Here is a 72,089-nt window from a genome sequence, read left to right on the forward strand (position 1 = left end):
TATTATCTTAGCTAGTGCTGATGATTTTTCCTGGATGTAACTCAGCCTAAAGCGACTCAGAGGAAAAATACAATTTAGGTACAATACAGAAAATTACGATATGTTTCCAAGCTGGAAAAAAGCACTCCTCAACTTTTGTCAAATTGAATAAGTATGTACGTCAGGATTCACTCAAAAAATCTTAATTGCTCAGACACCAGACACTTTTATAAGTGCAGAGTTTCCAAGAGAAAGCAAGTAAGAGAATTTCTCTGACCTCAGGAGGCTTGCATCCTATTCAGATATTGAATACCAAACAAAATAAGGCACTTCCTTTAATTATGAACAAAATTTTTTTTTCTTCAAAAGATTTATTTGTTTATTTGAGGGGTAGAGTTATAGACAGAGAGGAGAGACAGAGAAAGAGAGATCTTCATTCACTGGTTTGCTCCCCAAATGGCTGCAACGGCCAGAGATGGGCCTATCTGAAGCTAAGAACCAGAAGTTTCTTCTGGGTCTCCCACGTGGGTGCAGAGGCCTAAGGTCTTGGGCTATCTTCTACTGCTTTCCCAGGCCATGGCAGAGAGCTGGATTAGAAGAGGAGCAGTGGGGACTAGAACTAACGTCCATATGGGATGCAGGCACCACAGGTGGAAGCATAGTGTAGCATACCACGGGGTGGGCCCTTGAATAAAATTCTTTTTTTAAAAAATTTATTCGACAGATAGAGTTATAGATAGAGAGAGAGAGACAGAGAGAAAGGTCTTCCTTCCATTTGTTCACTCCCCAAATGGCCGCCATGGCCGGTGCTATGCCGATCCGAAGCCAGGAGCCAGGTGCTTCTTCCTGGTCTCCCATGTGGGTTCAGGGGCCCAAGCACTTGGGCCATCCTCCACTGCCTTCCCGGGCCACAGCAGAGAGCTGGCCTGGAAGAGGAGCCCATATGGGATGCCGGTGCTACAGACAGAGAATTAACGAGTGAGTCATGGTGCTGGCCCCCAGCCTTGAATAAAATTTTAAACTGAAAGTGATAGGCATTGGATTATAGAGCATTTAAGATGTATTGGAAAATAAATACAAATAGGATTTGGTTTTCCATTTCAGTGTTCTCTCTGCATTATCCTCTTTCTTTGTGTTTTCCACTAGCAAACACTCTGTGCCCATGACACTCAGTTCTGGCTTGACGTGATTTGCCCTAAGGGAAGCAGAATGCTGAAGTAAATCTCACATTTCAGAAGGGTTTTGAGGTCACAGACACACTCGCGCGCATAGCACCCTAGGAAGATAAAGAATTCTTTATGGGACAAGCAAAATTAATAGTAGAGAGTTTGTACAAAAGTCAGCTTCTTTTAATCCATGCTATTTGCTTGATGATATCCTACTCAGTATAGAAAACATCCCTAAAGATCACTATTTTTGCATTGCATGATGCTTCTCTGGCTTGCTTTAGAACACCCAGTTAATCTCAATGCTCCTGTATTTTTGTATTGTGATGAAATAATTTTGTCAAGTCAACAATGCTATTTATTTCCATGTCTATCCTAAAGCTAATACATGCTCATGACAAAATATATTTTTGTATATGTGCCACAACAATTTCTAGGTCCCATTCCAGAGAATTTGTTTCTGTGACCTCATGGTGTACTTTTAAACTGTCGTAATTAGAATAGGCTCAGTAATTTGCTTATGAGAATTAAGTAACGAGAAAGGACAAGTCTGAAGCTAATTGTTTCTCAGGAAGGCAATCTATTTCTGAGTTGAACTCTGTGATAAACAATGTTGTTCCGCAGTAAGCTTTAAATTAAATCTTGGGACCAACAAGAAAGTTAGAACCTATTGATTTTCTCAGTTACTAATTTACTCAGGATTATCTTAGTCTCTATAGCACTCTGCTATTTTAATTTACTTATCAAAACTCATGATAACCAACTTTCTTTCACTGGACAAGCTACAGAGTAATTGTTTCTATCAGATGCTATTTTACTGCAAAGAAATACAACTCACAGCACCCTAGCTGGTCCTTTCACACAAACAACAAATAAAACAGCTCTTAACCCAATCAGTTTCTTAAATTGTAATTGGACATATACAGAAGCCATTGCTTTGCACACTTTGACACCCTTTGTCACTCTGTTTTTTCTTTGTTTCATCATGTGTCTATATTTCTGTGTGTACCACACAGCAGTAATGGTTAAAAAACATTGGAAGTCAAGGGCTTGGCATTGTGGCCTGGCAGGGTAAGCAGCAGCGGGTGATGCTGGCATCCAGGACTGGAGCACCAGCTGGAGTCTTGGCTGCTCTGCTTCTGATCCAGCTCCCTGTTAATGCGCCTAGCCAAGCAGCAGAAGATTGGCAAGTGCGTGGGTGCCTGCACCCACATGGGAAACCGGGATGCAGTTCCTGGCTCCTGGCTTCCACCTGGCCCAGCCCCAGCTATTATCTCCATTTGGGAACAGCAGATCTGTTTGTCTCTATTGATCCCTCTCCCTCTGTCCCTCTGCCTTTATAATAAAGAAAATAAATCTCTAAAATGAAAGTTGAAGACTATCATAGTGCACACTGTGTTTGTCTAAGTATCCATGACACGAAGACCACAACCTTTACCCAAGTACTTAAATCTCTTAGCCTCCTGTCACGATTTCAGCAGGTTTTTTTTTTTTTTAACTTTTTGTGGACATTTAACCTATTTGTCTTCTGTATCTATCCATTTTTCCAAGTAAACACACACATCCCTTTTTTTTTTTTATAAAGACATTGATTTATTTTAAAAGTAAAGCTACAGAGACATCTTCCCTCTGATTCACTCCCTATGTGGCTGCGATGGGCATTGCTGGCAGGGGCCCCAGCACTTTGGCCATCTTTCACTGCTACCCCAGGCATATTAACAGGGGTTTGCATCAGAGGTGGAGCAGCCTGGATGTTAACTGGTGCCCATATGGGATGCCCGTGTTGTAGGCAGCAGCTTAACCAGTTATGGTGCATTGGTGGCCCCTGCTCACAGATTTTTGGAATTTTTTTTTTTTTGACAGAGTGGACAGTGAGAGAGAGACAGAGAGAAAGGTCTTCCTTTTGCCGTTGGTTCACCCTCCAATGGCCGCTGCGGCTCTCGCACTGCGGCCAGCGCATCGTGCTGATCTGATGGCAGGAGCCAGGTGCTTCTCCTGGTCTCCTATACAGGTGAAGGGCCCAAGGACCCGGGCCATCCTCCTCTGCACTCCTGGGCCACAGCAGAGAGCTGGCCTGGAAAAGGGCAACCGGGACAGGATAGGTGCCCCGACCAGGACTAGAACCCGGTGTGCTGGCGCCACAAGGCGGAGGATTAGCCTAGTGAGCCGTGGCGCCGGCCTAGATTTTTGGGATTTTAACTTTCACATGCAGTGGGTTCCACACCAGTCTATATATCTTTGAGCTTTCTTAAATCTCAGTTGTACAAGATTATGATTAGTAAAGAAAATAACAATGAAGACATCCTATGTCTATAAGCTGTATTTATACAAGCTGGAAAACACATCCATGTGTATTGTTTTATTTTACCAATAAACTACATTGGGGCTGGTGGGGAAGATGGCTTGCCATCTAATAAGATACCAAAATCTTGCTTCAAGACTCCTATTGACAAAATGACCACTATTTCTCTTCCTACTCCATTACTCCTATGAGCAGAGTCCAGGGTAGACACTGCTGGTTCCTTCTCTTCTTTTCACTTGCTGCCAGAATGGCTGTTGTTTGACTGGGATGGCTCTTGAATTGGAACCTTCTGTACTTCCGTATCTCTTGCCTGTTTTTGTACTTTATCCTTGCAGAGCTAACTCACTCTGAAAACCTCCAGATGTTTTCCTTGACTCTGGGATTTTCTCTCATGCTACATATGGAATCCAGCCATTCATCTAAACGGAATTTCAGCAGCAGGCAGGCCCAACCAAAATCACTGTCCACTTGCCTGTGCATAGATCCAAACCTCCTGGGCATCTGAGGACTTTTATTCTCTGACTCTGTCTCGCATTTCTCACTTTACTGCCTTTCGCTGTGTCCCCACATGGCCTCTTTCTCGATAGTTGAACTTGACTCTTTAGTGTTGTTCCTGTGTACTTCATTCCAATGCCTGGCCCGTGGCCTGTGGTGTATGACCCACTTATCAAAGTGGCCCCTTTCTGCTCTTCCTATCTACTCCTACCCACACCTTAACACTAGAGCCTTATCCCACTTTCTCAAATCCTTCTGGCCCACTTTGATCTGAATGTCTCCCAGAACTCAAGTGTTGAAAGTTAACCCTCAATGTGACAGTATTAAGAGGTGGAAATTTTAGGAGGTAATCAATGGGATTAATAACTTTACAAAAGCTTTGCAGAGAACTAGTCATCATCCCCATACCTTCCGCCATGTGAAGACATAGCAACCAGGTACAGTCCTGGCAGCAGAGACTGGTGTCTCACTGGACCCCAAAGCTAATGGCACCCGGTTCCAGGCTTGGCAGCCTCCAGAAGTGTGAGGAAACAAATTTCTGTTCCTTGTAAATTAACTGGTCTCAGGTATTTTCTTATAGCAGCTTCAAAGAAACCAAGACACGGCTCAACTTAACTAATCTTCGAGATTCCTAATTTTTTCAGTGTAGGGGTTAGCGCTTCCTTGTTTTCCATTGTTGCTACCTAACTACAGTCACTTAAAGGATGTACTGTAAATACTGTTCTTTGCTGGGTAATGTGAACCATCTGAATTGGATGTTTTGCAAAGCAGATTGTATGATTTTTAAGGCAGCAAGGAAAATGTTTACACCTTTATTTTCTTTTTGCCTGAGCTGCTATAAGGAAACTCATACTGGCCTCCAACAGTGAGAGCTCTGTATTTGGTTTATCTTTTCCATGGGTTCATTGTGACTGGGCACCTTTCCTCCTTAGACTAACCATTGACTTCAAGCCCTAAATGCAAGCATCATGGCAGATTGTGGTTGAAGGCACTGTCGTTGAGCGTGCCATATTACGCAGCACAACGTGACTTATTCAAAGTGGCCAATATATCCAACCAATATCAATGGAAAGGCTTATTATATGAGTTGAATAACTATTACAGCAAGTGTTCTGTACACATATGTTTCTCTGAGATGATTCCTGGTCATTTCAGTGGCTCAGATGGACATCAGTCCTCATACGTGAGATCATTATCCAAATCACAAAGCTATAATGCCAACCTTCTTTGCAGCACTTGGTCTCTGGAAGAGGTTAAATAGGAGTCTCCATTTGTTCTCCAAATGGCATGAAATAGGAAACCATCAAATGTTTTTTCCTGTAAACTTTTCATTTACTAGCATAATATTCTAGTATCTTGCCAACGGGTAGTTGGGTGTTGGGGTTCTGAGAGGACGTTCACTTCCTCAAAACATTTACTAGTGCTGTTTTGCTGGTAGATTGTCCACTCTCACCCTTCCTTCATGCTAAGTTACTGCATTTACTTCTCCATCATTGTGGCTGGCAACATATTTGCCTACTGTCCTCATTAATATTCCATCCAGGGCTGGCGCTGTGGCGTTAGCTGGTAAAGCTGCTGCCTGCAGTGCCGGCATCCCATATGGGCATCGGTTTGAGTCCTGGCTGCTCCACTTCTGATCTAGCTCTCTGCTATGGCCTGGAAAAACAGTAGAAGATGGCCCAAGAACTTGGGCCCTTGTACCCACGTGGAAGACCCAGAAGAAGCTCCTGGCTCCTGGCTTTGGATCAGCACAGCTTTGGCTGTTGCGGCCAATTGGGGAGTGAACCAGCTGATAGAAAACTTTTCTCTCTGTTTCTGTCTGTCTGTCTCTCTCTCTACCTCTTCTTCTCTCTGTGTGTAACTCTGACTTTCAAATAAATAAATAAAGCATTAAAAAAATTCTACCCAAAAAGATGAGACAAAATACTTCCCTTTTGATAACTCCTGTGACCTCAGCCATCTTTCCTGAAGCTTTTCTCTTTCCTGTAGCCCTCAGCAAATGACACAGAGCTGGAGATACTTGTCTAAGATTAGGTAGTAATGGGAAACTCTTGATTTTACATGATTTATGTAACCCAACTTTGGAAGGGGATGGTATCTAACCTTAGGAAATGACCTTTTATGTGCTGTGTGTGGGGGGAGGATGGTGTGCTACAGTCGCTGGTGGGACTTGGCTTCACCCACACTGATTTCTGCTTGCATTCCTTTGCGATGACAAGGAACCAGCTGAACTCCACCCCTAGTGACTGTTCCAGTCTAGTCTGTTGCATCTTGAGTATACAGTGTTGTTTATACAGGCACACTGCCTTCAAAAGAACAAAAATGTAATAGATGTGACTATTGCCACACAGAAATGTTCAAGTAAATTGTTCCAGAAAGGATTCGTGATTTACTCCCATAGCCCCAGAAAATAATCTTTTTTTTTTAAAGATTGATTTTTTTACAAGGTGGAGTTATGAGGGGGGCAGGGAGGAAGAGACAGACAGACAGAATATCTTCCATCTACTAGTTCACTCCCCATATAGCCATAGTGGTTGGAGATGGATCAGGCTGAAGCCAGGAGCCCAGAGCTTCTTCCAGGTCTCCCTTGTGGGTGCAGGGGACCAAACACTTGGGCCATCCTCTTCAGCTTTCCCAGGTGCATCCACAGGGAATCTGCATTTGAAGTGGAGCAGTCAAGACTCAAAGGAGCACCCATCTGGGATGAGGGCATCGCATGAGGCATTTAAAGCTTTACCTGCTATGCCACACTGCTGTCCCAGGGAGATAATCTTAACAGAGTGGAAGAGTATATGTTTACTGAATATAACTATATACATCAAAAGATGAGGCAGATTTTATCTGTGATACCTGAAACTTTCTAATTGTACAGAAAAGTCCTGCAGATAATTATTATAGTTAATTAATGGTGGATATAATAGGATACTTTTGAGAGCAATTAGCCATATGAGAGCAGAAGAAACAAAATACAAGTTGGAGTGCTGCCACTGTAATTATTCAAGACTGTTGCACAGAGCACTTAAATAGATTGGACATTTAAGATGACCCTGTGTCAACACAAGCAAGGCACTGATGCCTGCTGTAGCATTTTTAAAATACTGCTTTTAGTTAAGATTTATTTAAAACTTGAAGGAACTCTAATAGTGTGTTGCAAATGTAAAAATGTTAGCCAAGACTATATGTTGCCGAAAAGAAATTAGTGAAAGCTTTATTTAAAAGTTTTATTAAAAAATTGGAGTTTCATCTAGAGAACAGGAATTTAGAGCATTTCACTTTTGGTTTATTTTGTGGTTAACACTGATGCGTGTCTGTGTGTGTGTGTCCGTGTTCTTCTTTGTTGTTAATGACTCCTATGACCTCAGTTATGACTCCTATGACCTCAGTTTCTCTTTCATGCAGCACTCAACAAATTACACTCAGCTTGAGATACATGGCTAAATTAGGTAGCAGTGGAAACCTCTTGCTTTTAGATTATTTATATAACCCAAATTTGATGGGTTACTATCTTCACATCTCAATCACTTTAGCTGTCAAAAGATACATGTATTCATTAAGATTAATATGCTATACAGAAATGTGAGACACACTGTTTTTTTCATTGTGACGACTCTTTTTCCTGTGACCTTAATTACATAGCTTGTTATATATATGCACGTTTATAGCTTGAAGAAAATTGCTTAGTTTTAAAAAACAGCAAATATGCAAATAATGTGTTCAAAAATGAACTTTTTATTGGCTAAAGTAACATTATTGTGCAAGAATGGAAGAAATTGTGATGAGAATTGACTGACATCTGGTTGTACACCAAGGTTAATATTTACTATTTTTTTAAGATTTCTTTTTTTATTTATTTGAAAGGCAGAGTTACAAAGAGGCAGAGGCAGAGAGAGAGAGAGAGAGAAAGAGAGAGAGATCTTTCATCCACTGGTTCACTCCCTAGGTGGCCGCAATGGCTGGAATTGCAGCAATCTGTAGCCAGGAACCAGGAGCTTTCTTGCAGGTCTCCCACACTGGTGTAGGTGTGCAAGGACTTGCGCCATTTTCTACTGATTTCCCAGGCCATATCAGACAGCTGGATTTGAAGTGGAGTGGCCAGGTCTCCAACCAACACCCATATGGGATGCTAGCACAGCAGGTGGTGGCTTTACCTGTTATGCCACAATGCCAGCCCCAATGTTTACTATTGCGGTGCTTGGGAGAGTTGTTTTCTTTTAGAATTATTTTTCAAACTGTGACTCACTTTTAATTTACAGGAAAAGACAAAGTAAAAGTGTAGTGTAGTTAATTAAGGAAATAGAGAAACAATGCATCTGATTATTTTTGGCAAATGGTAGCCATTATATGATTTCCAAACAAAAGAATTATGTATGCTATAAAAAAAAAACACATTAAAACAGAGCCAGTTAGCATATTCTACCATCACTCATCACTGCTTCATTGCTTCATTGCTTCATCAATATAGAAAACCCTGTAAGTAATGGCACGTTTGATGGAAAAAGAATGAGTGCATTTGTGGTGATACTAAGCTTGTTGTGCTGCTTCAGTTAGGATTAAGTTAGGGAAACAATGTGCAGTAAGTATTGCAAGAAGAAAGAAACAATGGAAGGAAATGGGAAATTATTTATGTTATTGGAAATAAGGAGAAAATAAAGGTCAAATACAGTGAGCCAGGAAATGTAGGTACTGCAGGAAATAGTGGCGAATGACCTGAGCTGTCTATATCGCCAAAGCTGACAATGCACAGAGGAACGTGCAGACTGTGCACGTCTTGACATCTGCCGAAGTTACCCATGCACCTGTCTGGTGCTGCCAGTCCTTCGTGTTCTTCACATACAGCATTTTACAAGCCATGAGTATAGGATGGGTAGATTTTGTCCACTCCACCACAACTGTCCACTCATGAATATTTGTGCTTTAAAATGTTCATGGAATAATGGAATTAAAAGATAATGTACATTTTCCCAAAATAAGAACTTAAATAATAATCTCATAGCTAGATTCACTTCGCCATCAGCGAAGTATACAGTAAGTAGAAAAAACCTCCCTTTCAGACCAAAGGGAAAGAAAGTTTTAAAGTGAGAATATAATTTTCCTCATGGGCATTGTCTACCTTAGAAAAACTACTACAGAACATGCCTGTGACTATAGACTTGTAGTTCAGGCCACCGAAGATTAGAGATGGGACACGGGCACTCCCTTGACTTGCATCCTCTGGTCTGCTTTAACACAAACCAGGAGGAAAAGAAAGCTAGGCATCAGAAGCAATGGGTGGCAGGCCTATTAATGGCTGATCTGTACAGTGATCTGCCTTCAAGGAGACCCAACAGGCCAGTCCACTGCAGTGGCTTTCAATATGGTAAGCCTGGGCTTCAGCAGAAGTCAGCTTGTGAAGAGCCCTGGCAGCTCTGCCAAGAGTTGGATCACTGGAAATGGACCTGCCCTGGAGTCGAAGGATGCCCAGGTCAGAGCCACAGATCTTATTGGCTCTAAGCTGAAAAGCCCTTCACTCAGCCCAACTTCCAAAGTGACCACTGCAGCTGAGGGGATGGTCAAGTAGGGTCAGCAACATTGCAGGCAGAACTGTAAATTTCTTGTTAGAGATGCCACCTGCCTTTACCTGGCCAGCTCTCCTCCCAGGCCAGCCAAGTAATGAAAGTCAACAGAGTGCCTTTCCCTAGGAGGTTCACACCTCCCTTAGGATATACCCCATGTGAAGAGATAGATAGGTCTGGGCCTCTGAATTTACAAGGCCTAAAGCCCACCAAATTATTATCAAGCCCCTTCTGTCAGGTTCTATTTGCCTCTCAATCAGAAAAATTACTTGTAGCTTAGACAGCACCTTTCTTAGCTCCTCTAATAATGACTCTGTCCTTTGTTCTAGGCCCTGTCTAGTGCACTTGGGCCTCATTCCTTTGTAATCATAACCTCTACTCTACCACCAATGGCTCTACTCCCAACCTGTGTGTACTGATGGTCCTCTTCCCCACTTAATGCTGTATAATTGTTCAAACCTGGTAAATGCCACTCTTAGGATCATTGGTTACTATCCTCACTCTGTCTTTTATGACCTTGTCTAAATATGAGCAGAGTCGGCAAACTTGGAAGGCTTCCATAGCCTTGGCAACTCATGACGACAGCCTAGGATGGTTACTGGCGCCATAAACTAGAGTGTCAATTTGTTGGGTCAACAACAGGAGCCACTGTGCACTTGCTCCTCATGTGGGATCTCTGTCCTTAATGTGCTGTACATTGTGATTTAATGCTATAACTAGTACTCAAACAGTATGTTTCACTTTGTGTTTCTATGTGGGTGCAAACTGTTGAAATCTTTATACTAAATTGATCTTCTGTATATAAAGAGAATTGAAAATGAATCTTGATGCAAATGGAAGGGGAGAGGGAGCAGGAGAGGGGAGGGTTGAGGGTGGGAGGGAAGTTATGGGAGGGGGAAGCCATTGTAATCCATAAGCTGTACACTGGAAATTTATATTCATTAAATAAAAGTTAAAAAAAATAAAATGAAATAAAATACCAAAAAAAAGATAATGTACATTTTCCATAAAAATTTTGAAGAAAAATACAATAGAATATTTTTTCAGCATTGAAAAAGAATAAAATCCTACCATTTGCAACAACACAGATGAACTTTGAGGTCATTTGGTTAAGTAAAATGAGCCAAATATAGAAAGACAAAGATTATATGACCTCACTTAGATGTGGAACCTAAGTTATTTAACTCTTAACAACCTTGATTATGTTGATGCTCTCACAAATACATATTATGCATCAAAACATTGAAGTGCACACTTTAAATATATTCTGTTCCTATTTGTAAACAAAATATGTAAAAATTAGATATCACCTGTGGAGTTCATATCATCTTTCATGTTCTTGATGTAGTTGGTAAAAACATTTTAAGTACAATTTGTGTGAAGCATAATGTAATACAAATTTTTGACCAGATGGTTTTGTAACTATAATATTTATTTTTTAAGACTACATAACTGACATATTAAAAGCTACCCCAAGTGTCTTAAAATTTGAATAAAGAGCATAATTCAACATAGGAGTTAAGGAAGAAAGTTAACTGAATAATCAATATTTCCTAAGGCCATTGTTATTAAGTTGCACCAACACTGATTGATTTTCTCCTTTTGAAATTGTTATAACCATCATTTGGGGATTGACTCTATGCCAAAAACTAGTTTAAATTGTTACATGTGTTATTTAATTTTTCCAAATAACCACATTTTGATGCATGTTAATACACTCACTTTACAGGTGGGGGTACTCAGACATGCCAAAGTTAAACAGTTTGCTGAAGGTCATAGTAAATACCTAAGCTGAGACCCACAGCCTCTTCTGTCTGACTTGACAGCCTGTGGAATGAACCATTGCGCTGGACCTTGCCATCCATATACCAAATGCCAGGTGATTGGAGGGTGCAGAGCTGTCCATGAGATTCACCTTGCTCATTTGCTGTTTGAGAACTTCTGTCCTTCTCCCACCCCGTATGAGCTTTCTGGTGACTCTGTGGGCCAAAAAACGGGACAGGGTGAGAGCAAAGAGGGTGCGGTGACAGGAAATCAGACTTTAGAGCCGAGAACCAAATGGCAATATTCTTCTCTTTATCTTCTCTGGCAGCAGCTGTTGAATTGTTCTGTTAGCCCAGTGATATATGAGAAATAGAGGCCGTGTGGGCTGGTTCTCCCACTCAGTGTCATGTAAGGTAGGCTGGGAGACAGACTCAGGGAAGGGACTATGAGAAAAGCTTATTGTTTGAGGAGGTGAAATCACAGGGCACAGTTGTGAGACCTATTTTATGATGTATACTGCGATTAAGACAATTTTTCTGTGCTCCAGGAGAAAAGTCACTTTTTATTAAATACTGCGCAGAGCACATCTTAAATAGCTAAAGTTAATAACACACTAGAGAATCTTTGGAAATGTCACTTAGCTCGTTCTCTGAGTGTAAAGGTTAGAAACCATTTCAGGAAACAGGGTCACATGTTTTAAATAACTTCTCTTTTTCATTTAAGCAGCTATAAATTTGTATATATAATTCATTGTTTTTTATTAAGGAGTACTACCAAGAGAAAAAACTAACAGATTAAATAAGAGGTTTAACATCGTAGAGGAGGCAAGAGGCCAGACCTGCGTATCTTTCTAGACATGGTGAGGTCTCTGTTCTTGTGCTATTCAATATTACAGTTGTTTAAATAGCCAGAGTGTCAGCTTGGATTTAAATTAATTAGAATTAAACACAATCATAAAATTAGTTCTTTATCTCTACTAAGAGTCAAAAAAATAAAGAAACCCAAAGTCATCTCAAAAATAACAGTAACAAGCAGTTTAGAGCAGTCTGCTATGTCAAGGAACATTTCTTAATTAACCCTACCCTTTGTGTTAAAGATTATGTGTCAAATATCCTTGAGATAAATTCTTCTACATATATTTATTTCCAATTGTTTAATAACTAAAATATTGCTACACTGCCTTCCTTTAGCTAAGGCAAACCACACGGAAGATCTATGAACATCTACCCTTTAACCTATCCATCCATCTAATAATTTATCCCCCCACCCCCCATCTGTCTATCATTTGAGTTCTATTTTCTTTACCTTTTGCAAAGTGTACAAAGTAAGCAGTAATGATAATGGATCATATTATGTGTACTGTTTAAGTATTGGCAGTTGAAAGAACTCAACACTGTAGAAGTATCTCTGTAAACATTACCAAATTGTCAATGTCATTGAATATTTGAGGGCACTTCAAAAAGTTCATGATAAAATGAAATTAAATCATAATCTTACTTCGGTACAATTTTTAAAGTATATATATATATATTTACATATATAATATTTCAAGATGGTAGCTGAGTAAGACACTTCAGGGACAGTTTCCCCATAGACACCAATTAGAACAGCTACTCACACACCAAGTCACCTTCACAAAAGCTTTGGAAGCCAAGTGACATACCACCATGCCTAGCTTTGGTATTTGACAGTAACAGCAGTCATGCTGAAGACAGAGAGGAAAAGAGTTGCCTACATCACTACTCCCATAATGCACTGCGAAGAGAGATGCCTCCACTTGGCACTTGGGGGAAGGAGAGGGAATTACATCCAGTTCTTTTTTTTTTTTTAAGATTTATTTATTTATTTCAAAGTCAGAGTTACACAGAGAGAGAAGGAGAGACAGAGGTCTTCCATCCATTGGTTCACTTCCCAGTTGGCTGCAGTGGACAGAGCTGCACCTATCTGAAGCCAGAAGCCAGGAACTTCTTTCAGGTCTCCCATGCAGGTGCAGGGGCCCAAGGGCTTGGGCCATCTTCTGCTGCTTTTCCAGGCCACAGCAGAGAGCTGGATTGGAAGTGGAGCAGCTGGATCTTGAATCGGCACCCAGATAGGATACCAGCACTGCAGGTGGTGGCTTTACCTGCTACACCACAGCAGCAGCCCCATATCCAGCTCGAAGACCTGGATACCAACTGTAAGAAAATTCAGAGTTGGATAGGGCACCATGGCCTCTGGCCCCGCATCTATAACTGTAGACAGAATATTTGGACACTCCTTAGCTATCAGGCTAGGAGGTCACCTCCACTAAATATCTTCCAAACTTCAGCATAAAGAGGAACAAGACTCCAGCTACTGTGGGATGTGGCATGGGAGGGAGTTTAGGGCAAGGCTTGGAATTTAGAACTGGGCTGCTCCATATGACTCAGTAGTTGAGAAAGCCCAAAGGAACTTTCTTCTACCCCCAGATCGGTGCTTGCGGACAGTGTCTGTAGACTCAGCCTGACAGGACCCAAGCCACAAAGGACAGGCTAATTTTGGTATATATCACTGCCCACTTCACATGGTCCTGGTGTTCACCTCTGAGACTTCAAAGGGCCCAAGACCTGTGACACCCAAGTGTGATCCAATCTGGTACTAGACTGGGCAGCCAAGAGTCTACCTTTAGCATCTTTCCTTCAAATTTCGGCAGAGAGCAAGGAACCACAGGACTCTGTCTTGTGACTCAGTGCTAGGCTGGTGAAGCCTGACATTGGGCAGATCTTATAGTCTGTGTCCCTAAGCCAGTGCCTGTGGATGGAATCCATAGACATGCTCAATATCAGGAGGAAATCTGTGTTCTGCTGGGATGAACATGTTTTGGCATGTATTACCCTCAGCTTCATGTGGGCCTGGTGTGTCCTAGAGCCTGATGACTGTGAAATCCATATTGCATTTGCCTGGCTTGCAGAGGGGCTACCTCTATCACTCATACTCCCATCTTGGACAGACAGCAAAGAATCAAAGGGTTGTTTTGGGATTCAGTGTCAGGGCCGGTGCTGTGGTGCAGTGGGTTAACACCCTGGCCTGAAGCGCCAGCATCCAATATGGGCGCCAGTTCTAGTCCCAACTGCTCCTCTTCTGATCTAGCTCTCTGTTATGGCCTGGGAAAGCAGTGGAAGATGGCCCAAGTCCTTGGGCCCCTGCTCCCACGTGGGAGACCCTGAAGAAGCTCCTGGTCCTAGCTTCTGGTTGCTGCAGCTCCGGCCATTGCAGCCAGCTGGGGAGTGAACCAATGGATGGAAGACCTCTCTCTCTCTCTCTCTCTTTCTCTCTCTCTCTCTCTGCCTCTACTCTCTGTGTAACTATGATTTTCAAATAAATAAGTAAATCTTTTAAAAAAAATCAAAGGATTGTTTTGGGATTCAGTGTCAAGCTGGTAAAACCTAACATTGAATACATCCTAACAGTTCCTGTCTATAGTCCAATGCTTACAGATGGAGCTCTGGGCCTGCTTTGTGCCAAGTAAAGTTCTGTGGCCCCAGTTGATCAGTCCTGTACTCTAAGCATAGTCACCAGAGGCTACCTGGAGCAGCAGTGGTCAGTGAGTCTACACCAGCAGCAGAGAGAACATAGTAGAATAGACTTCCTAATACCCAGAAGAGCTGTAGAGTGTCAGTGTGATCTAGCATCAGGATGTTGGTCACCACAGGGGCTTGTAGAGACATACTGCACCTTTTTTAGAAGTTTGCCAAGACCATCTGTAACAGTACACTGAGAGTGGGTGTGGACAAATCTGAGCTTGACGAGTATTGTAGGAATCAAATGGTGAAAACACTCAACCTCTTAAAAACCTTGAGTTCATGCATCATCTAGAGCTAATACAACAGAAATGTCTGCAAGATCATAGAAAATAAACATACTGCTTAGAATTGCTGGAAGGACAACTACAAACAAAGGCAGATTACTACAGTTAATTCCTTCAATGTGCTGAAACATCTTACACTAAACATGGGACACATCCATTGAGCCATGGCCTTGATTAAGGAAGAAAATAAGAATTGAAATTGAGTCCATATAAGAATTAAAATTTTGAAATGTTTAGATGAAAATTTCAAAATGGGTGTTTTAAGGAAACTGAACAAACTTCAAGAGAACAGAGAAATTATTTAATTCTTTAACAGAGAGACTAGACAGAGAAATAAAAATTACTAAAATAAATAAAACAGAACCCAGAACCCCTTAAATCAAAAAGTGCACCAACCACTATTAAAAACATGGGAGACCAGATCACACAGAAAAATCAGTGAGCTGTAAGATAGGGTATTTGACAATACACAGTTGAGAAGAAAAAAAGATAAAAGATTCCAGAGGGATGAAGAAAGCCTAGGGAAACTTTGGGACAGTATGAAATGTTTGAGTTTCTGGTGTTCATGAGTGGTTTGAGAATGCAAATGAGGTAAAAAGTGTATTCAAAGAGCTAAAAATAGAAAACATCTAAACCAACAATTCAACTACCAGGAAAAGAAAGGGCAAAGGCCACCAGCCACATTCAATCCAATCAAGTCTACTGAAGACATCTGAACAAATTCTCCATGGTGAAAGATAAAAGAGGATTTTCAAAGCTGCAAAAGAAAAGAAAGAAAATGTAAAATGGCTGCAGTTTACTGATAATACACTTCCTAACAGTAACCTTCCAGGCCAGGAGGAAGTTGAATGATACTTTCCTAGTACTGGAGAAGGAACAGTACCAGCTAAGAATGCTGTACTCGGCAAAGCTATCCGTCAAATATCAAAGAGAGATAAAAACATTCCAAAACAGGAGCTGGAAGAGTCTATCACCACTAGAGAAATACTAAAGGGAGTTCTTTAAACTGCAAATGAGTGGGAAGAAAATCTCAGAAGGTAGAAAACTCACTTATAAGAATAATTATATAAGCAAATTAAAGATTCTGCAATATTTTAAACATGAAGCATAAAACATTCATGTCTTTATTGTGAAAACTAGAAGCAAAAACAAAATAATAACTATCAAAATATTAAGAGGTAATATAGAAAGAGGTAAACTAGAATCTCAAAAATTCAAAATGAGGAGAGAAATGGAGTGCAAGTATGGAGTTCTTTATTAGTATTTATTATCTCATTTTTTTGTTTCTTTTCTTTATAATTGATGTTAAGCTCCGTTGATTTCAAAATAGCTGATATAACTCAAAAAGGTTTTTGTAAGCTTCAAGGTAATCAGAAAGGAAATAGTCTATAATTGGTATTCTAAAAATAATAAGCAAAGAATGAAAGCAGAATATTAGAGAATCATCACAGAACACAAAGGAAGATTTTCAGAGAGAAGAAGAAAAAGTAATGAACTACAAAAAATTCTGCAAAAAAGTCAAAATTATGGTAATAAGAAATTACCTGTCAATAATTACTTCAGTTTAAATGGATCAACTTTGCCTACTAAAAATAAGTGACTTAATGGGTTTAAAATAATGAAATCAAGTGTATACCATTTAAAATGACAGTAAATATATACTGTTTATAAGAAAGTTATTTCATCTCTAAGAACACAAGTCAACTGAAAGTAAAAGAACATAATAAGATATTCCATGCAAGTAGAATTTAAAAGAGAGCCCGAATAGCTATGTTTCTATTAGATAAAATATTTCTTAAATCAAAAGCAGTAGCAAGTCTTTTTGTTATGTAACAAAATGTTCAATCTAGCCAGAGGAAATAACATTTATAAGTATAAATGCACCCAGTATCAGAACACCCGAATACATAAAGCAAATATTAATAGATGTAAAGGAAGAGAGAGGGAGATATGCCATTGTAGTAAAAGTGTGGATTTCAGTAGCACACTCTGAGAAATGGGTAGATCTTCCAGCAGAAAATCAACCAATAAACAATGGAGTTAAATTTCACCCTGGACCAGGTGGACCCAACAGACGTCCACGACCATCCTACACACAGGTGCAGAATACACATGGTTCTCAATGGCACCTGCAAAACAGAGCTGACGAAGATGCTGGAGCATGCGCTGTTTCTGTTTTTGTTGACAGCTGAAGCTATGATTTTCAACCAGTTGAAGGGAAGATGATCTAATTCAATAATATTTGTCAAGTGTTGCTTGTGTGCCAAACATTGTGCTTGATACTAGGAATTAAGAAAATACCTGTGATTTCTATGGAAAGATAGATGTGTAGACTGATAACACAGTAGTTTTAAGAGTTGTTACTGAGATGCCACAGGGTCTGAAAATAACACAAAGGAGAATATTTAAGCCCAAGCTGGCCGTTTTTACACAGCTCTCTGAGTGAGTGGAATTAGCTAAGTGGATAGGAATATTTCATAAATTCCAAATCCCATGCCAGAATTAAAAGCAGTTATGTGTGTTTAGAAGAAAGAATATCTCTATGGCAAGGGTAGAAAATGAGGGTAAAAAGACAAGGTAAATGTTCTCATGAATTCTAGTCTTTATCCTAATGGCACTCTGGAGCCATTGGATTTATGCCAAGCAAAGAGATAATGATATTGAAATTTCTCAATAAGACATCTTGATTATTGAAACATAACTCACGTACAGAAAAGTACGCATGCACTGAAATTACAGCTCAAACAACAACCTAAAGTGAACACTACTGAGACCAAGAAATTCAGCCAATACTTACATTCCAGAAGCTCTTTCAGTTACCAACTTGCTCTTCTCCCCAAAGGTAACCCCCATTCTGACTTCAAATGCTAAAAATTGCCTGCTTTCTAAGGCATTTGCAAACTGAATCATTCCTTATCCATTTGTGTGTGTGTGATTCTTGCAGGCCTCTTGTGTGTGTGTGTGTGTGTGTGTGTGAGATTCAGTCTTTTGCTGTGGCAGCTGATGCTTGTTAATTTTCTTCCTAACATTCCATCCCATAGTGACATTTCACCACAATCCACAACTGATTAAGCCTTCCAATTTCTGGCAGACATTAGCATTTTCCAGTCTGGTAGTGTTACAAATAATGCTGCTATGAAAATTACTTAACTTGTCTGTGGGTCATGGAAATGTATTTCTGTTTGTTACAAATCTAAGAGTGGAATTGTTGGATCATTTTCAAATTCACTCTGTCTTGCCAAAGTCATTCCAAAAGTCTTTGTGTCAATTTGCATTGATATTTTCATTAGTATAGTGCATAAGATTCTAATTCTTCACCATATAATATTGTCAGGGTGCCTGGGTGTGTGTGTGTGTTTATATTTGAATTATGTAGTAGTATTCAATTGAAGTTTTACTTTTTAATTGTTTAATTCTTTGATCAGCAACAACCTTGAGCCGTCTTTAAGATGCTCATTGATTGTTTGGCTCTTTTCGTCAGTAAAGTAACTTTAAATTTCTTGCCCATTAAAAAAAAATCCTTGTCTTCCTTTCCTTCTCAATTAACTAGCGATCTTTATTACACAGTTAATATGGGAATGTTGCCAATTGTATGTATTGTAAATTTAAGATTCATACTGGTTTTGTTTTCACTTTCTATATCTTTGATGAAAGAAATGAAAATCAAATTCCAAGGCAGGAATGTGCTATCCAAAACAAAACTGGATATTTCTGTAATGATCCAGTTTCTGAAAATTACAAGAATGAAGAGTAAGCCACCAAGTTGTAGCTCATAAAGTCTGTTTCTCTGTTTCTCCAAGTCTACCAGCCTCTGAAATTAAATAAACATACATAAACCAGAGGACATAATGTTGAGTGAAGTAAGCAGGACACAGAATGGCAAATACTACAGTTCTCCCTGCAAATGAAATGACATGGACCACTCAGCTCACCTGTACACATAGCAAGTCAAAGGATGAAGGATGGCCTCCCCCGCCTTGGCTGTGCCCAGCAGGGAGCTGGTCAGATTAACATTAATGTAGTCTGGTTTACCCAACTTCTTTGTGTCAGAGCATTTTATTTCCTGTTTGTGATTTCCATGCCACAAGGTCAAAAAGATAATGTTATCTTGACCTTTCACATATATAGCATCCACTCCAATTTATTTGTGTATATTGTAGAGTGGAGGGCATGCTTTTCTTTTTTTTTTTAACCTTTTAGGTTTCCCTTGTCCTGGTGTCGTTGACAGAAAGGCTTCCTTTCGCCTCTACTTTATAGTGCCAGTTTATCTAAAGCGAGTGTCCATTCTATGGGATTCTAGATATGGACTATCTATCCAGTTGAGCTGGCCTTTTTCTCTCTGCTTGTACCAGTATCCCACTTCCATAATTATTGCAGAATAACAATAATTCTTGTTATGTTGAATTTCCTGCTTTATTCTTGTCTATTTTTGGTCTTTGGTATGTCTTTTAGTTTTAGGACCATCTTATTAATTCCTGTCTCACCAAATACTTTTTAAGGATTCTGTAAGCACAGCATTGAAGCTGTGCACTACTTTGGAAACTCTTGCAGTCCACAAATGTGACATTTCCCTTCCTCTATTCCGATAATCTTTACCTTCTCCTGGCAAAGTTTTATATTTTTCTGGTGCAAGGATTTTGTACACGTAATGTTTGATCTGTTCTTTGGTATTTTATGTTTTTTAATGCTATGATAAGTGATATTATTTTAAAGAAGTAGTTTTAATTTGCCAGTACAAAGAATAGAATTGATACTTTTATTGACTTTTTATCCAGAATGATTGCAAAACTTCCTGATTCTCTAATTCGTGTATGGCTAGAATTTGGATACTCTACATGTGCTCTTCAAATAATAATTTTACTTCTTTTCGTTTAAATTATAAACAGGCTTTTGTTTTCACATTATAATGCTGGCTAGGGAGACTTGTATAGTGACATTGAATATCTTTGTCTTATAGCCAGAATCTGAAGAAATCTTAAACATGGTCACTCTAGACTTTTAGCAGCAATCTATCAGATTGATGTTAGTGTTTTCCCATTTATTTCTACTTTGTTAACAGCTTTTGTGATTACTGGATATCAAATTTTGTAAAATACTTTCCCATTAACTATTAATAAGATTTTCTGTTAATGTGGCAAATCCATCAATTACCTTTAAAAACATAAAATCAGCTTTTCATTCCTCAATAAGACAAAGTAGGTCACGTTGTATCATTTTTCGTGTCACTGTGTTTGGTTTACTAATACTTTGTAAAACTCACATTTGTGTTAAAGATTAGAATTATGCTGTAATTTTAATTTTCTTTTCTTCTTATATCTTTTTTTTTTTTTTTTTTTGGACAGGCAGAGTTAGACAGAGAGAGAGAGAGAGAGACTGAGAGACTGAGAGAAAGGTCTCCCTTCCATTGGTTCACCCCCTCAAATGACCACTATGGCTGGCGCGCAGCACTGATCCGAAGCCAGGAGCCAGGTGCTTCCTCCTGACCTCCCATGTGGGTGCAGGACCCAAACACTTGGGCCATCCTCCACTGCACTCCCGGGGCACAGCAGAGAGCTGGCCTGGAAGAGGAGCAACTGGGACAGAATCCGACGCCCTGACTGGGACTAGAACCCGGTGTGCCAGCACCGCAGGCAGAGGATTAGTCTAGTGAACCGTGACACTGGCTTTTTTCTGATATCTTAAGGTTTTATATTCTGGCCTCATTAAACATTTTTTTCATCCAAAATTTATTTATTTATTTGAAAGTCAAAGTTCCACAGAGAGAGAAGGAGAGGCAGAAAAAGAGGTCTTCCATCTGCTGGTTTACTCCCCAGTTGGCCGCAACAGCAGGAGCTGCGCCGATCCACAGCCAGGAGCCAGGAGCCAGGAACCTCCTCTAGGTCTCCCATGTGGGTGCAGGGGCCCAAGGACCTGAGCCATATTCTACGTCTTTCCCAGGTCATAGCAGAGAGCTGGATGAGAAGTGGAGCAGCCGGAACATGAACTGGTGCCCACATGGGTTGCCAGCACTGCAGGCAGTGACCCTACCTGCTACGCCACAGCACTGGCCCCCTCATTAAACATTTTAGGAATTGTCCTTTATTTTCACTCTGAAAGATGCTGTATATAATTAAATATTGGGAAGAATTTACCAGTGAAGTCATGTAATCTTGTACCATTTTTTTGTATTATATATGTGTAAATGTGTGGGATGGGGCTTTGGTAAATTATGGATTTCATCATTTTAAGTAGTTAATTAGGACACCGATGCTGTGGTGCAGTGGATTAAGTTGCTGCCTGTGACTTGGGCATCCCATGTGAATGCCAGTTTGAGTCCCGGCTGCTCTGCTTCACATCCAAGTTCTTGGGTCACTGCCACCCATGTGGAAGGCTCCTAGCTTCATGCTGCCCCAGACTTGGCTGTTGTGGCCATTTGGGAAGTGAACCAGTCAATGAAAGATCTTGCTCTCTCTCTCTCTGTGTCACTCTGCCTATCAAATAAATAAAAAATAAATCTTAAAAAAATAGCTATTCAATTTTTCGTCTTATTTTGTTTTGAGGAGTGTCTGATTTTCTGGGAATTTTTCCATTTTACTTCTAATTTCAACTTTGTCTCATTAAACTAGTCATAATATAACATTTTTAAAAGCATTTATTTATTTATTTGAAATGCAAAGTAATGGAGAGAATGAGAGACAGAGATTGTTTTGCATGCTAGTTCACTTTTCCAAATTCCTGCAACAGGCAGGGCTCAGCCAGGGTAAGGCCAGGAGCCAGGAATTCTGTCTAGGTCTCCCATGTGGGTGAAGGAACCCAAGAATTTGGAATACCATCTGCTGACTTCCAGGTACATTAGCAGGGGACTGAATCATAAGTCGAAGAGCCAGAACTTGAACTGTCACTCCTATGGAATGCATGAGTCCCACGTTCAGCATAACCCACAGTGATACAATGGCCCCACACTGTCATCTTTTTAATATCAGTAGAATGTGCTTAAATCTTTTTAGCTCTTGATGTTCATTTCTTGATTGAGTCTCTGTCTCTGTAACTCTCTCCCCCTTCTCAGAGTCAGACTTTTTAATAAGCTAAGGGTTTTTCAGCTACGTAATACTTTTCAAAGAAACAACTTTTTTTCTTTGTCCTCTCTATTGTTTGTTTCTTTTCTCAACCTAATTATCTTTCTTACATTTTCTTGTATTTACTGATTATTTTCCTCTTAAATTATTGCTTCAAATGCATTTCTTGTTTTCTGATATGTGACATAGCTGCATATTTTTCCTTATAAGTCTAGCTTTAGCTATAGTTGGCAAATTTTAATGTATCATATTTTTAGTATCAGTTAAATATTTCATAATTTCTGTTATAATTTCCTTCTTCAGAAATTAATTATTTAGTAATAGATTGCTATTTAATTTAAATAGCACATAGAGATTTTTGCGTCAGTTTTGTTATTGACATATAATTGAATTCCACTATGGTACGAGTATATGCTCTGTGTATTTTTATGTACAAAGAATGTGTTCAGACTTGTTTTATGATTAAGATTCTTAATATATGATTATTTCTGACTTTGCTATTCTTTCTTTCTTAGCCTCTCTAGTCACTTCGTTCCCAGCCTAGCATCAGTTCCATTTATTTCACGGATTTACTACTGCTTGTATGTGTGCATGTGAATACATATGTGTATATGGCTCTGTGTGCATGTTCTGTGATTTCATCCATGCGTTCTGTTCCTGTCATGGGTTTTTGAACAAACGGACATCGAAATAATATTTGATGAATGAATGAACCAGTCTTAAAATAATGAATCTAGAGGTGGTTAAAATCCTGGGTAGAGGCAAAGGATCTGAGAGCAATGCTGAGACATGCATAGAGATAAGCACTAGAACTTCAAAGCATAGGCAGTCAGAACACTCGAGGGCAATGTAGGGGACTGAGAAGGGGAGACTCGAGGGATAAAAGAAAAATTGGGACGGTCACATCCCATGTGTATTACAGGAGAAGAAAATGGCGCAAGTCAGGAGTCAACTTCCCAAGTTGTAGGAAGGTCAAGAATGACAAAAGCTGCATCACAAGTGTTTGATTTGGGGAGGAGCTTGTTAAAAACAGGGGTGAAGACAGAGCAGGTGTTGTGGAAGGTAGACTTGTGCAGATTTAACATGGACATGATATAATTTATTTGTACATTATCTAAATTTTTTACATTATTAATAATAGAATTCTCATATGTCACTCTGAACTCTACATGGACTATTTATTAAATTTGACAGTTGGAAAGGCCTTGGTTTACCTTTTCTTTTTGACAGAGATAAAGGCTGAAACCTGAAGTTGAAGGCATGAAACAGAACCCACACACATTATTTCCATCCCAATACTGTGGGACCAGTTATGTATAATTTTCCTGTTCTGAGAAGGACATTAGATGCAGAGAAGGGCAAGGTTAGCCTCACAAAACACAGTAGCTTACTCTGTTGGGTTGTGTGGCATTTGAGTTTCTTTTTTTTAACATGAGCACTGCTCTTTAAGGGCCTTCTTAATAGCCTGTGCACTTGGAGGGTTGGATATGCAGAGTTCATAACATACTGGAAAGGTTAAGTTATCTAAATGCCAGTTGTTGACAAAGTAAAATGGAAAACACAAATTAAATGACAAGGTAGGATATTGTGGTTGTGTTCTTGTCTCGGGTCAGAGAAAAACATTAAAAAAAAAAAAATAATCAAAGTTGCCAGGTGGCGGCACAGGGGTTCTGAGTTTTGGGTGTGATTTGAACTAGAGGGAAAGAAAATGATGTTTAGTGGGTACTTGTTCTATTGAGCACTTTAAGAATGCAAATAATTTAGGTCTTACAAGTCTTGGAGTACACATTATAGTGGTAATCTTTTTTCCCAAGATACAGAGAGATTGCGGTAGTTTGTTTAAGACCTCATCGCAGGTAAGCAACAGTCCTGGAATCTGAGCATGCTGAGCCTGTCTCTCCAGACTGCCTCTCATCCACTGTGTCACAGGCAGACAGGGAAAGGAAGGTGGCATTTCCTTACTGGAACATGTAGAGCTACTCTGTGTTCACTTAGAGCAGCAAGCCCTGTGTTCATGTTTGCAGTGGACACGCTGTCGCCTTGTGCACAACTACTTTGAGAAACCGTGCAAGTCTCCTCTCATTCCGTGGAGTTTGTAATTTAAATCAATATATTGAATGCTTGAAAAGTCTTACAAGACAGACAGTTAAGCTCCATTTAATTCCACTTTCCTATTATGTCCCAAATTTACCTAACCATGTCATGTCTGCTTTTCTTATGGAATCTATTACTTTAAGCTGATTTTGTATCTTATGGAGGTTAGTGAAAAATGGTGCCCCACACTGGTTGGTGTCACAATCAACCTAAGGGCATCTAATGAGCAGCAAAGATAAATTTCAGCCAGGTTTTTATAAGGGCTTTACTGCTGGTGATTTGATATGCACCTCTTGCACAGTTCAGGAAATAGGAGTAATAATATGCCTGGGATATTTTCTAATTTGCTTTACTGAAGTCATCCAGCCTTGGGGCCAAACACATAATAAATGGTTAGAATTCCATAATTTTGAAAGACTGTTTTAAAACACGACAGGAGGGAACCTATGAAACTAGCTTTGATATCTGAAATTCACACATGTACTCCCGGAAACAGAACTTTGGAGGTAGAATTGAGATTACCATTCATGTCTGGTCCCTGGTTTGCATGCTGGGTGGCATTAAGTATCATTGTGCATAATCTTTAATAGCAAATCCGACTTTGTTGAAAAATTTCACACTGGGGATGAAAGGGATTTAACTTTAAAAACAGATGAGCAGGGAAACCTGACTTGCTATGGAGGGAAAGTGTTGTTATTTCCAGAACCCAGCTCTGTTCCTTGAATTACCTAAAAACAATTTAAATTCAATCAGATAATGTGATGAAGTGTTTGGTGAGCTGTGGCTAACTCCTGCTTACATCCAATTGGGTTCTGAACGTGATCTGCTTAAAGGAGGATTGTGTGACTGCGTGAAATGTTTTTGAAGAGCAAAGGCAGAATATTGTTATAGAAGTCTGCACCTAATATCACTTAGTTATTATCTTTCTTGTGGTTTCTTTCTACTTGTGTATGAAGATACTTCAAAAACTTTGTGGAAAAATGTATAGTATGAAAAATCTTTGTATGGATTTCAATTGTTTTTGCAGCAAAATAAATGCTTTCTTAAATTTCATTTCCCACAAACTTTCTGAAGTCCTCATATTTCCAATATTCTACTATCCTTCTCCACCAAAGAATCACAATTTGAATAATGTGTTTAACTGGGAGAGAGAGTGAGAGCAAGAGAAACAGAAAGGGGGCGGGAGAGAAATTTGAAGGTGGGAAGTGGTACTCCAGAATTAAAGCTGTATTTCAGAAAGGGCAGACATTAAAGAGTATATATTATGTTGGTTAGGAGAAGCAATAAACATTTTATTCATTTTGTTTTTTATTTGTTTGTATTAACTGGTTTCAGTTGCATATTAGTTAAAGTTGTGTGTAAAATTATGACACCCCACCTGGGTACTTAGATTATGGACTTAAATCTATATATGATAAGATTTGCCTAAAATACTTAGCTTAAATATCATTAAGTGTATTTTCGTCTCTCTTCTTTTTATGTATATTTGCATGTTTCTATTACATAAACATTAAAATTTATTACATGAATTAGATTTTTATAAAGACTGGCTGATTTAAACAGGCAGAAGTGATAGCTAGAGAAGAGAAGAGGGAGGGGGAGCAGTATCTTACTCACTCTGGTTCACTCTCCTAATGTCTGTAACACCTGGGTTGGCCCTGGGGCTGGGTTTGGCTAAAGTCAGGAGTCTGGAACTCCATCCATAATTTCCTACATTGATGACAGGGACCCAGGTACTTCACAAGTATGTTAGCAGGGAGCTGAATCAGAAGTGGAGTAGCTGGAACTCAAACCAGCACTCTGATATGGGATGTGGGCATCTCAAGCAGTGGCTTAGCCCACTGTGACACAATACCTACCCAAATGGATTATTTTAGAAGGGTTCAAACTTTCAGTTATTTTATAAGTGAACAGAAAAACTTCATATAGAGGCAGGAAATATCTCCAAAGAATAATGTATTGCAACAGAACAAGAGAAAACACATTGATTTCCATTTGTGTTTAATAGGATTTACCTGAGACTTTTAAAAATTTTTAATTGCTTTAAAATATTTATTTGTTTATTTATTTGAAAGGCAGAGTTACAGAGAGGCAGAGACAGAAAGAGAGACAAAGAGAGAGAGAGGGAGGTCTTCCATCTGCTGATTCACTCCCCAGAAGGAAGCAACCACAGGAGCTGAGCCAATCTGAAGCCAGGAGCTAGGAGCACTTTTGGGTCTCCCGTGTGGGTGCAGGGCCCAAGGACTTGAGCCATCTTCTACTGCTTTCCCATGCCAGAGCAGAGAGCTGGATCGGAAGAGGAGCAGCTGGGACTCAAACCTATGCCCATATGAGATGCCAGAACTGTAGGTGGTGGCTTTATCCTCTACGCCACAGCACTGGCCCCTAAAATTTTTAGTTTTTAACAGGTTCACTATAGTTCATAGATATAATCCCAATATAATAATGTTTCCTTCATCCTTATTTCCTCCCCCTTCCCTCTCTCTCATCCTCCCTCCCTCTCTTCTTTCCCAATTTTCTCCAAGTCTTTACAAAGAAGAAAAAAAAAGATAAATAGTAGCAGAATATATACTTGGGCATACTATTGTATTCATAGTCTATCATAGTGTGGAAGGTAGTATTTTTTTCAATAAAGGGGTCATATCTGAAAGTAAGTTAGCCGTAAGCTGCTGGGTTCTCCATCTAATTTCCTTGACTTTTCCCTTCTAGCTCAAATGACTTGTCCATACAAATGACTGTGATATTTAATGATTAGTTTTTCTCAATAGCATTACTGCGATATGGGAAATGGGATGGGCATAACTTCTTCTTAACCTAGTTGATACAGGGCTTGACAAATTAAGATAATTTTTGCAACTTTTGAGATCGGGAGTGAAGGTTCCGTGGTTGAACTGGGAGATACATAAAGAGGGGGGTGTGTTTATTTTATTCTTTGTTTGTCCCAATCCACTTGATAGTAACAGGGTGGCCCATGAATGATGAGGGATGCAGAGGGAGAATTGCCAATAAAATGCATGCATTTAAGTTTCATACTTCGACATTACTTTTACTGATCATCTTAATGCTGTTTTTTAAGGAATAATTAGAAATGTTAACAGGTAAATCTTCACTGCTTAATTTCAGTGATAGAATGAGGATTGCAAACAAATAGATGAGACAACTTTCTAAGGCCCTCAGTGCAGAACAAAGTCTTTGCTGGTAACTTCAGATCTTTTAACCTCAACTTTTCAGAACATCATAATAATCATAACGGTGCATAGTTGAGTTATGGCATTATTCTTTGGGAGTTAAGAAATTTTCCAATAGCATCCGTATGACTTACTGGACCACAGACAATGGAGCAAAACTTTGTTTCATGTTCATTGTAGTATAATAAAAAGTAATAATAGCAGAATATATACTTGGGCAACCTATTGTTGTATTCATAGCCTGTAATAAGTGTGGGTGGTAATATTTTTTCAACAAATGTATCAATAGAGTCCTTTGAAAGCATATCCATCAGCTGCTGAGTTCACCATCTTGTTTCCTTGATTTTCCCTCCTAGCTCAAATCTCTTGTCCACACAAATGACTTTGAAGTCAATACTTTTAGTTCTGCTCTGTTTTAGAAACATTGAGTACATTGGACTTTTCATTAACAAAGTAGATTACAAAATATAATAAAGTAATATCACTAGCTTTTGATCATCTGCAGAATCATAGCTCTAGACACTGAGCTGGAACCTAAGAAATTTATCACCTACCTTCTTTTATGAATCCTATAACAATGTTCTGTCATAAGAAAGTGCATTATCATTTTTATAAATGAAGGAACATTTGCAAAACTAAGATAATCTCCCCCCAAATAGGTAACTGGTAATCATTGGATCATCTGGGTTTTGAATGCAGCTCTGAGAGTCTGTGCTATGCTCTTTCTATTATATTGTGCTTATTTCCCATAGCCACTTTTAAAATAATCTATAGGAATCAATCATTTTATTCAATCCACAGAAAGCATTTAATCATAATGCATGTAATTACAACATTATCATAACAAATTTAATGAATAAACAAATTTTCCAAATAATATAAACAGTACTTGTTCTATTCTACTTGTGAAAATTTAATGAGTTATAAATCTAAACACACTGAAGGCTAAGGAATATTAATTTCTACAAGGTAGTATGGAAATGTATTAAACATTGTTTGTCTATGCCATAGAATTAGCATGGACTAGCCCTGTTGATAAGCACCATTGTACTAGTCTAGACATTGTAGGCCTAGCTGTATTTATCTGCTTACTTTCCTGAATATGAATCCCCCAATTGCATATTTTTGAAAACTGGACTCCTTCTTCACGGTTGAGTTCCAAGCTCCCATGCTAGGTGCAAGATGGACAAATAGTCTGTGGTCTGTCATCTTGTAGTTTACTGCCTAAGAGAAATGCAGATATTAAATCAACATTATGTGCTATTTGTGTACATGCATCTACATATCTATGCATACATTTTCATACATATACACTTGTATATGTGAGTATGCTCACTTATATATGTATATATTTGTATATATACACACATATGCATATTTGCATATATCCATGACTAAAGAATGCATGAATATATCTATGACTAAAGACACATAATCCATGACTAAATAATGCAGGCATACACACATGGTGAAACAAATGTATGCATATATCCATTACAAAGAATGCATTCATGCACCCACAATTAAAGAATGCATGTATATATATATATATATATATATATATATATATACATATATAGTGAGTGACTTTGCATTAATAAATAAATTGGTATAAAGTGTGACTTTAAAACATTCACATGATGATTTCATACAGAGCCTAGAGAGTCAGGAGAAGAAGAAAAAATGCAAAAAAAGAAGATTCTAATGAATTAATTCAGTCACAAGACACAGAGGAGATGCTGGGCTCTGGTGAACCATCACATTCAGTGAGAGTTCATGTAGAACCTAAGCCAGGCAAAAGGAGTAACTCTCCATGTTGAAAAGCAAAGGAAATCCAGAAAGGAAGGAAAAGATTAAAACTCATGCAGCAAAGCCCTGCTGGAGAGGGTTCCAGGCTCAAGGCCAGCCACCATCTCTGTTCCCATCAAAGATCAAATCCAACCAGCCCAAATCACTTGAAGAGTTAATTTTTGAATCTTTTCCAGAGAATGTATCACAGAAATTAGAGGTGAGGGTAGTGAGGTCATCTCCAGCAAGTTCTCAGTTGAAAGCCACATCTTAGGAGTCTGACCAGGAAGAGAAATGTTGCTGGATGGTTATCCACACGACTCACCCGATAAGCCAAATGTGAGCCAGTTCAGAAGGTTCTGCAGGTCACCCTTGGAGGCAGAGAGTGCCCTTGATGGACCAGACTGTGGTTGTGGTGCCTTTCACCAGCAGCACTGGTTGGATGGAAAGATCGTAGCCGTGGAGAGGACTGAAATCCTTCCATCCTGGGTCTCATCTGTGCATTTGTACTGTGACATGAGTATTCCCCTGTCCTTGGGTGTCTAATCTGCGCTGAGAGATTGCTCTCACCAGCCAGCTCCGTGGGAAGGCATCCCAGCTCAGCTATTGTTACATGGGTTTCTACATCCATCCCTGTCCCAAGATGAAGTATAAGGGTCAGTATAGACCTCTGACTTGTTGTGTTCTGTGGCAATGTATTTGTGAGAATCTCGTGGTTAATATAAGGATTTTAAAAAAAATATGTTATGATGTAACCTTATAATCAAGGTTTGTCATTTTGGAAGTTTGTTTCTGGAGCAAGATATACTAAACTTCTCTCTTGTGGAGATTTTGGAAAGTAAAATTAAGATGTTAATTTAAGTAATGTAATAAAAAGTCTATATATATAGACATAACTAAAGAATACATGCATACATCTGTTGCTAAAATATGTGGGCACATGTATACATGCGTGGCTAAAGAATGCATACATAAATGTTCCTTTTTCTTCCGTTTGTCAGTTAGTGACAGTCAATCTGAGTCCTTTGTCTATGTGGGCACATTTCTGCTCAGTTCACATGGGAACTAAGCACAGCATTTGTTGCCATCTCTTGTCTCAGAGGGTATTCCAGTACTTCCTTGCTCTACTAACTGACAGGTCAGGAAAAGTATATATTCTAATCAGACTGTTGTTCGTTGTCAGGCATCGATTGGGGATTGTATTTTTTATTTTGATCTGTTAATAAAGATTATACCTTCCAGCAGAAGCAGGAAACGATTTTGTGCTATCTGAAGACATTCAATCTATATATTCTGAATGAATGAAGCTTTGTTTGCAGCCTTCTCATTACAGATTGTCTTGTACAATTTAGATTAATCCCAGCCCATCTGGATTGACCACATTCTTATTTTCAAAATTACCTAGATCGTGATAGGGAAACTTGGCCAATGTAATAAAATAAATTAGCTAAACACAAATAATGTTACATATTTGGGTTAGAGGCAGAACATATTAGCCTGTCAGCATTATTTGGGACTAATAATTAGATTTACAATTTGTACCTGCTTTCCATGGGGTCTAGGGGTTTCTTTTTCTAAAAAAATTATTTGAGATGCAGACACTTTGTATTATATGTATTTTTTAAAATAAGTTGAGAGAGAGAAAGAGAATGCTCCAACTTGCTTGCTTACTCTCTAAATGCCTGCAATGTGCTGTGGCTGGGCTGGGCTGGGCTAGGCTAAGCCGAAGCCAGATAGAGAAACTCAATCCAGTTCTCTCATGTGGATAGCAGGGACTCAAATACTTGAACCATCCCTGATGGTTACCATGATCCACATTAGCAGGAACCTGGAGTGAGGAGCTGGAACCAGACACTGAACCCACGTACCTAATACAGGGTGTAGCGGTCTTAATGGGTGTCTTAACCTCTAGGCTAAATGCCCTACCCAACTCTGGGGGTTTCAATGATTATGGATGATGCTTTATCATAAGAAAAATATATGTATACATTGTCTTTGTCCTGGGTTTCTGGTCTAGAACTTCTAAAATTCTTGGAGTTTCCTGAGTTATAAGAATGACTTACATGGTAATGAGATGACTCTTGTTTGAGGCCCCCAGATAGCTTCAGAGTAGGGGCTGAATAACGGGGTAGTAAACCACGTGGCTTGAGGATTGGAACTTTCAGCCCCATCCCGACCTCCATAGAAGGGAGAAGGGTTGGAGCCTGGACTGTGAACAAGGAGATTCTGAGAGCTTCCAGCTGAACATATTGACACATTGGAAGCCTGGGAAAACCACATGGAAGTTCTGCACCCAAACTCCCATATTTTGTACTGTACATCTCACCTATTTGTCTGTTCCTTAGTTAATTTTTTGTAATAAATCTTTAATAGTAACTGTATAGAATCTTAGAAGGTTTTCTGAGTCACTCCAGGCAGGTTGTTTTTTTTTTTTAACAGGCAGAGTGGATAGTGCGAGAGAGAGACAGAGAGAAAGGTCTTTCTTTTTGCCGTTGGTTCACCCTCCAATGGCCGCTGCGGCAGGTGCATCTCGCTGATCCGAAGCCAGGAGCCAGGTGCTTCTCCTCCCATGCGGGTGCAGGGCCCAAGGACTTGGGCCATCCTCTACTGCCTTCCCGGGCCATAGCAGAGAGCTGGCCTGGAAGACGGGCAACCGGGATAGAATCCGGCGCCCCGACCGGGACCTGAACCCGGTGTGCCAGCGCCGCAAGGTGGAGGATTAGCCTGTTAAGCCATGGCGCCGGCCACTCCAGGCAGTTATTCAAACTGATTGAAGTCATGGTAACTCCCAAATTTGTAGTCAGCTGGGAAGGGTGTGGGTAAAATGGGTACTCTGTTTATAGTTGATATTTAAAGTCAGGATTGTACCCTTCACCTGTGAGCTTTTCACTAATTCTGAAAGCTGCAGAATTGAATTGTTGGACACCCAAATAGAGTTGGAGAATTGGTTGTTGATGTTGTAAAACATTCCACAGATGGTCACATAGGTGGAATGTGTCTCACATTGTGTCCCGGACCAGCTCCCTATAAAAGAACTCAGTGTCCACTAATAATAATATTTAGGACTTCCTTGTGTCACAGGACTTTATAGGTGATGCCGCTAAACTGTCCTGTAAGTCCCAGATGTGAGAGGACAGGGATAAACTCATAACCTTGGGTCCCTTTCATTGTATGTTCCTCTCTTGCCGTTGGTGTACTTATTATTCCGTGAGTACATTGTCTCTTCGACCTATGAATCTTTTCAGCAGTTGAGCACTTGAGGTGATTAATACATTATTCATGCAGAATTTTACACCATTCTTCACTAGCATTCTCAATCATTTTAGTAGACTAGTAGATGAAGGGACAATTCAGGCATTAAAAACTCATCTTGTCAAGGGAATAACCTCAATAACTCCACATATTAATTTGATTTTAATTGCTAATATTGGTAGCAGTGAAAAAAAATTGGCTTTTCTATGAAAATTTCCCGAAAAGAGTGAATTCCTGAAATAAATTTTGATACCTTTAAAAAGAGTGAGGAATAAAAACAGGTATATGTATTATTATTTTTTTTTTGTCCGGCAGAGTTAGACAGTGAGAGAGAGAGAGAGACAGAGAGAAAGGTCTTCCTTTTTTCATTGGTTCACCCCCCAAATGGCCGCTGCGGCCAGCACGCTGCGCCAATCCGAAGCCAGGAGCCAGGTGCTTCCTCCTGGTCTCCCATGCACTTGGGCCATCCTCCACTGCCTTCCTGGGCCACAGCAGAGAGCTGGACTGGAAGAGGAGCAACCAGGACAGAATCTGGTGCCCCAACCGGGACTAGAACCCGGGGTGCCAGTGCCGCAGGCGGAGGATTAGCCAAGTGAGCCGTGGCGCTGGCCATTATTTTCAACCAGTCATTTGTATTTATTAGTCTCTCTAAAACTCATTTCATTACTAATTACTTTATACTTGTCTATTCATTTCATAAACTATTTTATTCACACACAAAATTTTGATATTCCCATAAATTCTTAATGGATTTTAGTCATATGATATATTTATCACATTCATTCATGTTCCTGTGCAAATGTAAAATCTACATTTGATTATTTCTCAAATTTTATGAATACACATAATTTTACCAGAACATTGATAGTCTCATATACTAAATATTTTATGAAGGTTAATAATATATGTGTTCATAAGTAAATAGTGAAATAAAGTATTATTTTAGGAAATAAATAAAATACCACAATCAACCACAATTGCATTATTGTGATACTTAAAACTAGAGTAAAATGAGTAAGTGCTTTATTTACTGGTAATGGAATAATATTGAAGAATAAACAGTAATATAGCATCAGTGATTAATTTTCAAGTGCTTAGTTTGAAGAATTAAAAAAAATCAGTTAATTCATGATGAAAAGTTTGTTTTCAGTGCTACACTTCAACACAACTGTTTTTGACGGTCTCATTTGAATTTTAGTGACTGTAGACCAGGCAGGCTGCTCATGGCAGATAAACTCAAGCAATCACTTTGCAACAAGCAATTTTATATTTTCAGACGTTCCATGGGCAATCTTCTCCTTTTGACAGACAGTCATCCTCCCCCGTAATCACCCACATATGATGAGAAATGAAGCAGCTGCCCAAGTCCTTATTACAACTGGAATGAAGAACTCCCCCAAAGCACTAAGTTAAAAGGAGAAAAGGGGGAAAATCACACGGCCTTTTGTGAACTATTGGATTCCTTCCCCATTGGCTGTGATTTATCTACTTCCAGTCTTTGAAACATGATATATTTGCATGTAATTTTTGGAGTCATAAATTACCTAGGGATAGGGTTTCATAGTTTCCTTGGGGCAAGTCCAATTCCTATTTGCTTGCTTTCTGCATAATTTACCAATGGAAATGTATAAAATTATTTGGTTCTGTTATAGCTTAAATGGACTTGATAATTTACATGGTATCAATATAATAAAAATAACCTTTTTTCTCCAGAGGATACAGTCACCGATGTATTTTTTACAGATTTATTTATTTGAGAGACAGAGTTACAGACAGAGAGAGATAGAGACTGAGAAAGGTCTTCCATCTGCTGGTTTACTCTACAGATGGCTGCAATGGCCAGAGCTGAGCTGATCCAAATCCAAGAGCCAGGAGCCTCTTCTGGGTTTCCCATGTGGGTGCAGAGGATCAAGCACTTGGGCCATCTCCCACTGCTTTCCCAGGCCAACAACAGGGAGCTGGATCAGAAGTGGAACAGCCTGGACTTGAACTAGCACCCATATGATTAAGCATCACAGGCGGATGCTTAACCTACTACACCACAGCGCTGGCCCCAGTGGATATTTTTTAAATGATGTAGTCAGTTATCTGGCTCAAAATAGAAGGTAGTGTTCTAGAGCAGAATTTGGTGTCCTCTTCATTTGAGTTTTGATGACTTGAGTTAGGAATATGATTTCATCACCCTTTAGCTGGGTGGATGTAGCCTAAGCAAGTGGCTTCTCCAAGCTCTGGCACCCTCATATACAAAGTGAGGACAACAGTCTCTCCTCCCTTCTGTGCATCTTCTAAGATTACTGTATAGATAAATGCATCCAGTGAACACCCTGCATGAAACTATCCCTCATGCTCTTGGTGTTGTTTTCCTTTGGTTTTACACTTATTTATGGAAGAATTTTTCTTGGGCTTTTGAGTTATAGTGAAGGATATAATTGCTTAACCCCACTGTCAGTACTGAATTTTCTGTTCTTGGAAATAATCTATTGCTAATACTCTATCTTTAAGATTAATACATAGAGTGCCACCTGTCCAACAATCATGATCACATACTGTATGTTTCACTTTAAGAATATATTTACATGCCACACACACACACAAATACACAAACACACATACATTTGTCAATCGAGATAGGAGTTTTGAGCATCAACTTTGTTTTCTTTCTCCAAGGACTTGGGCCATCTTCCAGTGCTTTCCCAGGTACATTAGAAGGGAGCTGGATCAGAAGTGGCGTAACCAGGACTTGAACTAGCATCCATATGGGAAGCTGTTGCTGAAGGCCATGGCTTAACCTGCTGTGCCACAGCATCAGTCCAACTTTCATTTGTTAAACTATTAGGGGGATTGAAAGATGGCTCTCTCTTAATTCCTCAAATACATGTGACTAATGCCAAGTTTAGAGATGACTCTTAGCAAGGGTGATGAGGACGTATGGAATTCCTTAGATAATTACACTTTTCCTGATTAGTAACTAATGTGTGTGTGTGTGTGTGCATGCTCCAAGTTTGGGGAGGAACAAAAGAATGTTTCAATAAAAAGGACTCCGAATCTTTTGGTGGGTGAGATAGAAAAGAAAGGTAGGAAGAAAGTGCCCTCAACTAAGGACCAGCAGCCCGATGTTCACACTGGAGTCCAGCTAAATAACTCAATTATATCACTTACTCTCTCTGTGTATCATTTCCTTGTCCGAGGATCTATTTTAAGAAAATGACAGGTGCTGCGATCTGGAACGTTTGAAGGATGCAGAAAAGAGGAAGGTGAGATTTTAGTTCTCCTTTTGAATTGAATTAGATCTTGTGAATATTTTTGCTTCTAATAGAAGGATCAAATTTGAGTGTTTTGAATCGAGGAATAGGTTGACTACTGCATTCAGAGCTATTCACCAAAGTCAGTGAAAAATTACATGGTGTTCATTTTTCCAAAAGTAAGCCCCAAAGCTTTCCCTGGTAGTTTTTAGGCTCTCTTTGTTTTAAATGGTTGAGTCCTTTGATGACTATAATGCTTACAAGATGCACACTTAAATATTCAAGTTTGTCTAAAAGGATGGGAAAACAGCATGAGCGCACACTAATAATATGTTCAGGACAAATAATATTGCCCAAAATAAAGAGAAGTATTTCATAATGACCAAGGATTCAGTTCATGAGGAAGATTTATCATAGTGTGTGTTCACCTAAATATTGAACTTCAATATGTATGAGGCAAAGAAATTCAAAATTGTAAAAAGAAATAGACACAGGCCAGCGCCATGGCTTAACAGGCTAATCCTCCGCCTTGCGGCGCCAGCACACCAGGTTCTAGTCCTGGTTGGGGCACCGATCCTGTCCGGGTTGCCCCTCTTCCAGGCCAGCTCTCTGCTGTGGCCAGGGAGTGCAGTGGAGGATGGACCAAGTTCTTGGGCCCTGCACCCCATGGGAGACCAGGAGAAGCACCTGGCTCCTGCCATCGGAACAGCGCGGTGCGCCGGCCGCAGCGTGCCTACCGCAGCGGCCATTGGAGGGTGAACCAACGGCAAAAAGGAAGACCTTTCTCTCTGTCTCCCTCTACTGTCCACTCTGCCTGTCAAAAATTTAAAAAAAAAAAAAAAGAGAGAGACACATTCATGACTATGGTTGATGAGAGCAACAGTTCTCTCCTCCTGACTGTGAAATAGAAAATCTGTAAGAATAGAAAAGGCTGTACTCGTATTAATTGACTTGTTCTAATTGATAGTAATAGGGCATCTCATCCAACAACTACAGAAAGTGGATTTTGTTAGTGTGGGTGATGCATCCATCAAGATAGTGGTGGACAGACAATAGTTCCTTTGTAGTTTAGGAGACCACTATTCTCACAGTAAAAGTTTATTTCCAAATTATTTAGCGTAGAGAAGTTCAACATTGCTGAAATAAACCATGTTAACATAGTCCTCCAAGCAAGTGCAGTGTACAGTTCATGAATAAAGTTGCCTTTTGAGACTATTCTTGACTTAACCTCAACTGATACGATATGCAGTGAGTTGTTTCTCAGTTGTACATAAATCTGTGGGCTAAATTAAGTATATTTTCTGACATTTTTGAGGCTTAAAATGATTGCTGAAGCGTGATTAGTAGAGTGAAAACTATTTAAAAGGAAAATCCTGCAACTCCTCCTTACAAATTCAAAACACTAGGGGCTGGTGCTGTGGCCCAGTAGGTTAATCCTCTGCCTGCAGTGCCAGCATTACATAAGGGCGCCAATTCTTGTCCCAGCTGCTCTTCTTCTGATTCAGCCCTCTGCTATGACCTGAGACAGCAGTGGGGATGGCCCAAGTGCTTAGGCCCCTGCACCTGCATGGGAGACTCAGAAGAAGCTCCTGGCTCCAGATTAGCTTATCTCTGGCCATTGTGGCTATTTGGGGAGTGAACCAGTGATGGAAGACCTTTCTCTCTTTCTATTTCACTGCCTGTAACTGTACCTCTCAAATAAATAAACAGTTTAAAAAATTCAAAACACTACTCGCCAAAAATCATCCACCATCCCCGGATGTTCTTACCTTTATGACTGAATCTAAACCCCCAGTAAGAAGATTCAGGATTGGGATCCAGGAGAAGCAATTCATTTGTTTGATCTTCAGATTACCCCTTTTCTGTTAAAATACTTAATTTTTAGGTTAGAATGCATCAGAGGTTTCTCATTTCATGGAAGGAAAAACTGTAGCAGGTGTCAGTTAACAACATTCAGGTCTTGATATCTACGTTTTTCCTTTCTTCACAAAGGACATGGCGTAGTGATGTCTAGTAATATATGCACTTTGTGCTCAGTTTCACTGTTTCAGACCTCACTGAAAATATATAGAACTGAAATGCAAATGCAGGAAAATGGAACTTACAAGAATGACAAAAGGTTTTGGTCTTTTAAACATTGGAATTTCAACATCTTTTAAAGATAACAGTATTTCTTGGCCTCATGAATTCTTGAAATTCTCTACGTACTTCCAGTATTTTAAATTCTCTCTCTCTCTCTCTCTTTACTGTAGTGGTGGATTGCAGTTAAGTTTATATGCTGATATCGGCAAATTTTCCCATAAAAATTATTAGGAATTCTACTTGGAAAATTTTAACCAGTGATGTGATGATAACAAGTGGTACATCTGGTGTTATGTATGAATTAGCCTTGGTAACACATGGTTTTGAAAAAGTCCTCTCTTCATCCACTCTCTATTCGTTCATCCCTTTTATTTTCTATGTTCCGCTCAATTCTTTTCAGACAATAGTCCTCTATGTGTTGGAGGTGGGTTTATTTATTTATTTATTTTTAAGTACACCATTTTTCCTGTCCTTTTTCTGTAGTAAGCAGCTTCCCCAGACTGGCCTTAATTTCATTTAATCTTCAGGATTGTTTTGCGTGTTACTGCTGCTGTTGTAATTTTGTTTGAATGAACATTCATACAGTGTAGTGACTTTATGCCTTATTATATTTGTACTTGAAAATGCACTCATGGTAATTGCTTTTGTGACAAATATATGTGACAGTCACAGCATTTCCCAGAAACAAGATGTCAGTTCAAAGAAGTTTGTATTAAATTTCAAGAAGTATTTATTTTATGTATGTATCAGAAAATTGATTTCACAATTCCAGGGGAAACTATTTTGCAACTGGTGGTTTTATTATATTTTTAGCAATGTATGGATTGATTTTATCTGTATTAAAATTATTCTATAAGTTTGTTAAACATTCATAATTTCCACTTAGTTTTAAAAACCTCTTTTCAATTAAATTGCTGCTGTTCTAGGGTTATGCTGATGTATTACATTTACTTGTTGTTACACTGTGCTTTATAAAGTCCAGTCTTATTACCTTTGTCATCCACAAAATCTAATATACACTCATCTCTTTGCCATCCCTCTGCATATGATGACTTATGGTAGTTTAAAATTTCACTTCTTAGGTAAAGCAACATGAACAATAACACTCATTTATGCTAACACTCATTTATCTACTTATGAGAAAACCCAGATCACATAAAACATAACTGATCAGTTGATTAAATTATTTTCATGTCAGGTCCTGTTTATAGATATAATCTATGTGTTAATCATAATTTACACATATGCTTTTACAAATAGGTTTTCTATTCAGAGTTTAGTTTTCTTTTTGCTGTTGTTGTTTAACGCTAGTTAATTATTGATTACATCATGCTCCAGCCTGTCAAAGACATCCTGGTGTGGATAAATATTTACTAAGCCTCCCTGCTCTATTCAATCAACAGAACTGATTTTGTTGACTGTAGGTTTATACCTGGTGGTCTCTACCTGATCACGCTTTATTAGTCAACACGAATTTCTCCAGAATTATGGGCACAGGCTGAGAGGCTAAATTAAGAAACATTTTCCTATAACCTTGGGGTGTAGAACATGAGGTGGCTAGGATAGTATTCTCAGATCTCCTTGAACAGTATGGGGTGGAAGAGTCAGAATTCAGGGGAAATTTCACCAACAAGTCATTTTGCACAAAGCGACAAATGAAAGATACTGTGCAGCAGTCAAATCCGAAGCTTTTTATCCTGGTAAATTTGACATAATACCAAAGTACTGTGGAAATTAACTGGCTATCATGCAACAATCAAAAAATAACAAATGCTGATGATGATGTGGGGAAAAGGTGCCTTAATACACTGCTGGTAGGAATGTAAACTCATTCAACCATTATGGAAGACAGTACGGACATTCCTCAGAAACCTGAAAATAGATTTACCATAGGACCTGGCCATTCCACTCTTGGGAATTTACCCAAAAGAAATGGAATCAGCACATGAAAGTTATCTGTACTCCCATGTTCATAGCAGCTCAACTCACAATAGCTAAGGTGTGGACTCAACCCAGGTATCTATCAACCAACGACTGGATAAAGAAAATGTGATGTGTGTGTGTGTGTGTGAATTATGATGGAATTTCACTCAGCCATAAGAAAGAATGAAATACTGTCTTGCACAACAAAGTGGTTGCAACTGGAGATCATTATGCTTAGTGAAATAAGTCAGTCCCAAAAGACAAATATATGTTTTCTCTGATATGTGGTAACAAATATACAGACTACAACAAATGTATGAGTGGAATTGACATTTTAAGATTTGTTTATTGTCTATACTCCTGAGGAAAAAGTGTTTTTCTACTTAGTACTTGCTGAATTCTTTATTTAGTGAAGGATTAAACTTGTGAGTGTAAAGTAAGTTGGAAGTATGTCACTGAGGAATTAAAAGAAAAATAAAACAGGCAGGAGGCTGGAGTGTGGGAGCGAGGGAAGGAGAGTCGTGTGAGAAGTATCGCTATGTTATTAAAACTGTATATATGAAATACATGAAATTTTTTCCCTTTCTATAAATAAACAACATTATATATATTATATATATATTATATATAATATATATATATTATATTATATATATATATATATGTCTGTGTGTGTGTTTGTGTGTGTATCTATCATCTATCATCTATCTATCTATCTATCTATCTAAATTACCTGTCAGTTACAGTGTGTGTGCAGGCACATCTTTGTTCCTATAATTAGAGCCTCCTTTATGCCACAGTGAACCAGAGACTTAGTGAGAGCATGATGAAGTTGTTTCTTAACCAGTTCCTATTTTTCTTTAGCAAACATCTGGTACAGCAAGGGCAGCACTCTTTCAAAGGTTATCGAGAAAAAGATATTCAACTCAGAATCTACCCATGAAAGTTTAAGAGCCTTGGAGAGAGGAGCAGAGGAATGCAAGAAAGACAGCTGATGATCAGGCAGCAGACAGATTTTACTACAGAACCAGAAATTTTTCGACAAACATGACTACAGTACTGAGAAAACTGAAAAACTATATACCCTTTCTGTGGGAAGAAAGAGAACCAAGAAGTGGAAGGAATCAAAGAATGGTGCAATAACATAAATAGATGAAAAGTGAGCTGGTCTCCCTTAAAAGTTTAATGGAGGAGAAAATAAACCCTCTGCAGAATATAAAGCCACGGTGGACTCAGCCCAATCCAGCAAGTACAGCAATACAAATCTCAAAGGCAGGTCAAAGAGAATATAGCAAAACTAAATGGAAACAAGAGGTTAAACAATTTAAAAGAAAGCTGAAGCTACAGAAGTTAAAGGTAATCCACTGTTTCTATAATCACCCTAATAAAGAAAGCAAAAAAGTAAATAAACAGGAGAACAATTTAAATCTATCAGTAGCTATAGGTAGATTGTTTAAAGATATATACACATTATTGTGTTCACATGTTTAAATCTGTCTAGAAGATGCCACCTGCCTTTACCTGTCCAGCTCTCCTCCCAGGCCAGCTAGGTAATGCTCCTGAACTCCTGGCGCTCTCGCTCTCTCTCTCTCTCTCTCTCTCCCACTCTCCAGATCTCTCCAGATCTCTGTCTCTCTCCAGATCTCTGTCTCTGTCTCTCTTACACTCTCCTCCCTCTTTTTCCTTTTTCACCCTTCCCTCCGGTTTGTTGGGTTTCCCCCAATAAACTCTTTCCCTTAAAAAATAAAATAAAAAATAGATCTGCCTAAATCTGAAGACTGAAAGGGCACACTTACAATCCAGAAGCACTGAATAATGAATACATAAACAGAAATGCTGGGGAGAAAGCTGAGCTGGTAATTCTTTAGCGTCAGATGAAAGTGATATCGAAGTCCTTAAGGGAAAAGAATATGACCCAGTAATTGAGTTTCAAGCAAGGAAGCACATCTCCTAAGTTATAGGTTCCATAAATTCTTAGTGAATGTGAAAAAAAAGAAAAAGACAGACAATACTGGATAACAAAATCACTCGACTGTTAGTGACATTGATGGAACACCGGGATCACTTGAGAGTCTGAGTTGGCATCATCTCTGTTCCCAGCTAAATGGCATCTCCAAATATATGTTGAGATTGTAACTCCCAGTACCAGTAAATGTGACCGTATTTGGAAGTAGGGCATTTTAAGATATCATAGAGTTAACATGAGCTAGGTTAGTCCACATGAACCTTAACTCAGACTAGTGTCCTAATAAAGTTAGGGGCTGCACTGGCACAGTATGTTAAGCCCCTCTGCCTGTGGTACCGGCATCTCATAGGGGTGTTGATTCTTGTCCCGCTGCTCCTCTTCCAGTCCAGCTCTCTGCTTATAGTCTGGGAAAGCAGTAGAAAATGGCCCAAGTGCTTGGGCCCCTGCACCTGCGTGGGAGACCTGGAAGAAGTTCCTGGCTTTAGATGGGTACAGCTCTGGCCATTGCAACAATTTGGGGAGTCAACCAGCAGATGGAAGACTCTCTCTCGCTCTCTCTCTTGCTCTCTTTCTCACTGTCCATAACTCTACCTCCCAAATAAATGAATAAAATCTTTTTTAAAAAAATAAAGTCATGTTATGATGTGTCCCAATGTGAACTGGGGTCCTAGTCAGTAGTGAGAAATGTGGGCACAGAAACATGCATGAAAATGCAGAGTGATGAAGGAAGCAGAGCACGTCACGATGCAGCCACGAGCTAAGAACACCATGGACTGTAGCTGCCACAGGAGATGAGTAGTGATTCTCTCTGGAGTTTCAGAGGGAGTGTGGTCCTGCTGACACTTTTTTAATATAAAGATTTATTTTATTTATTTTGAAAGAGTTACAGAGAGAGGTAGAGACAGAGACAGAAAGAGAAGCCTTCCATTTGCTAGTTCACTCCCCAGAAGATCGCAATGGCTGGAGCTGAGCTGATCCAAAGCCAGGAATCAGGAGCTTCTTCCAGGTCTCCTGTGTGGGTATTGGGCCCCAAGCACTTGGGCCATCCTCTGCTGCTTTCCCAGCTATATCAGGAGCTGGATTGGAAATAGAGAAGCCGGGACTCAAACCGGTGCCCATGTGGGATACCAGCACTGCAGGCAGTGTTTTAACCCAGTGCGCCACAACGCCGCTCCCCCTGCTGACACTTTACTTGAAACTTCTAGTCTCCAGAACAGCAGAATGTATTCTTTTACACGTCTGGAGACGAAGTTTCAGATCAAAGTGTCAGCAGTAACAACACACTACAGCCTCGTGGACTAGTACAGATCTTGGTACTGGAAAGGGGAGCACTGCTGTAATGGATAGGTAAGTATGGGAAGTAGATTTGAATGGGCACTGTCTTGGAAGTATTTTGAGGAGCCTGATGATAAAACATAAATTGTCCTGAAGAGATGGCAGGTAGAAATATAGATGTGAGCGTTGAATCCCAGAAGACACGGAGAGATGGGAGGTATAAGCATAGAAGATTCTATCACCTTGAGAATGCATAGATCACCCTAAGCAGAATGCTCATTAAGATTTAGTCATCCTGGAGAATGGTGGACCCTTCATGCCATCTGACTGGCGACCTTCTAAGAGGAGACAGAGACACACACAGAGAAAGCAACGTGACAACAGGGAATGGAGTGACATGGCTGCAAACTAACAAATGCCTTGGGTTGATGGCCACTACCAGGAGCTGAGAAGAAACAAGAAAAGCTTTTACTGAGAACCCAAGAGAGATCATCAACCTGAGCATGCCTTGGTTGTAGACTTCTAGCTACCAGGATTATGAAAGAATCAAGTTTTGTGGTTAAAGCAATTGTTTATAGAAATCTGCTATGGCAGCCCAGGTCTTCCATTCTCCTGGCTTATTCCCACATGGCCATTGGCTGGGTCAGGCTGAGGCTAAGAGACACAGGGGCATCAGGAGCCCAAGCACTTGAACTACCTGCTGCCTTCCAGATTGCGTCAGCAGGAAGTCGATCAGAAGCAGAATACCTGAGACTTAAACAGGGATGTGGTTATCCTGGGCTGTAGCTTATCCCACTGTGCTACAGTGCTCATCAGGGTGCCTGTAACCAAGCCACTTTTTGGAATTTCACTTCCAAAACTTACAAAACCAAGGCCAACATCATGCTTTAATATGAGATGTGAGTTTACATTACCTTCATGATGAAATGAAATATAAAATGCTTGCAGTGCAATTGACATCAGCAGGGAATGAGCAAATCTATAAACGCTTTGGGGGACAGCTTCACAATTCGGAGGACAAGGTCATGGAATGCCAACAGATAGGGAATAAGCATCTTAGCAGCTGCAGGTGAATGATGACTCCAGAGCCTAACATAAGAAATATAAAATGATGAAATTAAAGAGCAGGTATGAAATTGACCAAATACAGTAAAATAGCCAAATTAAGGAAGAGAAATTATAAGCACTTATGAATAACCAAAACATAATTTATTAAAATAGAATTGTAGTTTGTAAAAATTAGCACTTAGTGTTAAATCATCCACTAGGTCAGACATAGAAAAAATATTAAACTATGAGCCAAGGGAACCCTCAAAATTGCAACACATACACCTACACACACACAGATACCCAAGTACCCAGAGGGTGAGGAACATGGGAAAATGTTGATACAAATGCTTAATTATTAGAGGAACAAGTTCTGAATGTTTTTTGTACATCATGAGTGGTGATGGATGTATTCATTAATTTGATTGTGATCATAATAAAATGCACATGTATATCAAATCATCAAAGATCCTTTGAATATAAGAAATCTTCATAAAAATGTGTAATCTTTGTCAACTAAATATCTTTAAATATGCATTCAAAGTATTGTGAAAAACGATTAACACACAAAATGTAGGATATTAAATAGAAGATAATTTAGAAGCAAGGGAGAAAGACAATTCATTAAAGCTTCATTAGGTTGACAGAAAATTTCAAATTAGCAAAGATAAATGCTTAAAGATAAGGGACTGTCTTCTATGTAATGAGAGAAAATATTTATCGGTTTACAATTCTAACCCAGCTAAATTACCAGTGAAGAAGAAAAGTGGAATTAAGGATATATTCTGATGAAGAGTGATTTACCTTTTACTAAATTTGTGGAATGTGTACTTCAGTAAGAAAGAAATTGAACTCAGAAAATATTTGAATGCTATTTTTTGATCCAAGGGTGAGAAAGGGAATGTGAAAGAACTTGGAACAATTTATAAATTTTGAGCAGAATTTGATAAAATTCCAAATTTATTTCTGGTAAATAATTGAAACTAAATAAGAGTGCATATATACTTGCTTAACACCATAGAAAAGATGCATCTTCACCCAAAAGGCAGAAACTTGATAAATGATGAAAATCTATGGGAATGTAAACTGGTACAGCCACTGTGGAAGACAGTATGCAGGTACCTCAGAAATCTGAATATAGACCTACCATATGACCCAGCCTTCCCAATCCTGGGAATTTACCCAAGAGAAATGAAATCAGCATATGAAAGAGTTATCTGCAGTCCTATGTTTATTGCAGCTTAGTTCACAATAGCTAAGACATGGAATCAACCCAGATGTCCATCAACTGAAGATTGGATAAAAAATTATGGGATATGTACACCATGGAATACAACACAGTGGTAAAAAAAAAAAAAAAAAAAAAAAAAAAAGATGTCCTGTTGTTTGCAACAAAATGGATGAAACTGGAAAACATACTTAGTGAAAAAAAGTTAGTCTCATGAGGCCAAATACCATATTTTCTCCCTGATCTGTGGTAACTATAGAGCACTTAAAAGGTAATTGATGATTTTGAACAACTTTGGATTGTTGAGGAAGCTTTTGTTTTTTGTTTTTTTTTTTTCATAGTATTTGTTGAATTCTTTACTTAGTATTGACTTAATATTCTGTGTATAAAGTTAATTGAAAATAGATCTTAGTATAAAATAAGAATGGGAATAGGAGAGGGAGGAGAAAGAAGGGTTGGAGTGCAGGTGGGAGGGTGGGTAGGGGGGGAAGAATCACCATGTTCCTAAAGTTATATTCATGAAATGCATGAAGTTTGTATACCTTAAATAAAAGGTTTCTGAGGAAAAATAAAGAAAATCTAACATGCACTGACTAACATCAGGAAAATCACAAAGACTCACCACCTCTATTAGTGCTAAATATTACAGTGTCATAAAAATATAAGCATGAGGACTGAGAAGGGAAAATGTTATTATTTGTTGACCATATAATTATCTACTTTGAAGACCCCAGAGAGACAATTAAAATCAAACATGAGAAAATAAGAACTGTTCAATAAATTTACTGTGAACCAAATGAACATTTCAAGGTCTTTCTCCAAAGGAGGAAAAAAATGAACATAAAGAAATGATAACTACATGTTTACTTAAGAAGAATGAATAAGACCTGTATGAGGAAATATTTAAAATTCATTACCAAAAGGCAATATTTTTAATGAATGGAAGCTGATATTTTACATTTAGAGGAAGGGTTTAATATAAAAATGCCAATTATTCATACACTAGATTTTTCTAATTGAGAAAATTGTAATGAATTTTATTTGGAGAAATTTTTATTTCCTAATCAAATGTGAAATTTTTTTATCTACTACTTTTTTCATTGTACTATGTTTTGAGCACATTATTCATCTAATTTATTTGTATTATCCAATGCATTATTTTCTACTATTTTCCTGTTTTTGTTTTGTTTGCTTTGCATTTGTCTATATATTGTGTAGGAATCATATTTATCTGCAATTTTATTCTGTATTTTTATACCCAGAATTAATCATTTTAATTTTCTTATGCTGTTAGTATTTGCATTAATATATTTTCACAGTAAATTCTTTGTCCACTACTTTTTCTTACACTCACATTTTACTTCTAAGCTAATTTACTTGTTTCTTTGGAACATTCTTTGGAAAGTCTCTAGTGCTAATTAGTTTCAGTGAATTTTTTAATTTTGTATTTTTATCAGAATAACTTTTACTCAATGTCCTTTAGTTAAATATTTTTTTCCAGATGCTTGATTATTTTCTCCCAGGACTTTGGTGAAATTTCCATTAATCTGTTGAATTTTGGTTTCATTGTTTGGTGTTGAGAAATTAGATAACTAGACTCTCACTCAGTGTAAGTAATTTTTATAAACTTCCTTTTTATTTTATTTGATAGGCAGTGATACAAGGAGAGAGAGACAGAGAGAGAGAGTTCTTCCATTGCTGGTTCACTCTACCAGATGCACACAATTGCCAGGATGGGGCCAGACCAAAACCTGGAGTCCAGAACTCAACGCGGCGCTCCCACATGGGTGGCAGGGACTGGAACACTTGAGGCATCACTGCCGCCTCCCAGGGTGCACATCAGCAGCAAGCTGAAAATGGGAGCAGAGACTGGACTGAACCCAAGCCTTCTGCTATGGAACGCAGGTATTTCAAAGCAGGGCTTAACCACTGTTCCAAATACCTCTCTCCTACCTCCTCCCTTTTTAAGAAAAGATTTATTTATTTATTATTTGAAAATCAGAGTTACAGAAAAAAAGACACAGAGGAAGAGAGAAAGATTTTCCTCTGGCTGGTTCACTCCCAAAATTGCTGCAGTGGCCAGGGCTGGGCCAGGTGGAAGCTAGGAGCCAGGAGTTTCATCTGGGTCTCCCACATGGGTGCTGGGTCCTAAGGACTTGGGCCATCTTATGCTGTTTTCCCAGATGCATTAGCAGAGATGGGTCAGAAATGGAGCGGCCGGGACTTGGAGCTGGTGCCCATATGGGATTCCTGTGCTGTAGACAGTGGCTTAACCTGCTGTGCCACAGTGCCGTCCTTCCCCTTTTAACAAAGCCCTCATTAGCCCAGATAGGAGAGGTTCATTTTAAATAATTAATGTATAAAGGAGAGAGACACAAACTGCCATCCTCTATTTCAACATCCAAATGGCTACAATGGCCAAGAACTCAGTGCAGGTTTCCAGCACAGGTACAGGGACAGAGCACTTGCGTCATCACTGGCTGCCTTTCAGAGTCCACCTCAGCAGGGAGCCAGAGTCAGGAGCTTCGATGAGCAATCAATGTGATCTACAGGTGTCTTCACTCCTAGCCCCATGCCCACCTCCAGTCCGCTTCAGCCTCTCTTACTAGGCTGATCAGTCTGGGTGTGCGGATGAGGCTAATTCAAGGGCTGCAAGGCCCCTCTTGAATCTGAGTACACCTGCTGAACTCTTACTCAGGTACTGGCCCTTGTTTTCCCTTAATCTTAGCCATAGTCCTCTGGGATATCAGATCCCAAAGTACAAGTCTTGTTTATGGATAGAAACAGTACCCAAGATAGGGTGATTTGCTTCTAGTATGTAGACTTAAAGCTTATACTGTAAGTATTTTCATTGTTTAGGTCTGCCCAAACATCCCTTGTTCCTGTGCACGCTGTGAAGATCTTTACAACTCAGTCTGGCTCTGTGTTATCTCACTGTCGCCTATACCCACCAGATCTTTCTCCTTGTAGATGGCAAAGTCATAACCCTTGGTTCATAATGACCAAGAGGAGAGGGTGGAAATGCACCATGCTGAAAGGAGTCCAGAGAAGTGTTGAAAAAACTGTTGGACTCGGCAGGAATGAGCCTTATAGGTAGTAGACTGGCTGTGGATGTTGATAGAAACAAATTCCCTTTAGGAAAATAAAGCTCATGAGATGTCACGGTAGTTTTAAAAAATGTGCTCCAACGGGATAGTCTGGATGAGTAGATACAGTCCTAACAGCACCCTGTCTTACTTCCATGAGGCTCAGCATCTTGTTAAATTGCTGTTAGTACCCGGCTTCTAACACAGTGGTTCCAAGGTGTAATTCCATCAGCAGCAGCATTTGTTCCATCTGGGTCCCCTTAGGTGTGATTTAACCAGACCTTCAGGTGCATCGGTTTAACACTAAAATTGGAGACTGCCTCACGTAATGCTGGCATGAGCCGGTGCAAGAGTATAAATGGAGGTTCTGGTGGGAAGACCTGAGAAGCAGTGCTCCGCAAGACGCTTAGTATTTTATTCTATTTTATAGATGAGAGAAAAGGGGCAAGAGAGAGTAGATAGAGAGTTATGAGCTAGTGGGTACCCACATTCAACGACCTACATTGCAACTCTCGTGTTGGATTCACAGAGATAAAAACAAGTATCCCTTCTTGACTGAGCTTTCCCAGAGCTTGGAGCGATGCCTGTCACACAGTAAGTGCTCAGATATATTAAATAAGTGAAGACAATTCTTATTACAAATACTGTGGGCTATTCGTGCACTGTAAAGGCAAGGGGGAGTGTTTGGCAAAGAGTCCAGGTCTTTTGCTGCACAGTGGAAGAAAGACCAAGACAGATCCTCCAAGGGAGCAGGTCTGAAGGGGAGTCTAGAGGGAACAGATCCATGGTTGCTGTTTTCTTCTACAAAACTCACCGGTCAAATCTTTGGCCCTGGAAAGGAGCTGGTGAAGGTAGTCAGATTTTTATTTGAATAAATTGCTAGTATTGAAAACTTAAATGTTTATAAATTAAAAAAACTTGATCTTTATCAAAGTTTAATTGACACATATAAACAATGAATTTTAGTAAATTTAGCACTTAGGTACTATCACTAAAATCTAAATAATGAATGTATCTCTTCCCCCAAATCTATGCTATTCCTTTTTATAATCTCTCTAATCATGTGTGCACTTCCCTAGGCCCAGGTAATTATTAACCTGCTATCACCGTGTAATAGTCAGCATTTTCCAGAATTTTATGTAAATGAATTGTAATTATAAAGTAAGGGCTTTTGGGGGCCTTGTTTAGCTACTTTGCTTCATATTACAACTTTGGAATTTGTCTCTTTGCACAATAGTCTATTCCTGTTTTCATGGGGAATAAGCATTTCATTCTATGGTTACATAAGAATCTGCACATTTACCTGATAATGAGCATTTGGATATTTTCTATCTTTGGCACTTAGAGTTGCCTAAACATCCTTGTACGAGTCTGTGTGGTTGGATGCTTCATTTCTTCGTGAAGTGCAACAGTGGGTTCGTATGTTGGGTGTATATTTCAGTTTTTAGCAAGCTTCCAAATTATGTGACATAATCTTTGTGCAGTATTTAAGAGTTCTAGTTCCTTAACATCCGTACACATGGTGTCATAATATTTTTAAATACTATTCTCATTTATAGGTGTGGGCATGTTGCATGGCAGCTGTTGAATTCCCATTTCCCTAACTGCTAGTGGTGTTGAGGATATTTTGTATGGCAACTTGTGATTTGTTACCTGGTTGGTGAGAATGTGTTACATAGTTTGTACATGTTTTTTATTTTAGGTAGTAAGACACACTTGACTTGTGAATGATTTTCCTAGACTGTATTTCGTTTGTCCCTCTTGTAGGAGTATTTTTTGAATTTGGGTCCTTAGTCTTGATGAAATTTAACTTACTAATGGTACTGATTTGGGCCCTTTGATTAGGGGTTGTATTTTCCTATTATTTTGCTTGGCTGGTAAATTTTTTGTTGGGTGCTGAGCTTTGTAGCTATTGCCCTCTTGAGTACTAGATATGTTTGTGCTTCTATAAATGCATTTAGACTTTGTTGTGGGATGCAGTTATGTTACTTGGAAACATTTCGATGAATCGGGTCATTTTGGCTTTGTTGAGTTATGTAGGGCCAGGGGAAAAGTTTGATATTCTCTGGCTAACTCTATCCTTGTTCTGCGTTCTCTACTTGATATCTTCTCAATTAAGAAGCTTTCCCTGCTGATGGGGGGATTAGACCCTCACTGTTTACAGGTGCTTTTTTTCCTAGATATTAAAGAGCTTTTTCATGTGCATGTGGTAACCCTCTGTAGGTTTCTTGGCAGCTGTATCTTTTTAATCTACCTAGCGAGTTCTAGCTACCTCAGCCCTTCCAGATTTGCAGATACACCTGCTTAAATGAGGAAGATGATCGCACTAGGCCTGGTTCCTTTTCCCTGTATTATAATCAAGATCTGCTCACCAGGCAGTCGGCTGCAATAATCACAGGAATCGCCCTTTTCACTCCAGATTGCCATGGGTTTGTTGATGTCCTATATCCTGAAAAAACATTGTTGAACATATGTATTTCTTAGATTGTTTGAGGCAGAATGATAAATCTTGTAGTTATTAATCTTGGCTTCACAAAGCAGCAGACCTATTCAGTTGCTAATACTAAAAATAAGAGGAAGCACATGGATACATACATGTAGGTGGGGTCTCCATAGAGGTAATAGAAGTTTCCAAAAAAATCCTATGGCTTTAAATTATTTCTGCACCAAAATAAGCTTATTTTCTAATTCAATTTTTTTAAAGCACACTGGATATTTCCTGGCATTAATGTTGTACTATCTAGTTTAATTGACTTAAAACACTTTAAGAAGGATGTATAACAGTCTTCTATGTAAAACACACAAATGAAATGGCTCTATACTGAATGATATAGACCTTGACCTTGGTAACAAAGTATTAATGTCTCTTGTAAAATACATGTAATAGGAAAATGTACATTTACAATAAAAATGTGCATTTAATTTTTTTACATGTAGTGCAATTCCAGGAATACAATTCTTGTTAAAAAATGAGTTCGGAGGGGAAAAAAATGCTATCATAGGCATGAAAGATCCTGGAGAATCCCTGAGACAAAAACCAGCTTTCCTAAAATGCAGGATTGCTCTTAGAAAAGATCAGTATTGCTTTACAAACCAATGTTCCCTGTGGCATATGAACATAAAACTACCGTCAGGGTTTCTCAGTATAGAGCGCATGGTGGGTGTGCACAAATGAGTGATGGATATGTCTGAGAAGCTGATCCCTGTAGCTATTCATGTAGTGGGGTAGGGTCTGAGGGGGCTGGAATTGATGGAAGTCCCTCCAGCCATAATCTCTGACCTCCCGCGGCAAGCCTTATTAGTATTATCCTACGCATGCCGTGATGCGGAGAAAGGACAGGGCACGGTGCCCTAGCTTCACGTCCCCTCTCCCATGACGCTGTGCTCAGTTTATAAAGCGATCTTTGCTTTCTTATTTCAAGGGATGACTGACTTGGAAAATAAATTGAGCCAATAAAAAAGAGAATAGGCTCTCAGTAACTATCTGTATTTCTGACCTCTGCTGCCTGAGGGAGGTGTGTTTCTTGACTAAAGCACAGTAGCTGTAGTTTTAAAGTGTTAACAATGTAAAACAATACTCATACTTTTGAAAATGTGAATCTCATTGTTTAAAATGAATAGCTTCATGGGGAACTCATTTATTTTATGGCAGCTGTGCTAGCCTTAGAAAATACATGATTAGATAACGGTGACAACTTGAGTTTACCTGCCCAGTACACTAGCTTGCCCTTTATAGAACTACTCAGGAAGTGCACCTTGTGTTTTCCATAATGAAGAAAGATTAACCCATGATACTTAGGGAGCGAGAGGATTTTATTATGCAGCTCCTATATGTTTTCAGATACAAGAATGTTACAGAATAGATGTTCCACGCAGCGTTGCATGCATTCTAGCTGTTGGGTTTATGTATATGGTCTGCAGTATTTTTTAGTTGCTGACTTTTTAAAATTGGAATTTGTGTATTTTAAGGATGGAAGGTTTTATGTCAATTTCTTTCATCTTTGCATTGAAGGAAGAGGAAACTAACAAAAGATTGCAACACAGTCCTTGAGGTGGTTATTACTTCTAGTAACCTCATTTGGCTATTACAATGTAATTACACTCCGTACTTGAAAATTTACTTTGTCCGATAAAGTGGAAGTTAGCGTTTCTTATGTCATGTGACCTCTGATAGCAGATGAACAACTGGGAAGTATTAGTAAGTTGTACTTGAATTTACGTAGTAGACAGGAATGTCAGATTAGTGCATGCTGGCCACTGGGATAAAAGTAAAAGGTATAGAAACATACCTCTTGCCTTTATTAGTATTTTATTTTACAGTTTGACTGGAGTACAATTGACATGACAACCTGTTAAAGGTTGACATGGTTATACAGTCTTGGCAATATCACTGTAATCAAGAAGTTGAATATAAGAACTACAGCAAAGTTTCCTTGGGCTTCTTTGTAATCCTTCACCCCACTTGGGAGGCCCAAGACAATCACTGATCAGATTTTACTAATATATATTAGTTGTTATATTCATAATTTTATCTGAGAGGATCCTATGTCATGGACCTTGTTGTGTCGGTATATCTCCAGAATTAATATGTTGACAGTCATCCATGTCACTGCATATGACGTTATTCATTCTATTTGTAACTGAATAGTATTTTATGTCTACACTAAAAGTCATTTGTTAACTCACCTGTTTGTGCACAATTTGCATTGTTCCCAGTTTTTGTCTATTAGAAATATGACATTATGCCGGCACCGTGGCTCAACAGGCTAATCCTCCGCCTTGCGGTGCCAGCACTCTGGGTTCTAGTCCCGGTCGGGGTGCCAGATTCTGTCCCGGTTGCTCCTTTTCCAGTCCAGCTCTCTGCTGTGGCCCGGGAGTGCAGTGGAGGATGGCCCAAGTGCTTGGGCCCTGCACCACATGGGAGACCAGGAGAAGCACCTGGCTCCTGGCTTCAGATCAGTGTGGTGCGCCGGCCACAGCGCACCAGCCATGGCGGCCATTGGAGAGTGAACCAACGGCAAAGGAAGACCTTTCTCTCTGTCTCACTCTCTAACTGTCCACTCTGCCTGTCAAAAAAAAAAATGACATTATGAATGTTCATGTACAAATCTTTGTATGAAAATGGGCTTTTATTTTTCTTAGGTATATTCTTACGTATAGAACATCTGAGTTACATGCCAGATACATTAGGAGACTTAAAACAGGTTGGAATAAGAAGATTTATTTTTGTGTATCACTGTGCCATCACTACACCACCAGCGCTGTGGCGCAGTGGGTAAGGCTGAAGCCTGCAGTGCCGGCATCCCATTTGTGCGCCAGTTCGAGGCCTGGTTGCTCCACTTCTGATTCAGCTCTCTGCTATGGCCTGAGAGGCAATGGTGAATGGCCCAAGTCCTTGGGCTCCTGCACCTGCACGGGAGACGTAGAGGAAGCCCCTGGCTTCGGATGGGTGCAGCTCTGGCTGTTGCAGCCAAATGGGGACTGCACCAGCAGATGGAAGACCACTCTCTCTCTCTGCCTTTGCCTCTGCCTCTCTGTAACTCTTCCTTTCAAATAAATAAATCTTTAAAAAAATTTACTTTGATGCAAAAATTTTGGAAACTACTGCTATTTTTTTCAAAATAGAGTGGTGGTAGCATTTGATGCTCCCAATAGGCATGCTTGTGAGTTTTTGTTGCTGTAAACCTGCCAGCATTGGAGTTGCTCTCTTAATTACAGCCATTTTACAGGCTGTATCATTGTATCTCATGGTGGTTTAATTTGCATTTATGAATGTCTAATGTTGAACATCTTCAATATAGGTGTTCATGACTGCTATGTCTTTTGGTAATGATTGGTAATGTTTGTGTTCTGATCTTTTGCCCATCTTTACTTGTGTTCATATTTTAAGAGTTTAAAAATATGTTCTAGACATAAATACTATTTCAAATATGTGGTTTGTAACTGTTTCTCTATTATAAGCCTTCTTTGCATTTTAACTGCTGAAAAGTAGATTTTCTTAATTCTGAGGAAGTAGTGTTTTTTAAAGGAATCATCTATGCTTTTTTCAAAAATGATATAGTTGCAGGGGATTTTATTTTATTCATCCATGTGAATGAAGGGATCTAAAAAAGTTCACAGAAATACATGTTATCTAAAAACTATGCATGGGTTTTGAATGCTTTTTGCACCCTATTTTTAAATTCCATTTTCCACATTTTTTTTGGAAATATTCTTGTTTAACCTTGTATGTTATAATTATTGAGTAAGTGAAAGATTTTTTGCTGAAAGAATATTCTCTTTTTTGGTAATACAGGTTGGCCTCAATTTACTGATGCACTTACTTTTTTTTTTAATATTTATTTTATTTGAAAGGAGAAGCAGAGAGAGAGAGAGGTCTTCCATCCGATGGTTCACTCCCCAGATGGCCGCAATGGCTGGAACAGTGCCGATCTGAAGCCAGGAGCCAGGAGCTTCCTCTGGGTCTCCCATGTGGGTGCAGGGGCCCAAGGACTTGGGCCATCTTCTACTGCTTTCCCGGGCCACAGCAGAGCTGGATCGGAAGTGGAGCAGCCGGGACTAGAACCAGCACCCATGTGGGATGCTGGTGCTTCAGGCCAGGGCTTTAACCCACTGTGCCACGGCACCGGCCCCGCTACTTACATTTTTATTAAACTCTGCTTCTTTGCAAGCCACTTTTTTGGTTCCCTGTGGCTTTTCTTTGGTTTAGTATGCTGTAAAACAGAACTCTTTGAGACCCCTTCTGTAGTTTTACAGTTATAGGGTCAGTGATTGAATCAGAAAAGCCATTGTACCTGAGATATTAATCTAATCTCAAGAATTTTTTAAGGAAAAATAAAAGTGAATATTGGCCTCTAATGTCATAAAGACAACTATTTTTACATTAATCATTAAAAAATAACTTGTCTCCCAGCGAAAGAAGAATCAGTGACTCAAATTTACTGATTTGAAGGAGTTCTCTGAATGAAGAAGTCAACAATGCAGGGGAGATGTGTATTTAAATAAGTTCTAAACTACTTTTTGGCATGTTTTAATCTTCATACTTGACCAGTTCTCTAGTTATTGTAACTGGAAACTGAGAAGAAAAACATAAGTTATACGAGAAAGTTGGGCATTTGGCAGTTCTAAGATGATGAACTCCAGCTCTGTAATTGCCTAGCGCTAGACTGTGGGCTATGCTCCACACTTCTGAGGAGCATGTTTTGAAGACGTTGAACATCCTGTGATGATAATTTGGTTCTCTAACACACTGATCAAAGCTCCCATATATACTGGTGTTCATCAACAGAATCTGTACCTCCCCCTTGGTGATCTTGTTCTGGCTCTGTTGTGACTCCACACGTGACTCTGAGCTTAGATTGGCCAGCTTTCCAAGCTGTTCACCTCCTGGGAGTAGTAAATGATAAACCAAACAGATGGGCTAGTGAGTGAGTGTTGATGGGCACTCACAAAACATGGACAGAATCTGATGGAGTCCACGGGTTTTTCAACCCTGGACAGCTCTTGCAAGATGGAGACCGTATCAGTTGTGAAGGCACAGCTTGGTACGTGTGAATATGAGAGCATCCTGAGCTTTGGATCCAGACTTGGCGGATTACACTGAAGAAATCTAAGCACATTATTTGCTGGGGCCTATGGAGAAAACCCGTTTGCTTTTCTTTCCCGACTTATCTGCTGCAATGACTTCAGATTCTATTTAGCCCAAACCAGCAAGACAGAAAAGAAAGCTGGCTGGAGATGGGCGTTTTTGAGGAACTTAAAAGTACAGAGCCATTCTATAGTTGCCAACTTACATGTCCAAAATACACAGTTTGACTAAAGCTAATGTTAAACCTCCAGTCATTAGCTATGTGACTGTGGGCATTTTTAAACTTGCTGGGTCTTAGTTTATCCATCTTCGAAAGAGGATGATAATGGTGTGGGTGTAGTTTGTTTTTAGAACTGCTTGAAGGAAACCACATAGAGTTCACTGCTGTTACTGACCACTTAGCTTTCTTATAGTTGTTGCAGTTATGACTTGTGTCATCCTCATCGTCGTCGTCTTCATCATCATAAGACTTGCTTGAGTGTGCTCGGAGCTCCTGAGTGGCCAGAGATGAGGAAAACCACTCAGTGACACTGTAGCCACTGTTCTGAACTGTTCATCTGATCCATAATAGTAATGTGCTTATTTGTCATCCAGGCTTCTTGCTTCCACCTGTATTGGAATGCCTCCTGGTAGAACCAGTTAAGCTATTCACACACCCACACACAGACACTAGCCTTGCTCCTACTGGGAAGGAATGCTCTGATCTGCAGAGTTTGCATTTCTTTACCTTCACAATCTTCTCTCTTATCTGTCAAACTGGTCCTAAGTGGTATCATTGTTTGCCTGTGACTAACTGCATCTGTATGTCAATCACCATCATGAAGAACATTCCTTCCAACTAGGGGAACCTACATGTTATTCATCTACATTTTGTTTGTGGAACTTTTTGTTGCAGCCATGTTCCTGACTCTGCTCATCCCTGTGGTCACAGAAGTGCAGCCCTGCTGTGGCTTCCCTTCCTTGTGCAGGATAATACATACAAATGAAGTGAAACCTTCAGATCAGCTCAGTAAAATTGGTGATTAATCCAAGCTGAACAGAGTTCACCTAGATCCGAGAAGTGAAGTAGCCAGTATGCAAGTCAAGTATGTGCTTAGTTCATCAGTAAAACTAGGCATATTTAAATAATTGATTTTGAAGGATTTGAAGATTTTTTGTTTGAAGAAAAAAATATGGTCATTATTGGAAAAATACAGAATTGTTATTTTAATGAATAAATTTGGTATCCACTGTCAACTCAATGCTTAAATTCTTTCTGGTTATATTTATAGAAAATGATACTTAGACCCCTATATTGGGGTGCCCTTATTTTTGGAATGTTCTGCTCCAAAGCATTTTCAGTGGATAGAACTTGAAAAGCTATGTGTGCATGTAAGTAAATGTGCTTATATGCATGCACGTTTAAAATGATTTATGCGATTATCTTTTTGTTTTGACAAAAACAAAGTCTTCCATTCCTCCAGCACTGTGTTTCACCAACAGCAGGGTATTTATGTGTTTCGAGCTCTTTCTTTATAGTTCCCTGTAGACCTGTCATTGAGAATAGCAGGTCAGATCTAGTTAATGGAGGGACCCCACAGCCTGCAGTCTCCCAAGTGATGGATATGAAAGCATCCATCATCTGTGGTTCCCTGTCACAGGAACATGCAAGCCTTCTGTACCCTGCTGAAGGAAATTGGGGAGCTCTCCACGTTGCCCAGTATCCAAGCAGAGAAAAATTGTGCTTGGAAACCAGCAATGGAGGTACCAAGAAATTTACAGAAAATCTAGTTTAACTTGTGCAGTATGGACCAGGATATGAAGGCTGAAAGATAACTGGATAAGTACCACCAAAAGGCAGAGCAGCAGAGGGTGAGAGACAGATGGACCTGCAACTGCCAGAGCTGTGCCAGCTGAAGCCAGGAGCCAAGAGCTCAATGGGGCGGGGGGGTCTCCCACGTGGGTGGCAGGTATCCAAGTACTTGACCGATTATCTTCTGCCTCCCGGATGCACACTGGCAGGAAGCTGGACTGGAAGCAGAGGTGCTACCCCAACCCAAGCACTCTGATACAGGGTGTGGGTTTCCTGGTAGGGACTTAACTGCCCCACAGCACCTGGTTTCTTGGCAGTCATTCTCACTTCATCACCAACCACTAAGATACATCGTATTATTTGTATCTTTTCTTCATTTTGAAGTTTTCCGCAGAATCGTGTTGCATCCTCTTCAGAATTCTATATGTGATGTTAGATTTCAAATGTAGGTGGCTGACTGAATGTTACTTGGGATTGGTTTTAATTTCTGGGATGTTGAGATCACCGTACAGTTCTCCTGCAGTAGCTGATGCCACTACCATTGGCTGGGAGACCAGGGAAACATTGTGCTAATCTGAATCACTTCTTCACAGCTCAGAAGCCCACCACGCTGCCCTGCTCCTACACAAGCTACCTACCTCACTTCCTGCAGTATGTCAGTTCTGTGGAGGGGAAGCCCTTCAGGCCATTGTCAACAGTAGCAGCAATGGAGTATGCTAGAACTGGTTAACAGGCTGTGGGACTGAGGTACTCAGTAGTGGTGTTTGTTTTCTATTAATTATGAGATTGTAGTGATAGAAGAATTTCAATAAATTGTTTTATAACCTCAGCAACATGTTAAAAAGAATACCAAGGAATTTTTTCTTTAGGGAGAGATAAACGTTTTAAGTGTAATAATTGGGTTTTTAAACACTTTTTTTCTGTAAAATATTGAACTGTTGATGTATATACTATTCACCTTCTTTATTACTATGTGTGATCAATCATTTGGCATTCACAAATAGGCATAAAGCACTACAAAGTCAGATGCATACACCTAATGATTTTGTGCGTGAAATGCTTTGGGATGAAAGAAACATACTATGCACGTATGATGAGGCTTTAGGTGACGCACACTTGTAACCTGCAGTAGAAATACTTACATTTTCTTTGGCAAAAACTTTAATACATACTCGTATTAATCTTTAGGTTTGCCTAAGTCTGATTTCACTGTCACTCGTGAATCATTTTACTGTTCAGGTGCTCATCCTCTCCTATACAAATTGGATTTGCATTTCATTAATTGGCATTTGGAGGTTCTATTACAAGAAAAGCATTGCATTTAAAAGCATTGCATTTAACGGTGGCCATTTAATTATTTTTAATGTCCATTCTCAGAATAGGTTAAAATATGCCCCTAGGGGCTGGCTCAGTGGCACAGTGGTTTAGGCCACCACCTGCAGTGCTGGCATAGCATATGGGTGTTGGTTTGAGTCCAGGCTGTACTGCTTCTGATCCAGTTTTCTGCTAATGTTCCAGGAGAAAGCAGCCTAAGATGGCTAAAGTGTTTGGGCCTCTGCACACAAGCAGGAGACCAGGATGAAGCTCCTGGCTCCTGCCTGACCCAGCCCTGGCCGTTGTGGCCCTTTGGGGAGTGAACCAGCAGATGGGCTAGCTCGCTCTCCCTCCCTCCCTCCCTCTCTCCCCTTCTCTCAGTAACTCTGACTTTGAAATCTTTTTTTAAAAACCTCTGCTTACCTACATGTTAAGCTACAATGATACTAATATGCAATCAGTGTTTGGTATTAAAGCTCTGCCATGCAGAAAACTCAACATAGTAAGGAAAGTGATGAGATGCTAGACCAAGCATGTAATCAACAACCTGACCACAGCCAGTGCCAGATGAATACATGCGAGTACATGTATGTTCTTCCAGTTTGTAATGGTTTTATGGGGCAGTGTCCCTCCTTGACTATCTTTCTGTTAAATTAAGCAAACTATTAAAATTCTACATAAGGCAAAGAGACTCAAAACAGCAGCAGACGGTATTCGTCATTTCTATTCCTTCATTTATAAGTTCTTAATGCTACGCTAAAATGCCTCTCCTACGAGGAAACATAAATACCAATGACTATAAACCTATTGTATCCAGAGACTGCATTTACAACATTAGTAATATTTTTTAGTCATAGTTTCATTCCTGGAAATATTAGATGAGAAGTAGCAATAAATGTGCATGGCAGGATTATGGATTACATTCTGAGTACCATTTTTATTAGAGACTTGAGTCTTAGATTAAAGTGAGGATTTCTAACAATAAAGTAGACTGCTGTTGTGGTACAGCTGTTTGTGCTGCCGTCTGTGACACTGACATCACCTATGGGCCTTGATTTGAGCCCTGGCTGTTCTACACCCAATCCAGCTCCCTGCTAATGTGCCTGTGAAAGCAACAGAGAATGGACCTGTATTCGCACCCCTGTCACCTACGGGAGAGACCTGGAAGGAGCTGCTGGCTCCTGGCTTTGGCCTTGCCCTGCCACAACCATCATGGCCATTTGGGGAGTACACTGGTGGGTGGGGTGATCTCGGTCTCTGCCTGTCCCTCTCTCTGTGGAACTCTGCCTTTCAAATAAGTAAACAAAAATAAAGTGACGTGTCAGCATACATGTGGCAATATGTCCTTGTCCTGTGCTAAATTACCTATTTCAAGAAGTAAAATATATTCCCTTCTCTAAGATCAAATTGGAAAAAATTCAGATCTAACTAAAAGTGACCAAGTGTACTCTTGTGAAAGTGATCAAATGGATTATGCTATTTAGTTTCTTACTCAGTTTGTTAGTCACCAATTAAAAATAATGAGCTTGAGCAGATGGGTGCTGAGATGATAAGAGGTCACTTTTCTGTGATACGGAGAGAGAAAAAAGAACAGAGGTTTACTAAGAAAGAATTTTAAAGAATACATGCATCAAATTACTGTGCTTTGAAACTTACTATGTTGAATTAATTTCCATTTAAGATCAGAGATCTATCTCTTGCTGAATTCTTTGCCTTTTGGGCATTTTAGATTCAAAATAATGGACTGCTTTTTTGAAACAGATGTTAGAATTAATGGAATTTGTCTTCATTTTCAAGATTTCTGAACACATTTGTTGGACTGTTTGTTTCTGGCATAGCATATGACCTAATTCTAATTTATAAAACATAAATGGTGCTTAGGGATGTCATTATTCACAATACTTTTCTAATTATAGCAAATGAGAGGTGACCTTTGAATAAAGGATGACACTCTAAGGTAAATGAACTGTTTGTTCTCTTCACGAAGATAGACAGAAGCAGGACCAGCCCTTGCTAACTCGCTGCTGCTATAAACATGCATTTTAGCTTTTTTTTTTTTTGAAGATTTACTTTGTTATTTGAGAGGTAGAATTAAAGAGAGTGGGGGGATAGAGGGAGAGAGAGAGGGAACTCTTCCATCTTCTGGTTTACTCCCCAAATAGCCATGATGACCAGGGCTGGTCCAGACTGAAGCCCTGAGCCAGGAGCTTCTTCCAGGTCTTCCATGGGTGTGCAGGAGCCCAAGGACTTGTGCCATCTTCTGCTTTCTCAGGTGCACTAGCATGGAGCTGGATCAGAAGTGGAGCATCCAGGACTTGAACTGGCACCCATATAGTATGTCAGCATTGCAGGCAGTGGCCCTGTTGTCCTTGGCCTATCTCACTGGATTATTTTGTTGAGTTTCTTGAGCTACTTAAACATCCTGGGTATTACATACAAGTTACATACTTCACAGATGTTTTTAAAAATTCCGTTGGTTACTTCTTTACTTTGCTTAGTGCTTGCTTTGAAGTTTATAAAGTTCTTAGCTTGATGTAATCCTATCTGTCTATTTCTGTCTTTATTACCTATGAGTATGGAGTCTTTTCCAAGAAGTCTCTGCCTGTGTAAATGTGTTGCAGGAGTTTCCCTGATGTTCTCCTCTAGTAATTTAATGACTTGAGGTCATAGATATGGATCCTTGTTCTATTTGGGCTTGATATTTGTACAAGGTGTAAGGTAGGGGACTTGTTTGATTGCTTTGCACATCGAGATCCAACTGTCCCAGCATCATTTTTGAAGAGACTGTCCTTGCTCCAAGAATTGATTTTAACTCCTTTGTCAAAGATTAGTTGGTTATAGATGCATGTATTAATTTCTGGGATGTATATTCTGTTACTTCGTCTAGATGTCTATTTTTATTTCAGTACCAGGCTGTTTTGATTATAACTGGTCTGTAGTATGTCTTGAAATCTGGTATTGTGATGCCTCCAGCTTTGTTTTTGTTGTTTGATTGTTTGAGCTATTTGGAGTCTCTTGTGTTTCCATATGAATTTTAGTATACTTGTATCTAGATCCGAGAAGAATGTTGTTGGTATGTTGATTGGGATCAAATTCAATCTGTAAATTGCTTTTGGTAGTATGGACATTTTAAAGATGTTGATTCTTAAAATCCATGAACATGGAAGATTTTGTTTTCATTTTTTGGCTTCCATTTCTTTAATGTTTTGTGATTTTCATGGTAGTAATCTTTCACCTCCTTAGACAAATTTATTCCAAATTTCTTAAATTTTTATAGCTATTGTGAAGTGACTATATTAAATATCTTTGTCAGCCACGGCACTGTCTGCATATATATATATATATATATATATATATATATATATATATATATTTATATTTTTTTAAAAAAGGCTGTTAATTTTTATGTGTTGATTTTATATCCTACATCTTTACCAAACTCTCTGAATAGTTCCAGTAGTCTTTTTAAAATTTTTTTTATTTGAAAGGTAGAGTTAGAGAGAGAGAGAAAGGTCTTCCTTCCGTTGGTTCACTACCCAAATGGCTGCTATGGCCGGCGTGCTGCACCAATCCAAAGCCAGGAGACAGGTGCTTCTTCCTGGTCTCCCATGCAGGTACAGGGACCCAAGCACTTGGGCCATCCTCCACTGCCGTCCCAGGCCACAGCAGAGAGCTGGCCTGGAAGAGGGGCAACTGAGACTAGAACCCAGCACCTATATGGGATGCTGGCACCACAGGCAAAGGATTAACCAAGTGAGCCATGTCGCCAGCCCCGTGGAGTTCCAGTAGCCTTAGTAGAGTCTTTTGGTTCCCTTATATATAGAATCATGTCTCCTGCAAACAAATTAATATCCTTTTGATTTCTTTATCTTGCTTAATGGCTCTGGATAAAACTTGCAGAACTACATTGAATAGCAGTGGTGAAAGTGTGCATCCTTTTCTGAATTTGGATCTTAGTGGAAATGTTGATTTTGTTTTATATTTTTCATATATATATATATATATATATATAGTTATAAAGAACATTCCTTATATTCCCAATTTGGTTAAGGTTTATTTTTTTAATCATGAAAGAATGTGTTTTATCAAATGCTTTCTCTGCATGTATTGAGATAATCATATGGTTTTTATTCCTCCGTTTGTTCACGTGATGCATCACATTTATTGATTTTTGTATGGTAAACCATCCCTGCATACCAGGGATAAAAGCCACCGGGTCTGGGTGCATGGTGTTTCCGATGGATTGTTGGGTTCAGTTGAACTGCAAGGATCTGTGCAGTCCTGAGTGTGATCCAGAACCCTCTGCAGTGACCCAGCCAAGGCATTCAGGGAGCTCTGAGGCTCCCTGATACAGTAATTGCCCGGGGACCCAGTGCACCCCACCCCCTATTTTGCAGTCACAGCATTGATACGAGGCTCCCACAGTCACAGGGTATAGGCGATCCACTCTCAGCCCCACATGCTAACCGCATTCATTGGAGAAAGCACAGCCTTCCCAGAGCCAATTGCCTGTGAGTGCTCTGCCTGGGCAGTTTGAGCCCCATATGGAAGGATAAAGTGGGGGGATGGGAGTCCCCCACCATCCTAAAAATTTGCCCAGCCCCCTGTCAACCCTCCAGGCTAGACTCGAAGTCAGTGAGGAATGCAGATTTTTCCCTGATAAAATCCGGAAATCCATGTGTGAAAGCCATCATAGCCCCTGCTGATGCTAAGACAGCAGCTTTCTCCCTGCTGGTCTCTAGGCACCCTTTGTGGGATGTGAAGAAAGAAACATGCTTTTCTTTCCCAGGGACCTGCTAGGGCCCCAGGCGAGTCAGTCAGTGCGGTCTGCAAAGTTCTCCCTCGGGCAGCACCTGCAGTGATGGGGCCGCCAGTCTGTTCTCCCCACCCTCTCAGAGGCTGGCGTCTCCTCTGGACCACGGAAGTCACTGGTGTAGTCCCCATTCACGGTTGCTTATTTGGACTGTCCATGCTGCTCCACAGCTTCTCTCTTCTTTGTGCAGACTTGGCACTGCAGCCTTCGCTCCACCTCTCCCCTGGGAATGCAGCTCCTCTGCTGCTTGTGCGATCTTCCCCTGGTCCACATCGGCATGGATTTTCCCTGATTCAGGCATCTTGAAGATTGATTGTAGGGTGACGATTTTTAGCACAGATTATTGCTGTTAATGTCCATTATTTTTCTGAATGTATTTTTCTTAACTCATTCAATAGGAATCAATTGAGGATGATTAATGACTGGATATGTTTATTAAAATGTATAATTTCACTTCTGGCCTTACAGGTGTTTGTAATGTCCAATTCAAAAATTTTTTCAATTATCTTTGAAGAAAAGTCATAAATAGAGCAGGATATATGACTTTTTATGATGGTTATTTAAATTATCTGGCCATTGGAAAATTATAAATTATATGCAGCTAATTATTTTTTCCTAACTGGAACTTTTGTAACTGACAAAAACTCTTTTGAGAATACTCATTATAGTTGTAATATCCAATTTTTATAGCCTTTCTTGCTTTTAAAGCATTTAAGATAGACTAACAGACTTTCCACTGTTTAGAGGTTTACTAGAAAGAATGGCTAGTGCTGTTTTTAAATGTTCATTTTTACTTAATTGGAAGTAGCGGGGACAGAAAGCAGGGAGAAGAGAGCAAGACAAAGAGAATGACTATCTTCTGTTCACTGACACACTCTCCAAAATACCTTCATTCCCCCAAAATGCCTGCAACAGTCAGTGTTGGGTTAGGCCAAAGCCAGGAGCCAACAGTTCCATACAGGTCCCGTAGGTGGGTGGCTGGGACCCACCTATTGAGCCATCACCGGGTGCCTTCCAAGATGTGAGTTAGCAAGAAGCTGAGTTGGAAGCAGAGGTGAAACTCCGTCCCAGGCACTTGGATAAGGGATGTGGATGAACCAAGTGGAAGGTTAACCTGATGCTCCACAGTACCTACCCCAATAGCTACTATTTAGTTGACATTGATTTGTATAACAAATTATGAAAATTTTTGTATGCTATTGCATATAATCCTCAAAAAAAACAATTGTAAGCTCAGAGACTTTGAGTACTTTTCATTTTGTCATTTGGCTAATATTTGGGAAAATAGAAATTTAAATCCATGACATTCATGAAGTTCATACTATTTTGTTAAGTACTATAGTATACTTTGGAATGTGGAATTTCTCTAATTCCAAACTAATCAGAAGTGTATTAAATTTCTATCTTTTTTTTTTTTTTTAGAATTTTTATTTTTAGAATTGTCTTCCCTTCCAAACCATGCTACATTTTACTATTGCTTCATTTCTTTTTGGGGGGATGGGTTTTGTAGTTTTTTGTTTGGGTTTCTCTTTGTTTTTATTTTTGCTTTGTTTTAATCTTCATATCTTTTTGATTTACATCATTAAGATTTAGTAGAATTACAGTAACTGATTATATAGAAGCCATAGTTACTTGCCTGCCACTTACTGTACCCATTCACGTTGTGTGCGTCTGCTGGGCAGTTTACTCAAAAGTAGAATGCCTAATTCCACATAAATTATTTTGAAATAATTAAAATGCAATTGGATATAAATGCTTAAAATGTTACCTGGCATTTGATAAGAACACAATATGTTAGTGATCTTTGTTAGCTTTTTATTTTTTTCACACAGAAGCAACATATATCTATTGTATTATAGAAATTTGGTACTATTTGGTATGATACTTATCTCACTTTAGTGTAATTTTGTTTCTCAGAGACTGAAGACTGAAGACTGTTACTGAACTTGAATTTTCATATTCTACATTTTGTTTCCAAAATGTTTTCTTTAAATCTAGAACTTCTCACTACAATGTCTTCAGTAATGTAGATACATAAGCATATCAACAGTAAAGGATGGTCATGTATTTTTATCAAAGAAAATATGTGGTATTTTACTGTTTTATATTCTGTTTTATAAATTTGTCAAGACAATAGTAAATAATAACAACAAATTACTAAATATTAAAAAACAAGTTATTTTAGTTATTTGACATATAGGATAATGTTTTAAGCATTTTTTAAAAAAATCAGTAGTTTGGCTGGTGCCGCGGCTCACTGGGCTGATCCTCTGCCTGCGGTGCCAGTACCCCGGGTTCTAGCCCCAGTTGGGGCACCGGTTCTGTCCCGGTTGCTCCTCTTCCAGTCCAGTTCTCTATGTGGCTTGGGAAGGCAGTAGAGGATGGCCTAAGTACTTGGGCCCTGAACCCGCATGGGAGGCCTGGAGGAAGCACCTCTCTGGCTTCGGATTGGCGCAGTGTGACGGCCATAGCGGCCATTTAGGTGGTGAACCAACGGAAGGAAGACTTTTCTCTCTGTCTCTCTGTCACTAACTCTGCCTGTCAAAAAAAAAAAAAAAAAATCAGTAGTTTGATTCTGTTACTTTTTAAGTGGTATATCAGTTTTCTTCTGAAATTTTAATTTATAATATAAACTGTAGTAATGTCAAGTAATTCATTGATACTTACTACCATTACTTTTATGGAGAAATATTTGTTGAGAATTTTTATCATTGAGTTGAAAGTGAGATAGACATTTTATTTCCTTTTTAATTCATTTTGGATATAGTAGTTATGCTGACATCCTAAAACAAATACAAGAGTTAGGTTTTTTTCTGCACCATGAAATAGTTAAAATTATTTACACAACTGCTGATGCAAACACAGTAGATAAAATTTGATTGTGAACCTCTTGGTTCTTAGGCTTTTCAATCCCCAATCTTTATCACATTCTCATTCTTTGGTAATTATGTAAGTTTTTTTCACTTTTCTTGAGGTTAATTTTGTGTAATTTATAGTTTTCAAGGAAGTAACTTATTTTTTCAAAGATTTGTTTATTAGAGAGAGAGAGAGAGAGAGAGTTTTCTATCTGCTGGTTCACTCCCCAATTGGCCTCAACAGCCTGAGCTGCGCTGATCTGAAGCCAGGAGCCAGGAGCTTCCTTCAGGTCTTCCGACATGGGTGCAGGGGCCCAAGGACCTGGGCCATCTTCTGATGCTTTCCCAGGCCATAGCAGAGAGCTGCATTGGAAGTGGAGCAGCCAGGATACGAACTGGCACCCATATGGGATGCCGGCACTGCAGGCGTTGGTTTTACCCACTAAGCCATAGTGCTGGTCCCAAGGAAATAAAGCTTACTAAGAAGTGCTTCCATAGGTACAGTTATAACTCTGTTATTTTTTATTTTTATAATTTTTTCCTCATTTCTTGTATTTTTTTTCATATCCTCATCTTTGAGCTCTTTTAAAATAGAAACTTGAATGATTTAATAGTTTCACTATTGTTTTCTACTTCATTAATATGGGCTTACAGATTTCAGAAGGGTGCACACTTTTAATTGGTTTTATGAGTGTTTCTATCATGAGGGATACTTTGTGTAGCTCATGCAGTTGGAATTAAAAGATTATTTCTGTGCAATATTTTTGAAATCCATTTATACAAGGGATCATATACATAAAAGTCATAGAATGTACTTATGAAAAAAAGCTTGCATGGACTTCCAGTTTAACATCAAAATGAACTTTTACTTCTGTTCTCCATGAACTTTTTGAAGCCCTCCCATACTATGTAGAATGAGTTCAGGTTTATTACCTTTAGCACCTTGAGGAATCTTCATTCTGAAGGGATTATTTTCTGTAACTGTTGATCTCTTTGTTGTTTCAGATCAGAATTGACTTATTTTCTCTTCCATACTATTTTGTGGTGGCAGTTCACAACATGATGGCTACTCTTACAGTTATACAATAAACTCATAAAATTATTGCATCTAGTGAATCTCATAAAAACATGACCCTAAATTCTTATATGTAGTCTATTGGCTTCAACAGTGCAAAGTACTATGCAGAATATCCACTTACAAATTCTATTACTAATATTTATTGTGGATTTAGTATTTGCTACATACAACTCTCATCTATATGGCATTTCACATTCCAAATCTAATACTTGAAGTAGGTGTGGTTGTTCTCATATTTTGTGTAGTATCATGAGGTGCAAGAAGATGGAGAAGCTTGCCAATAGCATCACAGAATGTGTAGGATCCAAGATTAAGATTAAAATGTGAGCCAACCTCATAGCCATTTTATCCCTCATCCTTGAAATATAATATCCACATCAGCAAAACAGGTATCTGCTTCCTTTTTATAATGTCTTAGACAATGAGCCAAAAGAACTGCGCATGCTATCAACTAGACATGGGTCAGAAACCTAGCAAGTTCTGCTCCACTTTGCAAAGAATATGAGGAAGGGTTACAGTGAGTTGTCAGCCACCTGATAAGTTTTCAAATGGAGGGAGGAGCGGTCATTTCCTTTCCAACCCAGGCCAAATGACATGAGCTCTGAAAAGTCCTGCCTGAAGCCAGACCCCTCTCATGATCCTCTAACAGCTGGCTGAATTGCAGATCGATGTCTCTGGTGCTCACATACAGAATCACATTTGGAGAAGCTGTTCTGAGTGAAACTTAACTCTGGTTTTCTGGACTTGGGGGAACTGTGTGAACAGAAGAACTTGCTGTCTCCCCATTAAAGTTGAGCACTTGTCAGAAACACAAAATGAAATCAAAGGTCCATTTTGCTGCTATCATGAAGGTATTGTAGAGAAGAAATGGGGTAGAGAGAGAATGCATGAATGCTTGTGCCTCTGTATCCAGTCTTGCCACACTCCCAAGAGAGATTCTTTCAGGAAGTCCTACTGGTTGAGGAGTCCCTTGTGAGAAGTTTGCCTAAACTGTGGTGCTGTGTGCCCTTCCCAGGGGCATCCCATGCACTTCGCTGCACTGTCACTGAAGTGGAGACCTTGTCTCAGGTTGCACTAGTCTTTCTTCAGGTCTTCGGTCCATATCAGTATGGAAGTCACTTTGGCAAATTCCTTCAGAAGTTTGATTTGTGTGCAAGTGAATCATGTGATGTTTAAAGATGCCCTTGAAAGTGAATGATGCCGACCATGAAGGCTGTTCCTATAGGGAAGCTTTCTGAAAGACACCAGATGTGAAATAAACTCGAGGGAAGTCAGTGGTGTTTCTTGGTCTGTCACAAAATAAAAATTCAAAGAAAAGATGATAAGGAAACAAATTGCTTAAGATGATACATTTTACGTAATGGAACTACAAGGTTTTATCTACCCCAGCAGATGAGATCAAATTGGAGCTTAAAATTCTGATCTAATTTGTCCTGTCTTCCTGTCCAGGGAGAGACTAATGTCGATTCTAGCCTTCAGTGGCTGAACAGATGACACAAAGCTTCCCTTTTATCCTCTGTCTCCAGGTATGATCAATAGTGTTCCTTCATGTGCTCTGGCTTTCAAAACAAAATCCATCAGCCTGACTGCTTGCCACAGATATAACTAAATTTAAAGGAAATTGCTATAAAGCTAGCAGATTTGATGGATCCCATGGGTATCGTTCCAAGAAGACATCCACACTTCTCTCATTCTCCTGCTGCCCCCAGTGCCCATTCCCTCCCGCCCCTGTCTTCATCAGTTTTGGCCAAGACATAATTTTAATCCACTCTATATTCATAGGGTTAACTTGTTACTCATCATCATATTCAATAAGTAAAAAGTAGGAAGACTGCAGTTCGACAAGACTAATTTTTTTTTAAAAAGGCAACAAAAATTTGGTGACATAAAATGTTAGTCTTTTATTTCCCCAGATGCTTAGTGCCTCAGAAATAAGTTTTTCTCTGCACTAAATATGCTATTATCCCATCTGAGAAACAATGAAAAAATATTCATATTTTTAAAAATCACAGCAGTGTATTATTTAGAAACTGGGCAGAATATCTTGATTTCTCTGTTAATTTTTGTTGCTTTATTACAGAAAATAATTAAACATGGAGTTCAGTCATCTCTTTAAAAAATGGGACCTATAAGGCTGTCTAATATGTGTTAAATAATTTTACATATGTATGTGTATGTTAATGCACAGAAGTATTTTTTCAAATCCTAATGATTGTTCAGGGAAATTTTTTTTTCTTAGCCAAAAGTATTTATTGATGGGTTGAAGAATATAACTTTAATGGGACAATAAGGCACAACTGTGGATTAAAATAGTTTGCTGCACAGCCAAAAAGCAGGGGGAAAGCCATAATCTTAGAAACTTTAAATATGCTAATGAAAGATCAGTATCGGACAGTTCTTCCCTTATAACTTCTTTTATAACTTGATCAAAAAGTCAGATGGTTATTTCCCGAAGAATGCTGCATTCATTTAGGCTTGGATCATCCAGCCTGACCACTCCTCTGCTGCCTACTCTTCCCTTTCCTAAAGAATTGTGCACACGTCTTGGATAGCCTTCCAGGACAAGGAAACAAGCAAGGATGCAAGCAGTGAGTCACATCAGTGGAGGGCAGATACTTGTGTGGGTGAATAGACTGATACAGGAGGACATTACGATGGCAACAGCTAATCAAACAAAGTTGTGGTTAAGCTGACTTTGGCAGATGAGTTGCTCTCGCTTGCTTAATGCTTGTATTGCCACCTTAGGCTGTACCAGTGGTGCCTGCTTCTAAAGGATTAACAGTGGTCTGTAGGAGGAACTAGGAAAGCCAATGAAACCAGGCAGTGAATGATAAAATACATTCAATGCTTTAGACCTCTATTAGATGACAGTGGCTTCCAGTGTTAGTATTTTCCCAGTATAAAAATTGTTCATAAAGAATTTTGCACAAAATTGCAGGATTCTGACCACATTCTTTAAATATTTGGGATTGGGGAAAGTTAGGCAGTTCATAATGTTAGTTTTGCAACTTGGAAATGTGAAGTGAAAAACATTTCAGAGCAGTAATACTGAGGTATAAACCATGGTGTAAATGTGTAAGGCTTTATAGGGTATCCAGCATCCTTACTCAAAAATCCATGAAAAAGTCCCCAAGTATGTTGTTCAGAGCAGCCATCGTGGGGTAACTGCCCTCAAACCAAGCATATCTGCAGGCACATGGCTGCTTGCTGAATAGTCCTCATTGCACTAGCAAAGAAAGCCATGGAGTAGAGAATCAGAGGCCACGGGCCAAAGGTAGGGGTGACTGGGGCAAGCCACGTAGAACTTGGCTCCACACCAAACACCAAGGCCACCTCACAAGAAAGACATCTCTACCCAGGAAGCCTCTGATGCCATTGAAAAGTACAGGGGACCAAGGGATGGTGTTATTGGTGTTATTCTTCTGAAAGAAGTGTTGATTACTGGAGAAGCAGCATCCTAGAGACCTTTTCAAAAGTAAAGGTAGATAGGCCCTGCCAGACCACCCAACTGTCCTGCCAAGTCAGAAATAGAATCAACAGGCATGTCTTGGGGGACCGAGCAGAACAGAGGAAATTTTTGTGGAGTAACAAAAAGTGGGATTCAGAAAAAGTGAACAGGAGGTTGAGTGTAAGGGAGAAGAAGGAAGCAAAGGACAAATGTAAAGGATGACAGAGCTTGCTGACCCCTAGCTGGAGGGAAGACACCTTGGCTGTAGCGTAAAGAGCTCTGCAGGGTGGTTCTTGGCATGGTTTCCTCTCTGTTTCAATGCTCCTGTCACAGCTCAGCGTGGGAAATCGTGTCACAATTGTCCAGACCACGTAGTCAGTTGAGTGGGTCTGGTCCAGTCACTTCTTTGCTCCTTTCATTATGTTCTATGGATTCAAAGAAGTCGAGGATCTCATGAATCCACAGAAGTTCACCTGGTCCTTTCGCTCTGGGAAGAAGGCAGTGATGATCCCATTCGCCAGTTGTGGAATCCTCTGGACAGCTTCCCAGCTGAGAGTTCCACTCTCACCTTTGTGCAGGTGAACCGGCTGTAGAGGCAAGTGATGTGACTCTTGGAAAAGCCAGAGTCCTTCTTGATGTCCTCAAATGATGTCTTGACAGTAATGTCAAGGCCTGACATTGCACCACTGTGCTGGGAGCGGAGGTGCCTGAAATGACAATGGTGGAGAAAAGGGGGAAATCTGGTTTTGGGACTGGATGTTAATATTTTTCAATGATACTTCCATATGTAAGTATATATAGTAAAGTAACCCTTAAAATTTTATTAATTCTCTAATATTGCTTTTAATTGTTATATATACATTTATGAGAGCGATTACCAATCCACAGGTT

General features: G+C 39.4%; 1 pseudogene; it reads left to right on the top strand.

Moving 5' to 3' along the window:
* The first annotated feature begins 8,508 nt into the window (after window positions 1–8,508).
* On the top strand, window positions 8,509–48,321 carry LOC133758825 (arginyl-tRNA--protein transferase 1-like; annotated as a pseudogene).
* The last annotated feature ends 23,768 nt before the right edge of the window (window positions 48,322–72,089 follow it).

The sequence above is a fragment of the Lepus europaeus genome, chromosome 4 (assembly GCF_033115175.1).
Source record: "Lepus europaeus isolate LE1 chromosome 4, mLepTim1.pri, whole genome shotgun sequence".
Lineage (NCBI taxonomy): Eukaryota > Metazoa > Chordata > Mammalia > Lagomorpha > Leporidae > Lepus > Lepus europaeus.